General features: G+C 38.2%; 1 pseudogene; it reads left to right on the plus strand.

The window, feature by feature from the left end:
- The first annotated feature begins 18,033 nt into the window (after positions 1-18,033).
- On the plus strand, positions 18,034-43,428 carry LOC100351766 (sorting nexin-3 pseudogene; annotated as a pseudogene).
- Positions 43,429-72,089: the final 28,661 nt, after the last annotated feature.

Genomic DNA, 72,089 nt, shown 5'->3' on the forward strand with positions numbered 1-72,089 from the left:
CCAGAGTCAGGTTTTTCTGCTTGGCTGAGGGCGGGAACATCCCTGAGCTGGCGCAGCTGTTACATTGTCTTCCCTGCCTTTGTAGGGTGAGTGGAGAGAGAGAATCGTGTCAGTATTGGTCCCTTTTATTTTTTTTCTCTCCTCTAGTTAGGCTGGTGTGTTTTCCCCACAGGGCATCAAGCCTCATTCCCTCTAGGCTCTTCCTGCCACTCTTCCACCAGTGTCTTGGGCTACTGAGGTTTTGCTTCACCTCCCTTTCCAGTGCTGGTGCATAGACTTGGCGGCTGGGGTCCCAAGCCATGGGTGCCTGTGCCCTCCATATAGGTCCACTGTGTCCCACTAGTTCTAGAAGTGTTTCCTCTGCAGTTTTTTCCCCTAAATTTTCCCTGAGACTACAATATCTCCACTTTCATTAAACTATCTTTTCCAGGACTATCAGTGTGCTCCCTCCCTATTCCACGATCTTGGAGCTCCCCCGATCAGGAATTTTTTTCAAATATTAAGAGTTTTCTTCATGCTGTTCCACTTGATCCTGACTTTAATGCAAAGGCAACCAGGGTATATGAGGCCCCTTACAGAACTGTAGAATTATTCCACCTTTATTTTCATTTTGCAGGTTACAATATTATCCACATATGCATACACAGTGATGCTTGTAATTATTTATTTATTTTTATTTATTTCAAAGACACACAGAGAAAGATAAAGAGAGGGAGAGAGGAATAATTTCCATTCACTGGTTCAGTCTCCAGCTGCCCACAAAAGCAGGGGTTGAACCATGCTGAATCCAAAAGCATGGAACCCAATCCAGGTTTCCCACATGAATGGCAGGGACCCAACTACATGAGTCATCATATGCTGTCACCCAGGAAGTGCAGCTGTAGGAAGCTGGAATCAGGACTGAGGTCATGATATGAACCCAGGCATTCTGATATGGGATGTGAATTTTCTAAGCAGCATCTTAATTGCTGTTCCAAATATCTGCCCTAGAAAGATCTTGGAACTTTTTTTTTTCTTTTCTGCCTCCTTTCTCTTCTTTACTAATGACAATAATAATGTCCCTGAATTACAAATAATGTTTTATTTAACATTAATGACATAAAAAATGTTAGAGGTTGGTACATAACAGAATCAAAAGTGGAAAACAGAATAACAAAAACCTAAGTTAAAAAGGCAATTCATGCACCACAAAATCCAGTTGTTGTTTTAGGTAGTGGAAGATGTATTTACGATTCTCAGTTTTTGAATGCTAACTCCTAGAACTAGCCTGAATACATAATTTCTTGCAGTTTTAGTGATTACCATAAACTTATAAAAATAAATGAAGACATATTCTTCACCAAAGAATAATGTTTAATTGGAAGTCCTTTGCTCTGAGAATATTCCCAATTCGCTGTAAAGGGAATTTCCTGTCTTCAAAAGGTAATACTGCTTTGATTTTCAGCAAGCTAGTTTCTCTCATATTAATGTTAATGAATTTGAGATCAGTTTTACACCTGGAAAATCAACAAAAAGCATAAATGCTTTTCAATAAGAAGTCTACAAGAACATCCTCTAGCATATGAAAATATCTGAAGATGTTATCTAAAGATTAACGTTAACTGTTAATTTATTGTACAGCATAAAGCAAGCATTCATAGTCTTGTTGTTCTTGTTTCTTATGTTGCTAATTATAATACTGTGCTCTTTCCTTGAATCCTACAGAACCCATATACAAAATGAACTCCACAAAATGTTAAGTAGGCTTTCAAAAATCAGATCACCAAAAAGCTATTCAATAGAGAAATGAAGATCATTACTGTGGGCTAAAAATCAGGGTTCAAAATCACTAGTTATTTTCTCTTATGCCTGTCTTAACACAAAGAGAATAGTGACCAAATCTTTTTGCCAATCTCTGCACACAGGCTTAATGAAATGCCTGACTTACAGTTTGTATTCAATAAATCTAGTTTTCAATTAAGTCGTATGAAACTGGATAGTACGTAATAACAAATGTTTGAAAGAATAAATGAATTTTGAATCAGCTAAAAAGTCCCACATTGATTAATGTTGGTTTTGTTTAACATCTTTAATATTACTTCAGCAACTTGACAACATAAAGATCATAACTGAATTAAGTTTCAAGCTATAAATATTAATGAAAAATTTTAATTTTAAAATTAATACGATTATATATGTTGTATTAAATCTTGCAATAAAAATACTATACACTGCCATTTGGCAGAAAACAATTTTTTGTGAATAATAAACTTCCAGTTTGCTTTGTAAATTCACATTTTCTCTAATTTTCTGAAAATACACCAGCAGTAAATAAAATAAGATATAGGTAGCATGTCAATTTTTTACAAACTTGCATATTAATATTCATGCCTAAGTTTTGAGGAGGAATCTTGTTTTCTGAATTTCTGAGTTTCCAAAACATGAAACCACTTAATTGAATGACAAAGCAAAGTGGAAAGTTTCCTTCAAAAGCAAGCGCCTACAAAGTACACAGATGGTATGAATTAAATTTAGATTTACAGAGCTGCCTACAAAAGTATTAGAATCAGATACACATAGCTGTAGTAAGAAGTTAATGGGGGAAATAGACATAATCAGCCTTAGCAATTAGTGAAAGATGACCACTAAGAGTCTGCACAAGTACTAATTGAACTCTTGAAATATGCTATCTTCATTAGAGTTTTAAACAGAAATAACCTATGCAATTTCTACCTGCCCTTCAGATGGATTATTTCTCAGAAAGAAAGCAGGCAGTGGACTGCACTCACTTTAAGGCCGGCTGCAAAGAGAAGGACAAGATGACCTCTCAGAGTTGCCTGCTAAATGAAAATTCAGCTCGATCCCGATGTGAAAAAGTATTTTTTTAACAACTTGCACTTTGTTAGCTTAATTGAGTTTCTTCTTTATTCCAGATAAGCAAAAGAGCTCCTCTCTTTTTTTCCATCACTGAATTTCAGAACCTCCAAGTTCCTATTTTGTTGCTTATTAAATGTTTGTCAAATGAGGAGCCTGCTCAGGCTTGTTAATTGGTATGGCTTCCCATATCCTGTCACGTTGACTTGGTCAGAAACATAGCAAAATAAAGATCTGCTAATTAGTTGTGTGAGTCTGTTACAAGTGATTTCCCACTGCGAATGTGCACAGAAAACATTGAAAATGCTCTTCATTTTCTTTTTCCTATTTTTTTAATCTTGGTTTTAAAATCTTAACTTAATATACACCAGTGACAACAGTATAATACATTAGTTTTATGAATTTTTGTAAAAATAGGCAAAAGAAAGGAAATACATGTAAGATAATATTGAGAAGCATTTATATGATCTTGAAAAGATAATAACTTTAGATATCATTATGCAGATATATAACCTTTGAATTACATAGCAACTATATAAAAAGAACTCAGAAGTGCTTCATTACATGAAAAGAGGGAAATTAAAAGCATTCCTAACACCTCCAAGAATATTAATAATAATAATAATAATTGAAATAATAAGATGTTAATAATGCAGCTAAATTCCAATAATTTTCTACAAAGATAGGGCAAAATTTGTGCCAATGCAGCAGACTATACAAAGAATCAGTGACTGAATTCTCTCTGGCCACTTAGCTTTCTTTGTGACAAAGATTCCTGAAATTCTAGTCTCTGGCAGCTGGTGAAATAATCAATGAGTGCAGCAATATGTTAGAGAATCTAGTTTTTTTTAAATATATATTTCCGCATCCAGTCTTGCTAATATGCCTGAGAATCAGCAGATGATGGCTCAAGTACTTTAGTTCTTCCTAGACAAATGGGAGCTGGATGCAGTTGCTGGCTCCTGGCTTTAGCCTAGCCCAGTTCTGGCTACTGCACGCATTTGAGAAGTGAAACAATGGACTAAAGATTTCTCTCTTTGTCTCTCTCTCTGTCTCTGTCTCTCTCTCTTTCTCTCTCCCTCTCACCCTGACTTTCAAATAAATAAACACATCTTGAAAAATAAACAGATGAATAATTAGATTAAAAAGAAATCAGGGACAGGTGTTGTGGCACATCCATATCGGCTCCAGTTTAAGTCCTGGCTGCTCCACATAGATCCAACTCCCTATTAATGTGGCTGGGAAAGCAGTGGAAGATTGTCCAAGTGACTGAGCTCCTAACACCTGCATGAGAGACCAAATGAAGCTCCTGGCTCCTTGTTTTGGTCTGGCTCAGCTCTGGCCATTGCCACCACTGGAGGATTGAATCAGCTGATGGAAGATCTCTCTTTCTGTCTCTCCCTTTCTCTCTGTAATTGCGCCTTTCAAATAAATAATTTCTTTAAAAAATGAACTAAAATTAATGAAATATAAAAATAAAGAATTTTTTAAAAAAGCTATTTGTTCAGATTCTTTGTATTTTCCCAATAAAACAGATAAATAGGAAAAACAATGAAGCTTACAGAGGAAAGTATTCAGAATTATAAATGACAAAAGAGGCCAACCCTGTGGATCAATAGGCTAATCCTCCACCTCGCGGCGCCGGCACACCGGGTTCTAGTCCTGGTAGGGGCGCCGGATTCTGTCCCGGTTGCCCCTCTTCCAGGCCAGCTCTCTGCTGTGGTCTGGGAGTGCAGTGGAGAGTGGCCCAAGTCCTTGGGCCCTGCACCCCATGAGAGACCAGGAGAAGCACCTGACTCCTGCCTTTGGATCAGCGCAGTGCGCCGGCCGCAGCGTGCCAGCCGCGGCGGCCATTGGAGGGTGAACCAATGGCAAAAGGAAGACCTTTCTCTCTGTCTCTCTTTCTCACTGTTCACTCTGCCTGTCAAAAAAAAATGACAAAAGAGAGCTGCCAAGAGTACATATACACTGAACAAAGCTAATATTACGTTATTCTTTAATGATAATAAGCCTGTGGCTGGGTGGTGAAGCTTTACAATCATGCTTAATTTTCTCTGTTGATTTAACTACAGGCAATTGATCTGGAAAAGAGAGGGCCTGGGTTCAGGAGCAAACCTGCATTTTAGCCTTTTGGGTATTTTCACTAAATTCTTCCAAGTATAGCAATCATTTTAACGGGCCAAAAACTGGGTAACTGTACATGGTTTTAAATTTAATTTTGAGTATAAGCACTTTATCTTCTAATACTTTGTGATACCACAAGTGCCCTGCCTTTAAAAAAGTTGCTAGTAATACCTTAATCTGTAGAAAATGTCTGAGGTTTTCAAAATGCTTTCACAAATATTATCTTATTTCATCTTGACAACAGCCCTGTCAGCCAACAGCTTGGGAACCTTGATTCCAATTTTATACAGGAAGGAAACAGAGTACGGAGAAAACAGAGATGAGTAAAAACTTAAATCTGTAGCTTTTGACCATGCCGCACCTTATGTCACTTTCTCCCCTTGCCCCAACACACACACACACACACACACACACGCACACACATACTCACACACACTTCAATCATTGTTTTAGATAATTCAGTGATTCAGTGACTTTTCTTATTATCCATTCAGGCATTTATTGGATATCCCTGTCCCTAGCAGTTCTCTGACCATATACATTAACAATATGTTCTTGACATAGGATATTTTACCCTGTTAATGATGATTTACAAGTTTATTCCAAATTCTCAGTTTTGTAATAATAATAAATATGAATCTTGTTTCAATTTTGCCAGTAAAATCACAACTTCCATTTTTAACTACATCTCTATTCATTTCACATTTTGTCCTCTACACATCTACAAAGTAAGACACATACACAAAGACAAAAAGGTGGAAGCTGGGAGTTGGGGAGAAAGGAGCCAAGAAAAAGACTGATAGAAAAAGAAAGAATAATACAAAGAAGAGAGTGAACTCTTCATAAAGTTTTTGAGATGTTGGTAAAGCAATTGCTCCATGCTGTGTGTCAAATATATTTTTAAAGTATCTTTGTAATGAGACTTCTACTTTATGATAATCTCTTTATTCTTTGAAGTCCAAAACATATTTGGTAAAGGCATAGACTAGACTCATCTCCAAGAAAAAACAGTCAAAAGTTGGAAATACTTGAAATATTTGCCTCTGTGTAATTGGAGTAGATTTTTCTAGGATCCTGATTTGAGCTGGCTAAGGGTTGGCACAAATTATATTCAAATACTTGGAAAGTGAAAGCCCTCCTCTGAATATTAGCATCCCATTCACTCATTTCCCCATCTCTTCAGGAAGGGTTAATAGAGATACCTTAATGTACCCTGAGAGTTGAAAGATAGAAGACAATTTGCAGTGGACAGCTTAAATGGAATGAATAAATGTTTGAGATTGCTTCAGATAGAGAATCCATGAGTATCTTAAACCCAGGCATATATGCAGTGTCCCTAGAGAATGACATTAGCACAGATTTCAGCTGCATGTACACACTTATGATTAAGAATAACTTGGGTAGAATGTTAAACGAAGAAATTTGAGAAGAGTACACAACAAAGCTTGGAACATGAAAAATACCAGGTAATGTTAGGGAGTGAAAAGATTTAATTGCATGGAAGGAAATATATATTTAGTGGGAAATAATTTCTAATGGTTAAGGCAAAAATAGTAGATCATGAAAAGCTCTGAATACTACACAATAACATATCAGCAGGGAGCTGACAAAATTGGAACCATCCTTTATGAAGATTACTTAAAAAGAAATGTGCATGATAGACTGGGGGGATAAGACTGATAGGAAGACCAGTTATGAAGTTACTGTAATAATGAAACTAGAAGTTAATGAGGCCAGAATCTAGGGCAATTGCCTTAAGACTGGAAAGACAAAGATAAGTAAGAGGAATATTCTAGAGATGGACCCCAGTGGTTTTCCAGCAACACCATGTAATTATAATCAAACTCCCTTATAATGCAAAGGAGGTCAAGAAGAGGCAGAAGTACACTCTCTTAGCTAAAGATCTTTGTGGAACAGTCTTGATTATAAACTTGCCAGTCTTGGAGAGCTGTCAGAATCAATGTGGTACACTTCAATGTCTTTTTTTTTTTTAATATAGAAACCAGCTTTTCAAAAATTGATTGACTAATTGACTGATTTGAAAGGCAGAGTGGCAGAGACAGGGAGAGAGAGAGAGATTTGTTGGTTTATTCCCCCAAATGGCCACAATAGCCTGACTGGGCCATGCTGAAGCCAGGAGCCAAGGACTTCATCCAGGTCTCCCAGATAAGTCACACAGGCCCCAAGCACTTGGACTATAATCTAGGAAACTGGAAAATAAGAGTATCCAGGGACTCAAAGCAGCACTCAAATCTGGGAGGCCAGCATTCTAAATGATGGCTTAACCCATTGTGCCACAACACTGTCCCCATGCTCTTTAGTTTCTAAGTTCAGGAAGCACCATGTTTTTATATGTACAAGCAGCTATTTAAAAATTTACCTATTAACTCAAAACTATGTACTAAATTTTATTAAAGGTTTGCACATTTCTAGGTTGTGGGGATATAACATCAGTGAACAAAACAGATGGTAATTAGTGCCATCATGTGGCTTACCATCTAGGGGATAGAAACAGATAACACATTAATGTAAAAATAAAATACATTGTATGCCAAATAATGATAAAAACTATAAAAATCAAAAAAGAGGAATAGGGGAGGTCACAGATATAGGAAATTATAAATTTAAATAGGATTGTTAGGGAAGACCTCACTGAAAGATGACCTTTGATGTCACTTTGTGCCTGTCACATGTGCCAGGCCCAGAGCCCCCTGTTAATCTACAGAGGCTGGAACAGGCAGCTACAGGATTCTCAGGATCTTTTTCCTCCAACAGTTTCCAGAAGAGGGCCAGGTTTCCATTATAGCCTCAATGAACTATTGTGTTGCATCAAATGTTATATTTACATTGGTAATATTTATGTGCATATGCTACATAGTTATATGTATATATTTATTTGTATACTCCTATGTGGGTGATTTAAAAGTTATATATAACCATATAATTCATTTGAAAGTAAAACAGGGGCCAATACTGTGGCATAGTGGGTAAAGTCACCTGCCTACAGTGCCGGCATCCCATTTGGGCATCAGTTCGAATCCCGGCTGCTCCTCTTCTGATCCAGCTACATGATAATGTGCCTAGGAAGGTAGTGGAAGATGGCCCAAGTTTTTGGGCCCCTGAACCCATGTGGAAGAGCTCTTTCTCTTCCTCTGCCTCTCTGTAACTCTTTCAAATAAATAAACCAATTTAAAAAAAAAGAAAGTAAGATATATTATCAGTGCATGTGTAAGTGTACCCATATATAATAAAGTGAATTTATGGGTACCATACAAACAAAAGAAAGATGACCTTTGAGCTTTGACTCACAGGAGGTAAGGTTATGAACTGTGTGGGTGCAGGGGACAAGAGTGTTCCAAACAGATGGAACAACTGGTACAAAGGCCCTGAGATGGAAGTGAGTATAGCATTTTTAGAGAGAGGTAGAGTGGACAACATTATTGAGGCAGGCATGGTACAAAGAATATTAGCATGTTTTGGTTAGCGATATCCTGGGTCCAATCTTTGTACAGCCTTCTGGGTGGGCTATTATAATTACTGTGGGCTCAACTTTTATTCTATTGAAGAAGGAATCCCATTAGAGAACAGTGGCATGATCTGATTTAAGTCTTAAAAGAATGACTCTATCTGCTGTAGATATTGGACAGTAGGGAGCTGGAAGATGAGTTGGAATCCTATTCCAGTGATAGGGTACAGCATTGGCTGCAATTACAGAGGTAGCAGTATAGGGGTCAGAAATGCAAGTTGCTGGCACTGTGGCATAGTGGGTAAAACTGCTACCTGAGACACCAGCATCCCATATGAGCACTGGTTCAATCCCCAGCTTCTCCACTTCCAATCCAGCTCCCTGCTAATGAGCCTGGGAGAACAGCAGAAGATGATCCAAGTGCTTGGGCCCTCGAACACACGTGGGAGACCCGGGTGAAACTTTCAGCTCTTGGCTTTGGTGTGTCCCAGCCCTTGGCCATTGCGACCATTTAGGGAGTGAAACACCAGGTGGAAGATCTCTCTCTCTCTCTCTCATTCTGTTTTTCCCTTTGTCTCTGTAACTCTGCCTTTCAAATAAAATAAATCTAAAAAAAAAGTGGTCAAATTCTGTATCTGTGTTGAACAGTAGAAAGGCACAAAATATCCCTAGCCTAGTTATTCATGAAGAATCACCTGACAGTTATGTAGATATAAAGATGAATATTTGGGCTTTAAAATGAATTTAAATTAATAAAATTAATTTTAGGCCAGACCCTTCAGATATTCCCTTGATCCCTGGCCAGTGGATCAAAGTCTCCAAATTTGCTGAGCTTGCTCTCAAGGCACCCCTAACCCTTATGATACTGTGAAGATTGAAACGTGCAAGACAATTAGTAAAACATCTTCCTTATCCAGAGATACTCCACTATTCATGGGCACATTCAAAGATTTCCCAGCAAGTTCATCTTGTGCCCTTAGAGTCTTTTGCCCATTTTTCACATTTAGTACAGGTAAATTTAATTGAATTATGTAAAGAAGATGACAGGCTATCTGGCATCTAGAGGAATAGAGTCTGTTCTAAAGCTTTTTAAAATTCAAAACCAATTTTTAAATTTAAAATAAAGCTTGCCAATGTCATTGATATGAACTGCACATTGTGATTAATGAACCACAGGCAAGCATGCATAAAGAGACAACCAGTGCTGGGCCACTTCTGAGTTGAACCAAGGGAAAACTTGAGGAAAATAGATATTCATAGGGCTAATTTTAAAGTGCAATATTTATATATACATATTCTCATAGAAAGTAAAAATTGAACACTATGCAAATTTTATTGACTTCAATCATCCTCAAAGGAACACCTATGGGACATGCTTATACTGTTGCTAACAGAAAGTATTCATAGTAAATTCATTAATTGAAAAGTGTCTGTGTTCTAGTTTCACATACTGAAGTAAGAACCTCCATCATGTTTTTCCCTCTAAATGCAACTACAAAACCCCAGACAGAATGCATGAAATTACTATTTTAAGAACTCCTAATATTCCACAGGAGCTGAATATTGAGCAGGAGCTAAGGAACAGTCGCAGTTTTGAAAGATCAGGGAACCAGTGGTGAGTCCACTTTTTTTCCCCTCTCCTTGGTATTCCTCACCTAAAGTAAATGTAGTCTAAAACTACCCTCAGCAGACTGAGGCTATGGAGGTAACACATGCAATGGGACCCCACCAAGAAACAACTTACTATGAAGGATAATTTTCCTTTTCAAACACTGGTGCTATGGTTCCATACGTGTGGGCTGAATTATCTTTGCAGTATTTCCTTGCTTTTTGTCTTAACCCCGAAGTGGGCACAGCCACATAAGTTATGAGCAAGAATGAAGTAATGAAAATCCCATAATTCTGGCCAAAGAATCAAAAACGGACACCCGAGGGAAGCAGAAAGAACTGTGGAAACTGCAAAGAAGGCACAAGAAAGCAAGTGCATAAAGTTATTTACAACATTCTGGGCTGCTTTCCCAGTGATCCAGTGCGAATTTGATCCTGGTCAGCAAAATGAATAAAACCTTGAGAACTAATAGGAAACCTCCTGAGCCCTTCAGGCCACTGGGTGATACCTTGTGGGACAGAGCACAACAGCAGAGCATAGACTTTAAAACTGAACTGACATTAAAACCACAGACGTGCACAAGCAAATGGAGCTATCACTTTCCCCCAAAAAATAGGGAGTCAAACTTTTGCTGCCTAAATGAAAATGCTTTCTCATTAGGTTAATAGCATAATGTAAGTTCACTTACTCCATAACAAAAATTAAAACATACTACTTGCTGCGATTTACTCAGTGAATAGTATTTCATAGTTTTCAACTCTTATTTTTGTGATAATGCTAATTTTTCCTTGTCTAGTTGAATGCATGATTAAAGTAATATTAGAAAATATTTCAAATATGGAAAACTTATCTAAAGTTTCCGCCCATGACATGCAATAAATTGCACATAAAAAGGTAATTTTCTTTCTTTTAATTTTCTATTATTATTCTCTTTTTAAAATATTCATTTATTTGTTTGAAAGTCAAAGTTACAGAGAGAGCGGCAGAGAGAGAGAGAGAGAGAGAGACAGAGAAAGAGAAACCTTCCATGTGCTGGTTCAATTCCTAGATAGCCACAATAGCTAGGACTGGGACAGACTGAAGTCAGGAGCCAAGAGCTTCTTTCAAGTCTCCCACATGGGTGCAAGGGCCCAAAAACTTAGATCGTCTTCCACTGCTTTCTTAGGCACATTATCAGGGAGTTGGATTGGAAGCAGAGTAGCGGGGACATGAACCAGCACCCATATGGGATGCCCACATTGAAGGTGATGGCTTTACCTACTGCACCACAATGCCAGACTCGAAGCTAATTTTCAACATCTTGACACACTGCAAACCATCAACTAAAAGAAGGTGAACATATCCATTAGCTCCAAAATGTATTTCTTTGTTTTAAAATTTTTATTTATATAAAGGGAACAAATTTCATGTATTTCACATATACATTTTAAGAGTATAATGAAACTACTCACCTTACCCACTCACCTTACCCATGGGAGACCAGGAGAAGCACTTGGCTCCTGCCTTAGGATCAGCGCGGTGCACTGGCCGCGGCGGCCATTGGAGGGTGAACCAACGGCAAAGGAAGACCTTTCTCTCTGTCTCTCTCTCTCACTGTCCACTCTGCCTGTCAAAAAAAATTAAATAAAGTATAAAAAGTAAACATATAAGTACATAAAAAAGAAAAGTTCACCCAATACTTTGTGATGTCCACAGAAAACTAAGTCTGGATGCACCAAAAATTTGATAACCATATCACAATGAATGAGAATAACATTTGAAAATGTGCTTATAATCAGAGTAGGAGTTTTAGGCAGATGTGATATAATTAAGCATTTGTTCACACAAATACTAATCAATTCTATTATTTAAATACTTAACATTTAAGTAGTACAAACAGTTGTTTATAAAAAAAAAATAAAATATGGCTATGTCTGGATATACACAAACTTAAATGCATGCACAGGATTTTTTTAGAGTATTTAGATTTTATTTTTTTCTACGTGTTTACTTAAATATATTTGAAACAATAAGAAGTTCAGTTGCATTAATATATATGTTGTGATTATATTAATAGATTCAAAATAAATATTTGTTTTTATAAGAACAAAATATACCCTCTGAAATAAATTAGTATTTTAAACAGAGTAAAACTGATTTTTCATGTGTCTTCAAGAATATTCAGAAAGCTCTTCTTACTGCTCTTAAGAAAGTCTTCCAAGGAAGATTATTATTTGACAATTTAAAAATTAGAAAGCACAATTAACAGTCAAGCAGTGGCAATATATTAAAAAGCATATAAGGTATCCCATTAGTGAGATTAAGATATGCAATTTATTAAATATTAATTTTTATATCAAATATGTTATCATAAGCAAAAATAAATTCATTTTCAATTAGATTTATGTGTCACTTGTCATTTTAAAAAACATCTAACAATACTAAATCTTGCTCAAAAATTGTCAATATCTGAAACATGTGGCTGAGAAAAACATACTTTAGGAGATTCTAATAATTATAAACATATTTTCATTATATATCTTATATAAATGATATTCTAAGTGAAAACAACTTGATACATTTGCCATGCAAAGTACAGCTAATGAAATTATTTAAAATCACTCTCAATACTTCTTTAAAAACACCAAGATCTTATTTGGTATGTAAGATTAAAGGGTGTTCAAATGTTTAAGTATCAAGGCCAGCACCACAGCTCACTTGGCTAATCCACCGCCTGCGGCACCGGCACACGGGGTTCCAGTCCCGGTTGGGGCACCAGATTCTGTCCCGGTTGTTCCTCTTCCAGTCCAGCTCTCTGCTGTGGCCCGGGAAGACAGTGGAGGATGGCCCAAGTGCTTGGGTCCTGCACCGGCATGGGAGACCAGGAGGAAGCACCTGACTCCTGGCCTCAGATTGGTGCAGTGCACCGGCCATATTGGCCATTTTGGGGGTGAACCAACGGAAGGAAGACCTTTCTCTCTGTCTCTCTCTCTCTCTCTCTCTCTCTCACTGTCCACTCTGCCTGTCAAAAAAATGTTTAAGTATCAAAACAGATATTATGATCTTTGGAAGTATTTTAATTAATATTAAGACAAATATAATCTCTAAATTACTGAATTGGTTATTTTTCTCATGCTAAGTGACTAGGAGACTATTTTATCTCAATGATTCTTACGTCATTCAGATAGTTTCATTCTACTAAAGAAAATGGTGGTATGTTTTTAAATGTATATGGAAATACATTAGAGCAACATCACAAGTGTTTATGATAACTTTGAGTTCATATCCTACTTTGATATATCCCTTAAAATCATATGGAGCTATTTAAAATATATTTCACTTGGGACCAGTACTGTGTTGTGGTGGATAAAGCTGCCACCTGTGGTGCCAGCAACCCTTCTGGGCACTAGTTCGAGTCCCAGCTGCTCTACTTCTACACTTGATCCTAGTCAAAAGGCTGAGAAGCAATTGCTCTACTTCTTATCCAACTCTCTGCTAATGTGCCTGGGGAGGCAGCAGGGGCTGGCCCAAGTGCTTGGGCCCCTTCACTTACATAGGAGACCCAGAAGGAGCTCCTGGCTTCTGACTTCAGCCTGGCCCAGTGCCTGCCATTGCAGTCATTTCTCTCTCTCTCTCTTTCTTTGAGTCTCTCTGTATCTCTGCCTCTCAGGTAAGTAAATAAATCTTTAATACACACACACACACACACACACACACACGTAAGTTTGTTTAAAGTAAGGGAGGGAGTGAAGGTATGGGGGGAAAGTATCTTTCCGCATGAAATCTTTATCAGAATTTCAGTAATTCTAAAAATGAATCTATTTATATACCGAAATATAGTCTTTAAAAGAGATTTAGAGATTAACCCAAACTGCTGTAGTTCCTCACATATAAGATGAGTGATAATGGCATGACTTTGCAAAGCAGAGCTATTTTCTCTAGCCTTTAGCGCCATCTTCTTGGAAACCTCCCCTGTGCCACAAGAGCCATTTGGAGAAAGAAGTAAATGCGCAAGCTGAACTACAAAAGAAGAAAAATGAGATAGAGGTCCAAGTATATTTCCAGCTTCTGCACCCCTGGTGGCCAAAGAAACGGAATTAAGAAGTGTCGCATTTGGAGCACTGGTACAAGTTGTTGGATTGCCTGCTACTCTCATCACCAATAGAGCTTGGAAACCATCTGTGAGACCACCACCTTGTTGACACCAAACGAGCCTCTTATGGCCTTCTGTCTCGGGCTCGTGTCATTCTGGATTACTTCTGTTCTCAGTTGTAGACAACTCGAACAAATGTACAATAAATCATTTCTTCTGCTGTCTTAGCCAAAGAATAAAATAAAAATAAAAATAAAGTAGAACTATCATATCATTTTCATACTTTGGTAGGAATAAAATGTATAAATATTATAGCTAAAAATCAATGACCTGACTCTAGATATTATGTTCTGATTTGGAAATGCAGATATTCTTGGAAAACACTCAGTTGATGCTGTACATAACCTGATATAAGTGTTCTTTGCTTTGTCAATCATGAAAAAAAACCTTATAAATATTAACACCGAAGTATGAAATATAAGTAAATGAATTCTGTTTAGTGATACTCTTTTACATTATTTTGTTTTCTGTAATTATTTTTAGATAGGCATTTTTACTAATAAGGGCATTTAAATGACATGAAAGGACAAAGGTCACCAAATTTTGAGAACAGTTTGTATTTGTCTTTTTAATCAATACTTACTCTGAAGCTCCAAAGGATTTCATGGCTGCCATGACAACCACAGATTTCCAGCATTCAGCTCCTGGTTCTATGCACTCTACAGCTTTCAATCAGGTGCAGAAATAACCACTTTATGTGGTCCAGTCAAATATATTAGTATGGTTATAGAGTTCCAGAAGGAGTTAAGACACAGCCTAGCATTTCGCAAAATGCGAAACAAAGTTATATACAGTATTACATTTGAAAACTAACATGAAATCATGTCAATAATGAAATATATCCACAGAAAAAATAGCCTTTAATCTATAATCTCAGATGTCATAGTCTAGTCTCCTTAAGACTACCAATAAAACTTGTAAGTGTGAAAATATGTAATATTTCCTTTATCGATTTTAGCACTAATAAACAAGAAGTAAAGCACATAAATTGGGCCGGCGCCATGGCTCACCAGGCTAATCCTCTGCCTGCAGCACTGGCACATCAGGTTCTGGTCCCGGTCGGGGCACCGGATTCTGTCCCGGTTGCCCCTCTTCCAGGCCAGCTCTCTGCTATGGCCCGGGAGTGCAGTGGAGGATGGCCCAAGTGCTTGGGCCCTGCACCTGCATGGGAGACCAGGAGAAGCACCTGGCTCCTGGCTTCGGATCAGCGCGGTGCACCGGCCGCAGCGCACCGGCCGAGGTGGCCATTGGAGGGTGAACCAATGGCAAAGGAAGACCTTTCTCTCTGTCTCTCTCACTGTCCACTCTGCTTGTCAAAAAATAAAATAAAATAAAATAAAGTGCATAAATTGGCGTGTACTATAAACCATATCCATGTGGAATAAATATTTTACAAACTGAATTGTGTTTTCAAATAGCATTGCAAAGATAAGTAACGTGTATGTAGCATATGAAGTCATTTTGAGTGGCTTTTATAATGATTGTACGAATTATAGCACATAGAAATGTTAAAGCATGCAGGCAAGGGCAGCTTAATTCTCCTGTCATCCTCAAAAACAGAAAGAAACAACTGCCTTCCTTTGAGTACTTAAGAGGGAGCAGTGTGGGAAGAAACTGAAGAGAGGCAAAACAAAATTACGAACAACAACAAAGCTTTCCTTGGCTTTTGAGTCCAGGGTCACTGCCCCTAAGACTTCTTTTCCATATACTGCTCTGATATGTGAGCTCCTGGATTTCCAGACAGCTCCAAATATCTCCCAGCCTCTTGGAACTTGACCCCAGAGGTGAGACAAGAGTGGCAAGGAAGGCTTATCCTCGTTTGCAAATTGCCCACTCTTCTCCTGACAAGCATTAGCTACAAGGAAAAGAAACTAAGCATGATTCTTTGCAGGCTGAATGGATTTCTATTCACTAGTGAGGAGGGAGAAGGACATTTCATTATCTATTTTCAGCACAGTATGTGGAAGCCACTAACCATGCTGTTTCTAGAACTGCTGCAGTCTGTCTCATTCACAGGGTGGTTATGAAAATTAAAAAACAAGTAAGAGAGGATTGGCAACTATAAAATAATCCACACTGTTCCTCAACAGTAGAGACAAAGGCTATAACAATCATTGAATCTCAAAATGTCCATTTCACTCCAATCCATCACATTTTAGGTACTCTATTAGTTACCCCAGAGCAGGGAAAACATGCAATATCTGTCTTTTTGGGACTAGCTTATTTCACTAAGTATAATGATTTCCAGTCGCATCCATTTTGTTGCAAAAGACAGGATTTCAGTTGAACTCTTTACTTACATAGTGTAGGGTTAACCTTATGAGTATAAAGTAAGCTGAAAATAGATCTTTGTAAAAATTAAAAGTGGGAATAGGAGATGGAGGAGGAAGAATGGCTAGAGCATTGGCAGGAGGGAGGGTATGGTGGGAAGTATCACTATGTTTCCAAATCTGTTTATATGAAATACATGAAAATTTGTATGCCTTAAATAAAATTTTTAAAAAATGATCCACAAATAAATGGAACTCTCCATAATAAGGAAAACATATTATCAGAGACAGTTCTCAATATAGTTGCTCAGACGACATTACTTCATCTATAAACCACATGATACACTTCGATGGAATTCCTAACTTTCAAAGTTAAATGATTGGATATTAATGATGTAAGTGTACAATATCTTGAATATGTGTGTGGGATTAGTTGAAATAGAGAAGAGCATGAAATATTTGAGTAGGCCTCATAATTTTTAAGAACCACAGCTAGCCTCAGTTTTAAGCATAAAAATGGAAATAACTTTGCTTCTTCTTTCATGGTAGCTTTTAGCAAGATCACTTTCTATGTTATTACCTTCAATAGATAGAAGGAAGTGTCATTTATTCATTAACAAGTAGATGGTTCCCTAAGCGCTATGGGACTCAGTCTACCCAGAAATGTTTGCTACCATTATCCTCAGTATTTGCCAGCCACAGTGGCCGACTTTAGGTATGGCCCTCCATGGTCCTGCATTTCTCACTCAGCCATTCTTTTAGCTTGAAATTGTTATGTCTATGTGAGAAAACAAAAAAGCATTTGAATCTGGGTGGTCTAGTCTTCAATAAACACACTTGCAAGGTCTCAGAGAATCAGATTTCTAGACCAAAAAGGCAAATGAATGATTCAAAAGTACAACCTATATAGTTTCTGTGTTTTGGCTGTTTTTATTGAGACATTTGTAAGTCTAAATTAGTTTTATCTCTCTTTCCTATATTATACTGACCCCAGGCTGTACACAATCTTGATGGCTAAATCAGTTTTTCAGGCCAAATAAAGGGCATGTCAGCACTTATTGAAAACTCTCATTTTCTGTTGCAGGAATTTTCTTTCTTTATTTATAAAACAGTAATTTACATATCACCTAAAGGCAACACTTCCCCATAAAATAAGTTTGCCAGTGAATTAATCATCTTGTCTCCGTAATCCGTGATTTTAACACATTATGCGTCAAATCCCCAGAGTGAGCGAAGCAGGAAAGGACCTGCGTAATTGTGGATTATGTACCTGTTCAGAGATACTTCAAAGAGTTCATTGAAAAGTAGAATTAAAAGTATGAGTTTTAGTGCAAAGAAATTTTAGTGCCAAACGTATTTTTAATAATGCAAGGAAAATGTATATTATAACAAAGATATTCTTGGATTTCAAAGTTTTTTCCACCCAAATAAATTCATACTTTTAATTCCCTTTTTCCACAATTTTTTGAAGTACCTACACATGTTTGCTTTTAACTTTTTTGTTATAAAAGAAAAAACCAATAGAAATAAACAGAAAGAGAAACACAGTGGTATCTTCCATCTGCTAGTTAACCCCGCAATGCTGGTAACAGCCAGGTCTGGACAAGGCCAAAGCCAGGAGTTTAAAATTGCGGATGTGAGTGGCGGGGATCCAAGTACCTCAGGTATCACCTACTACCTCCCAGGGTGTGCATTAGCAGGAAACTGGACTAAGAAGCAGAATCTGGACTCAAAACCAGCACTCTAGTGGACATGCGCTTCCCAAGCAGTGTCCTAATCACTGAACCTAATGCGTGACCCTCTCATATATGATTTAATGTGTTCAGTGAGAATCACACTAGAGAAAAATATAACAGAATGCAAAGATATTAAAAATCAGTTTCTCTTTCTATCACTAAACTTAATCCATGGCTATGAGAAAAGTAAAATCAAATACAACAATGAGGCAAAGGAATGTCATATTTAAAGAGGTTAAATAACTCCAAGGAAGAAATGATGACCTTCATTTTGCTACTGACAGTCACAGAATATCCAGGTGACATGTGCTGAACTTAATTTATCCAACTATTTTTCAAATCATAAAAGGTAACTCTTGGCTGGCACCGCAGCTCAATAGGCTAATCCTCTGCCTGCAGCGCCAGATTCTGCGGTTCTAGTCTCGGTCAGGGCGCCAGATTCTACCCCGGTTGCTCCTCTTCCAGTCCAGCTCTCTACTGTGGCCCAGGAGTGCAGTGGAGGATGGTCCAAGTCCTTGGGCCCTGTACCCCATGGGAGACCAGGAGAAGTACCTGGCTCATGGCTTCAGATCAGCGTGGTGCGCCGGCCACAGCGTGCCAGCCACAGCATGCCAGCCACAGCGGCCATTGGGGGGTGAACCAACGGCAAAAGGAAGACCTTTCCTTCTCTCTCTCTCACTGTCCCCCCTGCCTGTAAAAAACAAAAAGGTAACTCTTATCATCAAACACTCCTCACCATGGTCCTCTCCCAAACACACACACACACACACACACACACACACACACACACTGTTCATTCAGTGTTGACAACCTTCCTTTGTGTAAATAAGGAGTCCATGAGGGAGAGAGTACTCTTGCTTTCCTGTCCTACATAGACTTTATTGACAGCATGGTGTACACCGGAGTCCTGGGAGTAGGAAATACCTGAAGCTTTTCTCAGGGGATGAAAGACTCATTAAATTTTATATAGCCCACATCTCTTTCCACAAAACCTTCCAACTGCTTCCAATATCACCTTTCTACCACAGCCAGAAATAAGCAACGGGCGTTTGGTGATCATTAAGAAAGATGGCCTGCCTCCTGTAGTTCAGTCCTTAAGGACCTCATCAGATAAAGTGCAAGGCCTTTGTCATGCCCAGATGTGCTATCCTGACCACAGAGTAATTGTGATCCATCTTCAGTACCATGATGCCATAGGTGGAATCTTGGTGCAAAGATCATCCAGCCAGCACTCACATTTCTCTGTGAAAACTGATAGATACACCTTGATAAAGCTTCTATGAGAAAGGTGAAGAAATTCAATAGTAATTATCTCTTCTAAAGCCCAACTCTTTTAAACCAATATTAGGTTTTTGGCTTGGTTATTTTGAAACAATGTATTTTTAACCAGTTTTTTACTTAATTTTTTCTTTAAATTGATTTCAAAGTTAGAAAGGGAGAGAGAGGTAGAAAGAGAGAAAGAGAGGGAGGGAGGAGGGAAGGGGGGAAGGACAGAGAGGGACAGAGAGAGCCCACAGTGGCTCCTTTCTGGAGCCAAACTTGGAAACATGGATTCCAATTGAGGCCTCCCGTGTTGGCAGAAACCCAATAACTGAGCCTTCAGTGCTACTTCCCATGGTCTGAATTAGCAGAAAGCTGGAGTCAGGATCTGAATGTAGAACCCAAGTACTCATGAAACATAGGTATCTTAACTGCACCTTAACTGCTAGTTTAAATACTCACTACAGTATAGATGTTTTGGCCTAGTCATTTTAATATAACAAGAAATAGATAACTTTGTTAATCTATGACATTTAGATTCTGATTTGTTTCTGCAAAGTTTTTTTTTTTTTTAAGATTTACTTATTTATTTGAATGTTAGAGAGTTACATAGAGAGAGGAGAGGCAGAGAGAGAGAGAGAAAGAGAGAGAGAGGTCTTCCATCAGCTGGTTCACTCCCCAATTGGCAGCAATGGCCGGAGCTGTGCCCATCCAAAGCCAGGAGCCAGAAGCTTTCTTTGGGTCTTCCCATGTGAGTGCAGGGGCCCAAGCACTTGCGCCATCTTCCACTGCATTCCCAGGCCATAGCAGAGAGCTGGATCAGAAGTGGAGCAGCCAGGTCTCAAACCAGTGCCCATATGGGATGCTGATACTTCAGGTGGCAGCTTTACCCATTATGCCACAGTGCCGGCCCCCTCTCCAAAGTTTTTACTAAAGATATCTCTAGTCCAGATCTCAATTACCAGGGGCTTTTACTTTGTACAATATTTATGAGTTTTTTCGACCGAAAGTTACCTCTATAGTAAGACAAAATAAAGATGTATGTTAGGAATGTGATCTGTGTTATACTTGAAGGGAGTGTTGGATCTGTCTCCCAAATTTTCAGTTTGAACAAGTTTTATAATATTATACATAATAGGATACTGAGAAATAGTTGTGAGTGGTGTAATGAAAAACTGCTTTCATAGACCATTTGGAATAACAATTGATTTCATTGCATTTCAACTATTACTTTTCCACATGTGTTATAGTTTATGGAATAACTATCACAGAATTTCAGAAAAAGCAAGTATGGTAGAGGTGAGTTCTGAGAGAATAAGTGTGCACTTGTTTTAACACCTGAAGGATATTGTAGTGTAATAAATAAAAGGGGGTTACATAGTGATATCTAGACACATGAAGTCTGACCTGATTGGGCATTGCCCAATTTCTCTAACTGTGCACTTAGCTTCAATCTATCCCTAATACCTGTTTTCTGCACACAGCCCATCTCATCTTTCATTCTCATTGTTGAATGAGGTCAGCTCAGTTTAGGGGGAAACTGATAATAAAAGTTGAAAGCTTAATAGCCATGTCAAAACAACTTTGCATCAAAATTGCACATCACGGTGGCATGTCGAAAAGCTCCCAGCAGCAAAAGGCTTTTGTCAAAGAAGTCACATAGGTCAAAAAAGTTCAATCAGAATGTCATGGGCACATTTAGGTTTTCATAGTCCAATCACAAAAGACCACAAGTTCCCAAGATGAATGGGAAACAAGATGTTATTGAATGGCACCAGCGAGGAATACAGCATGTATGGATGTTGTGAGGAGTAACAAGGTAGAATAATATTAATAATAATAATAACTGCAAGATGTCCGACAGTTGACATGGACCGTGCTCCCCCAGGGGTTCCGAGATAGCCCCCACATATTTGGACAAGCCTTGGCCAGTGATCTGTCAACATTGGAGACCCCCTTGACTTGCATCCTCTGGTCTTTAACAAAAACTAGGAGGAAAGGAAAGCTAGGCATCAGAAATGTAAAGATAGGTGGCAGGCCTATTAATGGCTGTTCTGTACAGTGGTCAGCCCTCAAGGAGACCCAACAGGCCAGTCCACTGCAGTGGCTTTCAATGTGGTAAGCCTGGGCTTCAGCAGAAATCAACTTGTGAAGAGCCCTGGCATCTCTGCCAGCCAAGAGTTGGATCACTGGAAATGGACCTGCCCTGGAGTTGAAGGACTTCAGGTCAGAGCCACAGATCATATTGGCTCTAAGCTGAAAAGCCCTTCACTCAGCCCAGCTTCCAAAGTGACCACCGCAGCTGAGGGGACGGCCAAGTAGGGTCAGCAACATTGCAGGCAGAACTGTAGATTTCCTGTTAGAGATGCCACCTGCCTTCACCTGGCCAGCTCTTCTCCCAGGCCAGGTAGGTGATGGAGGTCTACAGGGTGCCTTCCCCAAGAAGGTTCACACCTCCCTTAGGATGTACCCTATGTGAAGAGATAGACAGGTCTGGGCATGTTAACTTACAAGGCCTAAAGCCCACCAGATTATTATCAAGCCCCTTCTGTCAGGTTCTATTTGCCTCTCAATCAGAAAATTTAGTTGTGGTTTAGACAGCACCTTTCTTGGGTCCTCTGATAATGACTCTGTCCTTTGTTCTAGACCCTGTCTAGCCCACTTGGGCCTCATTCCTTTGTAATAATAACCTCTACTCTAACATCAATGGCTCTGCTCCCAACCAGTGTGTACTGATGGTCCGCTCCTCTACTTAATATTGTATGATTATTTAGAATTTCTCTACAGACAAACCCCTCTACCTGCAAAAGTTGAGTGGCCTTTCTCCTGGTCTTGGCTGGGATCATATTTAAACCACGTCCATCAAACAATCCTCACAAGGGTCCAGAGACCACCCCCCATTTCCTCTCCTCTATGAAATCCTCTCATTACCTGGTTAATGCCACTCTCAGGATCATTGGTTGCTATTCTCACCCTGACTTGCATACTACAGTGTCTGTTTAAGCGTTTATAGCAGGTGATAATGGAATGAACCAATGCCTTCAGCAACCAGGCAGTCAGCCAGATGCTTCTCCATCCATACATGCCTGTCCCTGCAGAGCCCCAATAGACCCCCAGTGGGCCCCTGTAGACGACGTCCCCAGTCAGCAGGAAGTAGCCAGAGAGACTCATCGTCTCCCCCTTTCCTATCATCAAAAAGTCAGGATGGTAGCTTTGGGATCCGCAGCGAGGGAAGGCCTATACTTCTGGGAATGGAGAGTCCCTACCCGCACTTCTGGGGAAGAAAAGTCCTTGTCAAGGTCCCTGCGGGTGCCTAAAGGTCAACCAATGAGGATCAGACCTGCCTCAACTTTAACCCCCACCCTGTATCTATAAAAGGAGCCCTCCCAACCTCTGACGTGTGACTTCCCTGGCCCCCACTCTCTTGGCACTGGGGAACCTCGCCTGGGAGTGGAATCCCAAAATAAGCTTGTGAATTAATTTATTCGTCTGCCTGGGAAGATTTGTTACACACTGGACACCTTGCAATAATCAAGTAAACAATTCCTCAATCAGATTTTATAGCCTTAAATTGATAAGGGACTGACCACAGCATCTTCAAATACTCCTTTTATTAAAAGTTCTGTTTAGGCTTTTACAAACAGTATCATTTGCTACTCAACAAAAGGGTCTTAAAATATGACTCCTCCCCAAAGTGGCAATTCAAATGCATATCAAGCATAGAAATAAAGTGCTTAGTAAGGATGAAATGTAATACAATTTTCTGCTAAAGACTAAATCCCATTTTAAGCAAGTCTTAATGGTCATAGGGATAATTTTTTTCAGTAATAATATATTTTGCAAATGGTTCAATTTGAAATAAGGATAACTATGGATCTCACTTTCCTATCAGTAACAAAATATGTTAGAACAGCTCAGAGACCTTTTCCATGTATAGCTTCTATATCCCATGAATGAAGCCAATTCTGACTTCTGACTTTATCAATTATTTCGTATTTTAACTGTGAACACCAAAACATTGGTCTGAGAAATACGACACTTGATATGGCTTTTGGGGAAGGAAATATGACCTTTAAGGAATAGTTGGGATCTTTTTTAAAAGCATTTGAAATAAAAAGCTTTGCCTATATAGTGAATGAACACATGGGGACTCCTTGTTAATGTGTGCAGACAGTCCTATGATATACATAAGATTCTCCTCTGAGCTTTACTAACACTACAACTTTCTGTCTCTGAATATTCCATATCAGATTCCAGCAGAGGTAGGTTATTGTTAACTTCCCTCAAGGAGACCTAAGCTGCATCCTTAGTCTCATCACTAGCAGTGAAAAATACAATCCCCCAAATCAGAGGGTCGTTACTATATTTATGATATTTTTGGAGATTATACTTTTACTTTATTTTTCTTATTTTTCCACATTTCTTTTTTTTTGGAGGGGTAATTAATATTTAGCATTGGTCCAGGTTATTATGGGCTGACAGCTTATATTCAAGGTTGCAGGTAGAGTAACCATGCACTCATGTTAATTAGTGGAGTGGTTGGACATGTGGTTGTGCTTCTTAATGTCACTATCTCTTATGTTCTGATGATGACCTCTTCTAGCTTCATCAGCTGTGGTTGGGAGTGGTTCTCCAATACAGCTTCTACATTTCAGTACATTCACTGGCTGAGTACATTGCTAGTGGAGCTGTGACTATCTATTGACACATTGGCCATATTCATGTTAGGAAACCCTGCAAATTTATTATGATCCTATAGTTTAGCTGAGCATACATAGTTAGAAAAGTAAAAGAGACATAAATACCTGGGTGACTTTCTCAAATCCCTAAAATGCACAATACTTCTGCATTAGAATCAACCTGTAACTTCAATTATGCCTGGATTACAAAGAACAAAAGAAATAAAGAGTGGATGGGTGCATGTTCAAGTCCCAGCTGCTCCACTTCCAATCCAGTTCCCTGCTAAAAGTAGCCTAAATTTTTTGGTCCCTACCACCCACATGGGAGACCAAGAAGAAGTTCTTGGCTCCTGGCTTCAGCTCAGCATAGCCCTGGCTATTGTGGCCATTTGAGGTATAGAAGCTCTCTCGCTCTCTCTCTCTCCTTCTTTAATTCTGTCAATCTTGAAAGAAAGAAAGAAAGAAAGAAAGAAAGAAAGAAAGAAAGAAAGAAAGAAAGAAAGAAAGAAAGAAAGAAAGAAGAAAAGAAAGGCAAGGGGGAGGGAGGGAGGGAAGAAGGGAGAAATAAAGAAGGAAGGAAAGATTAAGCATGTCACCAACTATAATCTGTTTCCTAGAGCTGGTTATGGACTCTACATCATTTAGCTTTTTATTTGGGTTTATTGTCAACACAATTTTCCATCAGGATTTTAATTCAAAGTCTAAAATCTGTGGAAAAGGATAAGTTATATTTTTGACAAAAATAGTTGCTAAGAATATAAATAATGACTATGTAGCTGCCCTGTAGCCACTGGGTTAAGACAGTTTTAACAATGATTAAACAGTCCCCTTTATCCTGTATTGATTTAGGATATACATAAATGAAGAAAAATCAACTTCAGATAGATAGATAGATGATAGATAGATAGATAGATAGATAGATCTCAAATGCAACACATACTATTTAATGAAATCATAGGATGGAGCTAGAGCTGTGGCGTAGCAGGTACAGCCCACCATCTGCAGCACCTGCATCCCATATGGGCACTGGTTGGAGTCCCATATGTTCCACTTCTGATCCAGCTCCTCCTGATATGCCTGGAAAAGCAGCAGAGGATGGCTCAAGTGCTCAGTCCCCTGTACCCTTGTGGGAGATCCAGAAGAGGCTCCTGGCTCCTGGCTTCAGCCTGGCCCAGTTCCTGCTGTTGTGGCCAACTGGGGAGTGAATCAACGGATGCTCTCTGTTTCTCCTGCTCTCTCTCTGTAATTCTGCCTTTCAAATGAATTAATAATTAAAAAATAAATTAACAATACAATATGACATATTTTATGGAAAAAAGAGTCATCTTTATTTGTGACATTTGATTGGATAAGATAGCAACACACAAAAAATGAAGTTTATAACATTGAATTAAATGTACCTTATACTGAACGTGTAGAGAAAACTATTAAAAAATCTGAAGCAAATAAAACATGGTTAAATTTAACTCAATACCTGCAGTAAAACACATTTGCACATTACAAAGATATGACACACAAATACCACACCTTCACACATATGTGCATTTCATATGCACACATCCAAACACAAACACACACATATACATCCCCTCAAAAGCTTCACAGAGTTGTAGCAGAATACATTCCAGCACAATAAAGAGAGCTAGCATAGGGTTCTTATATAAAGGTGAGTTAATTACTTTTAGGGGGTGCTTGCTCCAAACACTTATAATAACAAGTTATATTTTCATTTTAATATCTCAGAGTATTTTAATTACACTTTGCTAATCAAGTTAGAGTTGTTTTAATCTTATAATTATATTTGACCCTTTTCATATTACCTGATTCAATTTGTTTCTCATTTCATAAATATGTAAAATAGAAACCAGAAAAGTCTCATGTTTTTTGTACAGTAACAGACATGGTCACTGGTATAGATAGGGCAGGAATCCTGGTTTTTTGCAATACCTCTTCCTCTTTTATGTTTTTTTGACTCTTTTAATTTTTAAAAAATTAGAAAAATTGAATTGTTTATATGAAAAAAAATTATTTATTTGAAAGACAGAGTGATGGGGTGGAGAGGGGGAGAGAGACAGTTCTATCTGGTGGTTTATTCCTTAAATGGTCGCAACAACCAGATCTGGGCCAAGTCAGAGGCAGTAGTAGGGAGCAGGACTGGAAGCAGAGCAGCAGGGACTCAAACCAGTTCCCATAAGAGATGCTGGCCAGGGCCAGCACTGTGGTGCAGTGGGTTAACGCCCTGGCCTGAAGCGCCGGCTTCCCATATGGGTGCTGGTTCTAGTCCCGGCTGCTCCTCTTCTGATCCAGCTCTCTGCTATGGCCTGGGAAAGCAGTAGAAGATGGCCCAGGTCCTTGGTCCCCTGTACCCGTGTGGGAGACCGGAAAAAGCTCCTGGCTCCTGGCTCCTGGCTTCAGATCCAGCCGTTGCGTCCAATTGGGGAGTGAACCATCGGGTGGATGATCTCTCTCTCTCTTTCTTTCTTTCTTTCTCTCTCTCTCTCTCTCTCTCTCTCTGCCTCTCCTCTCTCTGTGTAACTCTGACTTTCAAATAAATAAATAAAATCTTTTAAAAAGAGATGCTGGCGTCACTGGCAATGGCCTTATTCACTATGCCATAATGCTGGCTCCTATCATTTTCTTTTATGCAGTTCCAATTTAATATATAGAAAGGAGAGCTTTATAACCTTTTTCCTATTCTGCTTACAATTATATTCTTGAAGCTTATTGTTCATTGATTATATAGATTCGTGATTTACCAAACATATGACTAGTATGATCATTTAAACTGATTAACAATGTTTACTAAAATCTGAACTTCTGACATTTACAGCTTATTGTATGCTGACCCCAGACTAATATATCACTTATGTCTATAACACTCAAATTGAGTTGTTTTTGTTGCTTTTCTTTTTAGACATACTGTATATTTTCATATACAGAACCTTGTTTGAAGAAGCCTACTAGTCACTAAGCTTCTGACTCTTACCATCTTGATCACCTAGTGCTTATCATCTATTGTACCTCATTACAAGACAGCACATTTCACATGAAGATCATTTTTTGCATACACAACTAAGTTTTCTGCCTGGACTGTAATCTTGCTGAATAATTTCTATTTCACTTTTTTAAAAAAGGATGAGGTACTCTCTCCCTTCCCCCACATTATAAAACTCTGATCACACAAAGTCCCATCAAATATTAGCTGAGGGCAAGGTATTTTCAAAACATAAATTAGTGTGACTTTCAAAACACATAAATTAGAATCATGACCATTTTAGTCCTCCATTTATTCTCTATGTTCAGAAACAATAAAATTCAATGTATTTTTATTAGGATGAGATAGTATTTAAGAGACTATATACTATTTATTAAGTAAATGCTATGCGACAAACACTCGTGAGATTTCTTTCTTTCTTTCTTTCTTTCTTTCTTTCTTTCTTTCTTTCTTTCTTTTATTTTTTGACAGGCAGAGTAGACAGTGAGAGAGAGAGACAGAGAGAAAGGTCTTCCTTTGCCGTTGGTTCACCCTCCAATGGCCGCCGCGGCCGGCGCACCGTGCTGATCCGATGGTAGGAGCCAGGTGCTTCTCCTGGTCTCCCATGGGGTGCAGGGCCCAAGGACTTGGGCCATCCTCCACTGCACTCCCTGGCCACAGCAGAGAGCTGGCCTGGAAGAGGGGCAACTGGGACAGAATCCGGCGCCCTGACCAGGACTAGAACCCGGTGTTCCGGCGCCACAAGGTGGAGGATTAGCCTAGTGAGCCGCGATGCCGGCCGTGAAATATATTTCTTATAACATCTTGAAAGGAATTATACTCATTTTTGCAGTGATGGAAAGGGAGGTTTAATAGTCAGCTTCTTGTTACTATAATAAAATAAGTTAGGCTAATTTTATAAATAAGAATGTCTTATTTTGTCTCACAGTTCAGGAGGTTCAAGGTCTAGGGGCCTCATCTGGCAAAGGCCTTCTTATTAGCAGAATCCAAGACAGCACAGAGCATCACACGGCAAGAGACTGGACCCAGTGTGTTGGTCTAGGCCTGATCTCTGTCTCTCCTTCTATAAAGCCAATAGAACTCAATCACGAGGGCTCCACCCTAATGACTCTATCCAGAGTTTCCAGCTTCTTACTAACATTAGTATATGACTTGAAGGATTGAACTCTGACATGAGCTTGGGAGGGACATGCCAAATTCAAATTATTGCATCATGGATCTGAACATTTAGATGATAAGCTTCACACTTTGGAAGCAGGTAAGAGAGCTGGGATTCAAACTCAGAAGCACTGACTACATAACCTATACTACTTCTATCATAATATGTAAAGAGACATCATATGTCAAACCGGTAGTATCAAAGTATTTCCTTTATCCTGAAAAAAGGAAAAATACCTGCGTTTAAAGTAAACATTGACTTAAATAAATAGAATGAAAAGAATAATAATCTATCTTACTAATCAAGGAAATAGTTATATTTGAGAACTAAACATAGCTTCTTGAGAAGTAAGATTTTTTCATATTCACCTTTAAATTCTCAATTATTCTTCAGTTCTTATAGAGCAGAAATTTAAGAAAGAGAGACAAGAGAACAGAAATTGTTTATCTATCTTGGCACTGAACATTGAAACAAAACCATGTGCTTATAGATCAAGTTTAATCCACATATGAGTTGCATCTTAAGTATCAATACAGTATGAGTTGTATCTTAAGATTTCCATAATCCTTACAAGCAAGGTGAAAGGGACTAAATTACTGTGGTATTTTGATTTATCTGCATATATTACTTATCTAACACATGCTGTAAAAGCAGGTTACATTAGCTTGAACTCTCATGTGTTATCCAAGCAACTTTAGTTCTCATTTATAAGTGATTATTTCTCTTGAAATGCATATAACATCCTTTGTATCAAATTCATTTTGAATTTTTCAATGTAACTTGTTGACTTAAAATTAATATAGTTAACACTGTTAAATATGGGATGTATATACACTATTGACCAGCTGGAAAATTCATATAATCAGTGTGGGTAAAAAAAGCAATCAATGTTAATTAGCAGAAACAAAATATATGAAATCATTAGAGTATATTAGAGGTTACCAAGACCTTGTGAAGAAATAAACAAAATAAGAATTCAAGCATTGCCAAGATTGTATATTATTATAACAAGATAGGATAAGAACACAGTGGGGGCTTTATTTTCCATTTTTTTGAAGATTAATAGCAAATGCACTGTGTCTTTTAACTCAATTTTTCCAAGAACTTTTTAAAAAAATAGTTATGTATTTGAAAGGCAGAGTGACAGGGAGAGAAGGGGAGAAGGGGAGAGAGGGAAAGAGAGAGAGAGAGAGAGAATCTTCCACCTAATAGTTTACTCCCCAGATACCCACAAAAGCCAGGGCTTGGCGAGGCCTAAGTCTGCAGCCTAGTACTCCATCCAGGTTGCCCATGTTGTTGGGAGACTTTAGCCATTACCTGCCTTCTTCCCAAGACTATTAGCAGGCAACTGCATCAGAAGTGGAGTAACCAGAACATGCAGTGTCCTAAGCAGCTGTGATACAATGCCTATTCCACATTGCAAGTTTTTATAAGCATTATATAGATTTCAGATAATCTGAAGCTGCCACTCCTGGTTGCCATGGAAATAGAATTCTCACCATATAATATTATTATAGGGAATAATCCATGTAAATGAATAAACGGTATTTAGAGATGAGGTCCAGTCCTATGATGATGGAAGATCTGGCATGAGATCTGAGAAATACTTTGCTACTGAAGGGGTGAAGATATAAGAGTATTAATAAGAATTACTAATAAAAGGGGTAGGGTATCCATTTGGGAAGTGAACCAACAGATATAGAATCTCTCTCTGATGTGGAATCTCTCTCTGATGTAGAATCTCTCTCTGATGTGGAATCTCTCGCTCTCTCTCTTTAACCCTACCTTAAAAAAGAAAGTTTATTTCGGTACATAAATATATTGATATAAATACACAACATTTTAAAAAGATTTATGTATTTATTTGAAAGGCAGAGTTATAAAGAGACAGGGAGAGAGAGAGAGAGAGAGAGAGAGAGATGACTTCCATCTACTGGTTCACTCTCCAGATGGCTGCAACAGCCAGTGCTGAGCCAGACCAAAGCCAGAAGTCAGGAGCTTCTTGCTGGTCTCCGATCTGGGTGACAAGGTCCCAAATACTTGGGCCATCTTTGGGTGTTTTCCCATGCATATTAGCAGGGAGCTGGATCAGAAGTGCAGCAGCCTTCAGGACATGAACTGGTACCCATATGAGATGCCAGTGTTGCAGACGGTGGCTTTACCTGCTATGCCACAATACTGGCCCCACATGCTTAGCTTTTCAACAATAAACACGGTTCTTTTGAATATCCCTTGTATTTGAAAACATTTGCAGCCACAATATATTCTCTTATTTTAGGTATTTGGGTGATCCATCTTAACTTTCTAGATATTATTCCAAATCTGGATGCTGAACTCATATTCATTAGGTGTCTTATAGTGACTAAAATGCACGGCAGGGGCAGTCAGTGGGGCACAGCAGGCAAAAATACTGCTTGGGATGTGCACATTCCATATTGGAGTGCTACTTAGAGTACCAGCTACTCTGCCAGCGATCCTGCTTTCTGCTAATGGACCTGGGAAGGGGAAAAGATGGGCCAAGTACTGGCGCCCCTGCTATCCACATGGAAGACACACAATGTGAAGAACCACAGTGGGGATGTGCTATTTATACACCAAGTAGAATAAAAATGGGCCTTGCTGTGAATTCAAACAGACCTTGTCTGAACCATTATCTTACTATTCATTTGGTGATATTAGTTTTGATTTTTAAAAATTAATACAAATTCTATCATTGTCTTGCTACCCATTTTAATACAAAAACATCAATACTACAAAACTGACTTTGAAAACACTCTTATGAGATTATCACCACTGTTTCTTCCTATTATATGGTATTTTCCTTTTCTTTTTGCTCTTTCTTTTTCTGTTTTTAGGTTTATTATTTATTTGAAAGGCAGAGTTACAGAAAGAGAAGGAGAGGTAGAGAGAAAGAGAGAAAGAGAATCTTCCATTTGTTGTTTCACTCCCCAAATAGCCACAACAGCCAGGGCTGGGCCAGGTCAAAGTCAGGAGTCAGGAGTTTAATCTGTGTACCCCATGTGAGTGTGAGAGCCCAAGCACTTGGACCATTTTCTGCAGCTTTCCCAAGCAAATCAGCAGAGAATTGGATTGGAAGTGCAGCAGCCGGGACTCGAACTGGCATCCCTATGGAATGCCAGCGCTGTAGGCAGTGGCTTAACCAGTGGATTTGAAAAGATCAGGAGAGGAAGAATGGGGTAGTTAATACTATTTTCACATACATTTTTATAAGATGAAGCTTCTGACAAAGAATGTGTATATACATATGTGTATTCATCTGTGTATGAGTACAAAGGTACTTTAAAAAGTTCATAAAGATTGAATTAAAAGATGAGCTTATTTGGCCATAAAAATCTGAAATTCAAGAATAGGAGGAACCTTCAAAAAGTTTGTGGAAAATGCATTTAATGAAAAAGCTGTGTCATTTCAAATTTTTTACACCAAAATTACCATATTTTTAATGTCCTTTTCCCCAAAACCTTTTGAAGTATCCTCGTATATATGTAATAAGCAGCTGAAAACTCACTGAATCTCAAAATACCTAATTAGAACCTCGGGCATCTCAAGACTCCATATGAAAAGCAACATATTAAATCAAAGATAATATCACTTTAGGAGCTTCTTATCTCCAATGGGTAACAAGAAAGACAATGACAAAAACAATGCTAAAATCACATGACAGTATTAATTTTCAAAGTGCTCATCCTAGAGATTCAGGAGGCTTACAATATTCTTTTATGTTGTTGCAAAGGTAAAAACAAAAATGATTAAATCCTTATAGAAAATCCTGAGATACCTCAGAACAGATCCATGGATGGAGAAGAATCTAAGCTAAGCTTTCATTTTATTGCTTCAAACTAGCCTAGGACATGTCATTTTTCTTACATTTGACAAGTCAGGATAAGTAAGAAATGTCAAGTGATAAGATGCAGATCTAGGTCATGCATATGGCACAGAAGGTTAAGCCATGCTTGGGATGCCTGAATGCCATATCAGAGTAAGAGTTCAAATCCAAGCTCCTCTGCTTCTGGTCCACCTTCCTGTTAATGGGCCTAGGAGGCAGCAAATAATGGCTCAAGTACTTGAGACCCTGATACTCAGGTGAGAGATTTGGATAGAGATCCTGGCTCCAGATTTAGGTCCAGCTCAGCCCTTGATATTGTGGGCATTTGGGGAGTGAACCAGCCAATGGAAGATCTCTCTTTCTCTCTCTCTCCCTCCCTCCCTCCCCATTTCCCTCCCTTTGTCTCTTTTACTCTTTCAAGTAGATGAAAATGAATAAACAAATAAGCATTAAATAAATGACTCAGATCTTCTTCTCTAGTAACTTGATGAATAAGAACAAGATCCAAAATATGGATGATATTTGCACCCAGTCTTTTGGAATTCTTTTACACAAGTGAAAGGAGGGGGCTGGAAGGAAGGACATCAGGTGTCCATATATGTGAAATGCACTTACAATGTACTGAGCACTCTATCAACTGTGAGGTATGTTCAGTGAATTTTAACTATTACTTAATCATAACTGTATGTAGAATAAAAATCCAAATTCATTGGGAAATTTTGACAAGTCTATAATCTATATGTATCTTAGATAACATTTACTTCAGGTATCTCATTAAAATTATGTTTATTGTATAGAGAGAAAAATCACTGGAAAATATCAATGTTTCTAGTCACACATTTAAGTATCTACATCAAAAATGCTCATTGGCATGTTTCTATAAATGCTCTAGAGATTGATAACAATGAAGTCACTCTGTAAAATCAACTTTTTGCACAGAATAAAGCAATGATACTCAGTGAGATCCGTAATTCTGCTCTACTTACTCACCTTCAAGAGATAAATAATCAGTTTACATTAGACATCAAAAATGGAAAGGGCAGCAGAAATTTGCAATCCAAGATCCCATAGAGTTTGTTCTTTACTTTCTTCAGACTCAGATGGTCCTACTCTGACTTTTCTAATGAAATAAACAAATTGTATTTCTTCCTTTCCCCAACCATTGACAGTTTTTTATAAAATTTTATAGTCTTTTTTATAGAACTTTATAATTTTCCATTTGTAGTCCTGATAGCCTTCAGGAGTTCAGCTTCTTTTTTTCTGATTTTAAACAAATCACTTTCCTTGAACCTACATCTATTTATAAACTGTAGTCTCCACTGCCTGATTTTTTTTAACTGGTGTATCGATCACCTGCCTTAAATAAAAATCTAAAATGGACATTCATTAATAATACAGACTTTATGAAACATATCTAAAAATAGTCCCTAAGTACTAATGAAAAATAAACTGTTCTCTTTTCACTGTTTCATAACTTTTAGTAATGCATATTCATTTGCTATATTTGTTGGCAAATCACATTTCAAACTGTAAAGTATACAATACTTAGGTGTATTGCGGAGGGGTGTATGTGTGAGGTACACAAAGATACGTGAGAATATGTGCACATACATAATATAAACTTAATATGTATATCTGGTGCTATTGTTTCCTGCTTCTAGGGTACCAGACACAGAACTAATTATATTTATTGAATAATCTTCTTTGAAGGCAAATTGATACTACTTCTGTATTTTTATGTAAATTGTTTTAATATCCTTCTTTTCTAATTTTAATATCTCCACCAATTTTGGGTAGATTTTTATTGATTAATTATTTTCATTATAGTTTGAATTTTTATGCTTCTTTGTGTGCAAAGATTTTAATGCCACAAATTGTAAATTTTATATTTCTCATGAACAGGATATTTTCATGGTCTAGCAAGTATCTTTGGAATTTATCTAGGATAAATTTATCAGGTATTGCTTTTATGATGTTAGTGGGTTTTAACCATCCCCTAGTCTGCAGCTATTTTTTCCCAGCCCTTCAAATTCTGTTATCTCCGATTGCCTGAAATGGTTCTTTCCCAGGAAAGAAACAGTGACTCACCCACTAGCCAGATTGAAAAATTTCATAATTAATGACATTGGTTAAACTTCTTCAAACTGTAGACTAAGTGCTGCTCTGGTCAAACCAAAGGTTCACATTCCCTGATTTCATTCTGATACAGTGACTGAACTTGAATTTAAATTCACCTCATCTCTTACAAGCATTTTTCCTTCTATTCAACAACAGCAAGAGTTTCCTCACAGGAAAGATAGAGGAAAAATACTTATCCACAAAGAGACAACATGAAAAAAAAAAAAAAAAAGTGAGGTGGAGCTGGCACTGTGATGTGCGGTAAAGCTGCTGCCTACAGTGCCAGCATCCCATATGGGTGCTGGTTCGAGTCCCAGCTGCTCCACTTCCGATCCAGCTCCCTGCTATGGCCTGGGAAATCACTGGAGGATGGCTTTAGTCCTTACGCCCCTGCACCTGCGTGGGAGACCTGGAAGAAGCTCCTGGCTCCTGGCTTTGGATCAGCTCAGCTCTGGCTGTTGTGGCCAATTGGGGAGTGAACCATCGGATGGAAAACATCTCTCTCTCTCTCTCTGCTTTTGCTTCTTTGTAACTCTGACTTTCAAATAAGTAAGTAAATAAATAAATGTGAGGTAATAACTGAAGTTTTAAACAAATTTATGGAATAGAGTATGCAGTGGATTTCACAATTGCTATTCTTGAGTGTATTTAAATTCCTCTGCTGAACTCTAAGAATTACCAGAATCTAATTTTGCACCACAACCACCCCTTTCCTTGCTCCTTGTAATCTATTTCTTCCAATATTCCTGGGCCTATATGTTCTTGCTTTCTATGGCTTCATCCCATTCAGATCCTTCCAACTCTTATCATCTAACTCCAGTCATTACCTGTAAGGAGCAGAAAATCAAACAACTTCACCATAATATTAACAAAAATAATTAAGAGCCAAGTTGACTACAGGAGATCTGCATGGACTTGATAAGACCCACCCATGGCCTGTGCACACCCTCCTCAAGACCTTATTAACCCCACACTGACTTTCAAAAAATATATAAAACACAGACTGAGGAGGCCAGTGGAGACTCTAAACAGACTCTTCTGAGTGAGGCTGAGCAGAAGCTCTGGGTTAACCCACCACATTCAGATCTTCCTGTCAGAGTTCTTCCAGCCTGCCCTGTGCTCAATGGGGCGTTGAGGCTCTGCTCTCCCTGAGCAAAGACTCCGCCCCTTCGAAGCCAAACCACGCGCTGGACGCTGATCGCCCCTGGAGACCTGTGCTTTCTGGCTCAGAGGCACCACCCCTGCGGACACTGTACAACTCTGCTCTCTGTGGCTAAGACACTTCCTCAGGAGCACGGGGGGTACTTTGGGAACTCTGCGTGGTTGGTTTATCCAGTGTGTTGTGGTATACAAATTAAAACGTGTGATTTCCCTACTGCATAATAATAAAAGCCTTATTGAGACTAACACCGCCTCCATGCCATTACTACACTTGGGACATTACCTCTAAACATCTCTGATTGACCTAACTTCATTGATCCTTATCTTCTGAATTCCTGCTTATACATAATCTATATCACGTGATTTGGCAATTAATTTAGGACTATTTTTCACTGTCAGCTTTTCACCATGAACCATTTTATCTCCAAAAAGTTATGATCCAATTCACTGACATTTTCTATAAGAAATGTTTCATTAATATTTTGAGCTTTCTTCACTTCTCTAAACTATGGAAAAATATAGCATTTAAGAAACAGCTACTAGATTTGCAAACCATACATTTCATATTAGATATCTGATTGCCAGCATAAAGCATTTTATATCAGGTTTGACAGCTTATGTGCAAATTTTATGGAACTCATACACTTAATACAGATGTTTCTCATTATTCACAGATTCTACATTTGAGAATTTGCCTACTCATAATTTATTCATAACCTCAAAATCAATACTCATAGAAATTCAGCAGAAGTTAAACAAGAAGTCGTTCTACCTTCTTGTTTCAACTGGCATACTATAAAAAAGAATTCTTTCTGCAGTCTTTGTTCAGGATTTATTTATCTGAAAAGCGGAGTGAAAGAGAAACATGGAGAGACATGTTCCATCTGCTGGTTAACTCTGCAAATGACCACAACAGCCAGGTCTGGGCCAAGCCAAAGCCAGGAGCCAGGAAATTCATTCAGGTCTCCCATGTTGGTGGCAGGAACACAAGCACTTGAGCCATCTTCTTCTGCCTTCCAAGGCACATTAGTAGGACACTGGATCAGAAGTAGATCAGCTGGGACTTGAACCAGCACTCTGATACAGGATACTGTTGTCACGAGCAGCATTTTAACTTGCTGTGCCACGTGGCGGCTAGCTCCTTTACAGTTCTCTTAATGCCACAGGTGTGTTTGGCATTTTTGTGCTTGTTACGGATTTCACTACTTAAACTGACTCACAATCACAATGTTTGTCTAGTGTCCTAAGCACAAGAATACTGTGATGTGCCTTGTGGAGAAACTAGATGTGTTATCTAAGTTTCACTGAGGAATTAGTAAGTGCTGCTGGCTCTAAGTTCGATGTTAATAAAGCAGCAATGTAAATTGAATAAGATGTCTTTAAGTGAAAATGCACATAAAAAGGTAATGCATTTGGTGGATGAAAATGCCATGACCAGTGGCACCTAGAAACAGCCTTGTTTTCTCCTGGGAGAAAAGGTTCAGTGTTCCCCATTCCCAGTGGTTCACAGTGACTTCATAAAATACAACTATCATAAATTAACAATTAGAGTAGCTAGTGTCTTATCTTTACATTATTAGTAAGGAACATAAAAAGAATTTTAAGGTTCTCAATAAAATAAAATAAACAAACACACATATAAATAAATCACTCCATTTTAAGTGTGCATCTGGATAATTTAGATAATTCTTTTGAATTGCTAAATACTTTTTTCTTCATATATAGATGAAATCTTGGTTTCAACTTCCAAGTGGAATTTTAAGTGTTGTATGCTTTATTATACAAGTATATGTGAGATGATTTATAATTTCAACAAGCTAAGTTAAAGAGAAGATAATTAAATTTTTGTTTTGCCTGGCAACAGTCTTGAATGGTATTTTATAATTATCTACAGATATACAGATATAAAACTTTATGGAACAAAAAATCTGATCAAAATGATTATTATTTGTGAAAAGAATTATTTATTAACTTGAAAGAGAGATAGCTAAAGCTGCCATATACTAGTTAACTTCCCAAATGCCTGCAATAGCCCCTTGCCTGGGGCTGAAACTGGAAGCCAGGTATTCAATCCAGATAACCCTCATGGATGGAGGGAACCCAGTTACTTTCTTGATAAGCTTTATTTATTTATTTGTTCAAAAGGCAGAGAGACACAGAAAAGTGGAAAAACAGAGAGACAGAGAGAGGAGGATAGAGGGAAGGAGAGAAAGATCTTCATCCATTGGTTTACTTTCACAATGGTCACAATGACTCGCACTGGCCCAGCCCAAAGCCAAGACATCCTGGTCTCCTCCATGGGTTGCAGAGGCCCAAATACTTGGGCCATCGTTTGCTGCTTTCCCTAGTTCAATAACAGGAAGCTGGACTGCAAGCAGAGCAGTCAGGGCTGAAATTAGCACTCTGATAAGTGATGCCCATGTCACAAGCAGTGGCTTGAATCCCTGTGCTGGCCCGAGGATCCGAACTACTTGAGATATCAGCACTGTCACAAAGTCTGCATTATCAGGAAACAGGTGCTCACGCTAGGAATTGAACTCTGCTACACCAGCTTGGGACACAGTCATCTTAACTGGCATCTTCATCACTAACTAAATGCTGGTCTCTTTTTTAAGGATGAAGAACTGAAATGAATAGATAATTTTCAAATGGAAGGAAGCTTCTAATTCTATTATTATAGACATGTTTATTTTACATCATTTCAAATGATCAGGATGAAGAGCAGCTAAACCAGATTCTCAATCATATCAATCACTTACTTAAATCATCTTCTTTTAAATAGTAGATTATTGTTACATGAGAAGACATATTTAAAGTTAAGAATATAGAGACTATGAAAACAGCATGCTGTTTTTACTTTATTATTGGCGATACATTCTACCTATTTATAAGTGTGTGGGTAGAGATGTTTGTGACTGTACATGATGCTAAATAGACACTTTATGCTAAATATTAATTATTGTTGCATGCTATACATGAAAATCTCATTCAATTAAAAATATTTACCAGAGGCCGGCATTATAGCATAGTAGGCCAAGCCTCTGCCTGAGGCACCAGCATCTCACTTCAGCATGGGTCCATATCCCAGCTGCTCCTTCCTCTTCAGATTCTGCTCTCTGCTTATGGCCTGGGAAAGCAGTGGAAAATAGCCCACATGCTTGAGCCCCTGCACCCACATGGGAGACCCAGAAGAAGTTCCCGGCTCCTGGCTTCAGATTGTTCCAGCTCTGGTTGTTGAGGTCATTTGGGGAGTGAACCATTGGATGGAAGACCTTTCTCTCTGTCTCTCCCTCTCTCTATAACTCTATTTCTCAAATAAATAAATATAATCTTAAAAAAGATAAAAAGATATCTTAAAAAACCCAATTTAAGAAACAAGGATGCAAAAATGAGTTAGACATGGTCTTAGTTCCTTAAGGCTTTAATAGATTGTAAGAAATAATAATAAGTATGAAATTATAAAATGTGATATTTTAATGCTAATGACTTTATGGAAAATGACAGAAGTTTCTAAACTCAACCTAGGGAATAGGTATACCTATAGTAGGTTTTAAATATCAGTAGGGTGGAGCCAGTGTTGTGGCATAGTGGGTTAAGCTGCTGCCTACAGTGCAGCCAACCCATATGGGTGCCGGCTCAAGACTGGGCCGCTCCACTTCCATCCAGCTCTCTGCTATCACCTGGGGAAGCAAGCTACTAGGCAATGAAGACAGAGAAGCCTTAAATAAGTATGACCAACTACAATAAGCCAGTGTAAATGGCTAGATAGTATATGACATCTATTATATAACATTCTTCATTTTTGATTTTCTTGTTTGTGTGCGTGGTGGGGCTGTAAAAGATTAATAGTTTGCGAGAGTTCAGGGAAAGAAGGAAGGTTGACTAGATGAAATAAAGTGTATTTTTAGTGAAACTAGTCTCTATTACAATATAATGATGGAATGATGACATTATGCATTTGCAAAACTCATACATCATTATAACACAATAAATGTTAATAAATGCAAACTAAAAAATCACTTAGGAATTTTGGAGATTCAAGGAAGGAATGCAAATGATTACAGGAGAATCAAATTATATTAAAATATATGAAACTAATTCATCAAAGGGAGTAAGGAGAAAGGTGTTGATCTAATATAGAAATCTGTGAAGTCTATATGATCAAAGACAAAAGAAATTGCACATAAAGACTAAGATTATATTCTAGTTGACGAAATTATTTCCTGTGAATGAAGGGCATTAAAAATTTAAGATTTCTACCTATGTACACTGGAATAGAAGAACTAAGGAAATGTATGAGAGATGCTGGGAGTCAGATTTCTCACTGTTGGAGCCGGAATTTACAGATAATCAAAGAAGGAAGTTGGAGTGAATCACATAATGGATTAGTTTGTGACTTCAGTATGAACTCTTGTTTTGTTTAATATACATAGATGGCTCCATATACAAATATTTATAGAAGCTTGTATATACTTAAATATATGCACATATGCTTCCTTCCTGTCATCAGAGAGGGCCTGGAACAGCACTAGATTCTAAGTAATATATCTTCCAGGGGCACGAAAAACATACAATGAGATGAGACAATTGTGATGCACCAGAAAATATAAGAAAACCAAACACAGATGGGAATATGCTTCAGGGTCACACTGAGGGAGTTAAGTGAAAGATGATCCTGATGACCAAAGCTGGAAAAATTTTTAAACAACAAATAAATGAAATTAATAGAGTAGAAAACAATCCTATGTACAAAATAACTATTCACTATCTGCAGTCTACACTGACATTTAAAAAATGAATAAATACATAAATGAAAGAGATGAGACCAACTCTTGCATAAGAATTCCAAACAATTTTCATGTGTTCATTGAGCATAGTGATTTTCTTCAAATAGTGCATTATGGAAAGGGGATGAAAAGAGCCAGTTAAAAGAGAAACCTGAGAATCAGTAGCTCAGTCGGTCAAAATCTAGTGATAGGAGCCGGCGCTGTGGTTTAGTGGGTAAAGTTGCCGCCTGCAGTGCTGGCATCCCAAATGGGTGCTGGTTCAAGTCCCAGCTGCCCCACTTCTGATCTAGCTCTCTGCTATGGCTTGGGAAAGCAGTGGAAGATGGACCAAGTCCTTGGACCTCTGGAAGCTCCTGGCTCCCGGCTCCTTGCTCCTGGCTCCAGGCTCCTGGCTCCTGGCCAATGGGGAGTGACCAGCAGATGTAAGACTCTCTCTGTCTTTCCTCTCTTTGTGTAACTCTGACTTTCAAATAAATAAATAAATAAATAACTCTTTAAAAAAATCTACAGGGGCCGGCACTGTGGTACAGTGAGTTAAAGTCCCAGCCTGCAGCACCAGCATCTCATATGGATGTTGGTTTTAGTTCCGGCTCTCCTCTTCCAATCCAGCTCTCTGCTATGGCCTGGGAGGGCAGTGGAGGATAACCCAAGTCCTTGGGCCCTTACACCCATGTGAGAGTCCCAGAGGAAGCTCCTGGCTTCTGGCTTCAGATCAGCTCAACTCTGGCCATTGTGGAATGGCCAGACCAGTGGAATGGAGGACCTCTTTCTCTCTCTCTGGCTCTACCTCTCTCTGTATCTTTGTCTTTCAAATAAATAAAAAAAATTTACAGTGATAAATTGTGTTGATATTTAGCCATGCTACAAAGAGATGCAAATGGAAATTTACCTTTTTTATTTTTCTCCCAAGTAGCTATAATCCCAGTTTAGCCATGAGAAAGGTATTATAACAAATCCAATAGAGAGGTAGCCTACAAATCCTTTACCACCTACTTCTAAAACTGTCAAGGCCATTAAATTAAAGGAAAACTAGGGAAATTGTCACAGCAAAAAGAGCTTAAAAAGACGTGACAAGGTGGTGCATGTTTGGCCAAGCTGTTAAGACACCCTGGAGATGCCTCACTCTCATATTGGAGAGGTTCTTTCAAGTCCTGGCTAGTGTACTTTGGATCTAGTTTCCTGTTAATGTGCACCCTGAGAGGAAGCCGAAGATGGTTCAAGAACTTGAGTCTTTGCCATCCGTATTAAGCTCCAGGCTCCTGGATTCAGCCTAGCTCACCCTGGCTGTTGCAGACATTAGGAGAATGAACCAGTGATAGATATCTCTCTCTCTCTCTCTCTCTCTCTTTCTCTCCTCCTCCTCTCTCTCTCTCCATCTCCATCTCACAAATAAAATAAATAAATTTTTTAAAAAAATTAGAAAGGAGACACAACAAGTAAATGTAATGTGATATTATGAATGAGTTCCTGGGATGGGAAAATACATTAGATAAAAACTAAGAAATCTCAAAAAATAAACCTAGACTTTACTTAATAATAATATAGTAGTATTAGTTGATTAACTGTAGCAGGTATACCATGCTAATGTAGAACTTTAATAATAGAAGAACTGAGTAACAAACTATTTGGGAACTCTCTGTACAAGCATTTAAATTTTTCTATAAAACAAAGGGCTCTGACAAAAAATCTATTTTTAGGGCCAGCGCCATGGCTCAATAGGCTAATCTTCCACCTGCGGCGCCGGCACACCGGGTTCCAGTCCCATCAGGACGCCAGATTCTGTCCCGGTTGCTCCTCTTCCAGTCCAGCCCTCTGCTGTGGCCCAGGAGTGCAGTGGAGGATGGCCCAAGTCCTTGGGCCCTGCACCCCATGGGAGACCAGGAGAAGCACCTGGCTCCTGGCTTCAGATCAGTGCGGTGCACTGGCCACAGCGGCCATTGGGAAGTGAACCAACAGAAAAGGAAGACCTTTCTCTCTCTCTCTCTCTCACTGTCCACTCTGCCTGTCAAAAGAAAAGAAAAAAAAAGAATCTATTTTTAAAAAATAGTAAGGTTTTCTTACAGAAAGGTGGTATAAGGATTGTAGGTGGAGAGGACAATATGAAAACAGTCACAAATTGAAGAAATAGTAAAGAAGGGCTTCACATTTTAAGTTGAGGGTGAATAGCATGGGAATCAAAGACTGGTGAGAGAGACAAGAAAAAAAAAGCCCCTCTACTACTGTTAGCTTGGAGTGACTAGCAACAGCAGGTAATCCATAATGCTCTTTACTTTAATAATAAATGATTCACAGAACATCAGCATCAGACAGTTCCTTCCTGACATGATGGAGTAAAACACGAATATGGGGGGTAATGTAAGTTACCACGGAGACTGTGGCGTACACCTGGTGGCTGATCACCAAGCTGCAGAACCTGAATGACGCCTACGGGCTGCCCAGCAACTTCTTTGAGATCCACGTGAGCAACCCACAGACCGTGGGGGTCGGCTGGGGCCGCTTCACCACCTACGAATCAGAGTCAGGACAAATCTTCCAATTTTCTAGCTGAAGGAATCTACCATTAGAAGATACAGTGACTTTGAACGGCTGCGAAGTGAATTAGAGAGAGAGCACGGTTGTAGTTCCCCCACTCCCTGGGAAAGCGTTTTTGTGCCAACTTCCGTTTAGAGGAGATGATGGAATATTTGATGACAATTCTATTGAGGAAAGGAAGCAAGGACTGGAGCAGTTATAAACAAGGTCGCCGGTCATCCTCTGGCACAGGATGAACGTTGTCTTCACATGTTTTTATAGGATGAAATCATAGGTAAAAGCTATACTCCCTCTAAAATAAGGCATGCCTGAAATTTGGTGAGAAGGGGCAAGAATGTGACCATTCGTGATTCACGGGCACCAGGGAAGAAGTTCTAACTAACTTCAGCATGCTGCACGGAAACTGGTAGAACATGCCTTCAGTATACTAACACTCATGTGCTCAGTTTTGTTTCCTTTTGTTTTGGCAGTTGACAAGAAGTTAATTTGCTTTAGTGAAAATCCCTCATCCCCGCCTTTCTCTATAAATGACTCTTCCTTGTTGTTTTAATGTGGTGCACACTATAGCCTCACCAGCCTTCCAGTACAATCTGCAGTGTCCTAACTAAAGTTACTTTGTCTTATTTGCACAGCTTTTGTGTCATGTTTGCTTCTTGAATCTGATGAACTAGAATATTTTTCTCCCCCTTCTTAATGTGTGGTGTCACTTGACCTAATTTATGTGTAGGAGCACTACACCATTTGTTTCCAGAATCAACCATGTGAGATACACATTTGTGTGCAAAAAGTTTCTTCCTTCAGGCCTGTAATACCCTTCACATGGAAGATTATGAGGGAAATCTTTATATTCTGTATTAAAATAAAATAAAATTTATATACTAAAATCATTTGTCTAAAAATTTGTTGTTTTCAAATAAAAATTAAAATGCATTACTGACATGCAAAAAAATCATCATGTAAGTATATCTGAGCTGAGACTAAAACAAGAATACTGCTCAGATTACAAAAACAACCAAGTGCCTTTCTTCCTAGTTAACATAAATGACTGTTTCTTTTCATACAGCTTTACCCCATTCATTCTTTCTGTTTCCTAGATAAAAAAGTTATTAATATACCCAATCTTATATTTAGCCCACTTCCTTTTAGCCCCAAATCTGGGTAAACCTCCTTCTTTCTTAACCTCAGCCCCAACCACTGAACATAAATTTAAAATCTTTAGCTTCTTCTCAAATTCTTATGGAGATATCTCATTAGTCCCCATGGTGTAGTTTTCCTTGCTATATTACTAATAAACCCAACATGGTTTGACAACAGATGTATTCCTTTTAGCCTTTGATGGGTGTGCATTGACTAAAAGAGAAAGAGTGGGCCAGGACCATAATGCATGAACTCAGGCTGTGTTCAGCAGCTAGATTTAAGCCTAGAAGCAACAGAATGACTTACTGAAGAACTTTAGGTCTGGAATCTGATGATTTAAGTTGCATTTCAGTGTATTCCATTGTGGATATGTGTATGAGGATTTTGAAGCATAAAAGGAGGTTAGGGTCAGCTGCCAATGGGTTCTCAAATTGGGAACAATATAAGAACTGAGGGGAAAATGATGGATTTCAGAAATATTCATTAGGATAAAAAATTAGGTCTACAGCAATTAGTAATGCAAATAAGAGAGAGAATAAACAATCAATCAAGGATATTGATTACTGGTTAATAATTTTATTATTTCACAGTTGCCCCCATAGAGATGGCCACATTGCAGATCTGTATGGATTGGCAATTTGAGAACAAAGTAGATAGACACTCAGGATAATAATTTTGATTAAAATACAAAGAAGATTGCTGTCTCCACACTTAAAATTCTTCCATGGCAATGCACTATCAGAGTTCTCTTTAGATTGGGATTTAGAATTCAAAATATAGTGCATATTTGTTTGACCCCAAGTGACAGAAAAAAAAAAGTATGTTTGATTTATTGCCTTGTAGGAATACCAACATTTGACAATTTCCCAGGGAGTGTGCAATTTTGTCCTAAATGAACAAAGATGTTTCTTGATTAAAAAAAAATGAGTAAAGATCTCTCTGAATGCTCTTAGTTATACCAGACTGAAAACATTACAGGGGTGTGGGTACACCTATCATGCCTATCATTGCATTATTAGGATCCATCAACACACCTCCTAGAACATAACAGGTGCTAAGTAATTAATGCTGAATGAAAGAATAAGAAGTTACTTGCTAGACAGGGATAAGCCTCTGTCCAGGAGCAGAACAGTGTGCCCCTCACAAAGGTCAACATGATCAATGGCAGATTGTGGAAAGAATTCCTAACAGAGCAGCAGCATGAAATAGAAATGCTTATGGGTCTACAACGCAAAGGCCAGCGAGAGACCATGGCAGTGTAGGAGTCAGGTTGTGGTAGCACAATGACTGATTATCAAAGGGAATGTTTTCATTCTGAGCTGTATAACAGAAAAGATGCAAGAGTGCAAGTCCCAGAGGAGAGAATGGATATCTTTGTTTATGGATTTTCATCAAGGATAATAAAGCCTTTTACTAGGTACTAGTACTAGGAAATCGGATGGTTACTCAATAAAAATAGATTAATGGTCAAATTAACTGCAAAGATGATGTTTTATGTAAGTCTTCCTTTATATCTAACCTAATTGCTGAATCGATTCATTTTATTATTCATATCTAATATGAATAATCTTGAACAACTTTATAAGTAAAAATATTTGCTTGAAAAACAAGAATTAGTTTCACAAAAAAAGAAATACCTGAACTTAGATAGCCTCTATTCAAGGCAAAGGCCGGGCCAGAAGTTAATACAGAGTGTAACCTCCCACATGTAAATACTGCCTAGCTATACCTACACACTCCACACATGCTGAAAATAAAGTTTTCATTTTGAAATGAGAAAATCTCCGTAAGTATGTTGAGTCTAACTTTTCCTTCTTCCCTCTCCTTCTGTTGTGGATGCCCTTGTGCTCCTCTATTTCTATTGCTCTCAACATGCACTAAGCGCAACATCAGGTTACTGCTTCACTGATCCTGTCTAGCCACAGCCAGCAAAGGGAAAGGGGGATTCTCTATGTTTTGTTGGACTGCAACTTATAAAGCAGAGTCGCACAAATTGGATTCCCAAAAGTTAGTGACTTGACTATTTAATACAGAAAATGATATGAAACAAAATGGTAGCTTTTGTGGATAATTCAGAAACCTAGGATATTTAGATACAATTTCAGTCTAACCAACTGGTTGCTTTTAATTCAGCAAAATATTCAATTTTTTATTGTGGCAAGATATTTTATTCTCACGTGGACAGAATTTGTCACACTGAAAATCAATATACTCTTTAAAATAGACAAAAACTGCTTTCCCAATGCAATCCATTCCTAAATTTAACATGACCAAACACTTTAATTTTTGTTATATTTTGCATTTACTTAGTTTTTTTCTGGCATAAGTCTATTAATAACTACAAAAATTTAGTGTGTATTATGGTTTGTTGTATGGACATATTGTACAAAATTAAAGCTTTTGAGAAAAAAGAAAAAGCAAAATAAAAAGGTTATTTATGAGCAAAGAATGTGTACATCAGAAATAAAGAAACATGAGGCTGGTGTTGTGGCACAGTGGATTAAGCCAGTCCCTGTGATGCTGCATCCCATATGGAGTACCACTTCAGACTGGAAACTACACTTCCTGTCCAGCTCCCTGTGAATATACCTGGCAACACAGCAGAAGACAGCCCAAATACGTGGGCCCCTGCCAGGCACATTGGAGATCTGAATGGAATCCCAGGCTCCTGAGTTTGGCCTGGTCCAACCATAGCTATTGCAGCCATTTGGAGAGTGAACCAACAGATGGAAGATCTCTGTCTCTCCTTCTCTCTCTGTCTTTCTCTCTCTCCCTTTCTCTCTGACATTCCTTCAGAAATAATTAAAACTTAATAAAGAAGTAAGAGCTTATATAACCACAGAAGTAATTTTTATCATAGAATTTTTGAAATTACAAAAGTATAGATGTAGAAGAATAGAAAAAATATGTTCTTGGAGGTGACAACCTGTCAGCCATGTCAAAACAATTCTTAATTGGATGTATGTGTTAATGTGAATGTAGCTGTGTGTATACATATATTTTTAAAGATTCACTTATTTATTTGAAAGGTTACAGAGAGAAAGCGAGAGGCACAGAGATAGAGATATCTCTCATTGACCAGTTCACTCGCCAAATGGTCACAGCAGCTGGAGCTGGGCCAGGCTGAAGCCAAGAGCCAGCAGCTTCATCCAGTCTCCCACAAGGGTGGAAATGATCCAAGCACTTGGGCCATCTTTCGCTGCTTTTCTCAGGTCACTAGCAGGGAGCTGGATCAGAAGTGTAGGGGCCAAGGGCCGGCACTGTGGGGTTGTGGGTAAAGCTGCCGCCTGCAGTGCCAGCATCCCATATGGGCACCAGATGGAGTCCCAGCTGTTCCACTTCTGATCCAGCTCTCTGCTACGGCCTGGGAAAGCAGTAGAAGATGGCCCAAGTGCTTGGGCCCCTGTACTCATGTGGGAGACTCAGAAGAAGCTCCTGGCTCCTGGCTTCAGATCAGCACAGCTCTGGCCATTGCGGCCAACTGGGGAGTGAACCAGTGGATGGAAGACCTCTCTCTCTCTCTCTTTTTGTGTAACTCTCAAATAAATAAATAAATCTTAAAAGAAAAAAAAAAGTGTATGGGCCAGGACAAGAACCAGTGTCCATGTGGGATGCTGAGTCACAGATGACAACTTTAGCTGCTATACCACAATGCCAGCCCCTGTGAGAGTATATTAAAAAAAAAAATCTCTCCACCAATATGTTGCAAGGCAGAAGGTTGGAAGTCCTTTACCATTTTTAACAAATTAAGGCAGGAAAGCATGGTTGTGGTGCATGAAAATCTAAACTTTAAAGGAATTCCATGGATTTTTATTGTGCTAAAAATTTTGCACATACACTAATATATGCCATCTATTAAATATATAAACACAACTTTTGTGCAACCCTTAAGTATGTTTAATTTGGTAAGATGGTGGATTAATGGAGAATTTGATAAAGAGCTATGGACCCCACTCTTGAGAAATTTACATGAAGATTGTATTTAGATTACATTATCAATGGGTTTGTAGTTACTCCCTAACCCATTTAATGTATCCCTGGATTCCACAAATCCCATATTTCCAAAAACTCTACTTGTAAAATAGATAGATAATAGATAGATAGACAGATAGACAGACAGATAGACAGACATAGATGGCAAGTGGCCCTTCTTTTGCTGGGAGAGGAGGCCTCTGACTGAGGCAATGAGAGGATGAGGGGGCAGGTCCTCCCTCCCAGGACAGACTGAAGAGAATGATACTACTGGCTGTGCTGTGACAGAAACGCTGTGGTGCAGGGGAACTGTGGAGACACATGGGGAACAGGCTGAATGCACCTCAGAGCAGGGCTATATTGTTGACTTCGGTTCTCCAGTGCACAAAGTAGTCCAGTTAATTGGGAGTTTATTGAGAGAGATATTTTAGCAATTCCTACTGAATGCAATTAATAATAAGAGAGAGATTCTAAATCAAGTTCTAGGAGAAAAGAAAAAAATAACTTAGTAGGAAAAAATAAAAAGAAAATAATTTCAAATGAACTCTGGAAAGATATTAACATAATAAGGAAGATAAGATGATTTATTCAGCTCACTGTAGTTAATGAAACCCAAATTATATTCAAAAGCAACATGGGAGCAGGGGTTGTGGCACAGTGGATTAAGCCATAGCTCGGGATGCCACCCCCCATTTTGGGGTGCCTGTTTCAAGTCTCTGCTGCTCCACACTTCAGATCCTGCTAACTTGTCTGGGAGCTTCCTGCTGATATGTCTGGGAGCTGCTGGTATGAATCAAGTACTGGGCTTCTGTCATCCACATGAGAGACTGGCTGGAGCTCTGGGCTCCTGGCTTCAGCCTGGACCAGCACCAGCTGCTGTGGTCATTAAGGGAGGGAATCAGCAGATGTAAGATCTCTCAGTGTGTATTCCTCTCATGTCATTTTGCTTTTCAAATAAATCAATAAATCTTGAACAAAATAAAACTAACTTAAAACGTTAACATGCATGCTCTTTCTGGGGACTTCTTGGCACTTTGAAAGGTATTTGCAAGAAAATTTCCCATTTCTCAGAGCCAGTTATTGGCTAGAGACATGTAATTGAAAAGAATATATATAGCCTTTGCCTTGTTAATAAACCATTAAAAGAAAAGAAGAGTGAAGAGCTAAAGTGACCTTCTGGGTCTTGTCAGAATCCTGTCAAGGAGGTGACAGTGAAAGAGTGACAGAGCCAGTGCCTAAATGACAAGGGCTGGCAAGGCCGATTTTAATGAAATGAATCTTGGAGAAGCTGATTTAGAGCAGATGTGCTCAGAGTTATTAGATAACACTTTAAATTCTATTTTGTGATTGCTCTTTTGCAGTTGCCGGTATTTTGGTGTCCAGATGTTTGCAATGTTGGCCAGGAAGAGACAGAGTGATATGTATGAGAGTGTGTAGGGGGAATTTTCTCATGTACTGCTCTCTTCATTGTTGTTTACGTTCTTGAAATCCCTTAGCATCTTACTAGCTTATTGTTCACCATATTTGCTATATTCACCTATGCTACCACTTCATAACTATTCTCAGCATACCCTTGTTTTGGTGATGAATATTTCTAGATATAGATACCTTTGAGTTTATGTAAGTACATACATAATATTTTATGATCCTATTATTTCATCTGATTTACACTGTAAAATTTTAAATTCTACTATATAAAATACCTAATTACACAAATACAATAAGCAATGTAAATACAAACAACAAAGATTTGTCAAAATTTATATGAATTCAACATTTATCTGGAATTCAACATTCTAGCACAGCAATCAATTAGTATTTACTATAAGTTTAATGTTCTCTCCAAAACTCATGCTGAAATCTGATTGCCATTGTAACAGTCTTAAGCGGTGAGACCTTTAGGAGATAATTAAGCCATGAGGGCCACCCTCAGGAAAGGATTAGTACTGCTATCCCAGGAGTAAGCAGTTATCTTGGGAGTGGCTTTGTTTTATACAAGGGAAGTCCTCTTCAGCACTGGCTCCCTTGCCTTCCCCTCTCTTGTATATTATCACATAGCAAGAAGACCCTCACCAGATGCCCTGACATTGGTCTCTTGATATATGACTTCGCAGCCTCCACTGAGAGAAGTAAATTCCATTATAAATAATCCAGTCCAAAAATAAAAAATAAATTAAAAAAAAATACCCTGTCCTTGGTATTCTAACAAACAGAATAACACGGCACTCACATTAAAATTAAGAAGTGAATAAAAATATGTAGATTATTTAAAATACCCTTCTAAAGATAAATGTTGTCCTTTTATTTTCATATAGGTTCTATTATTATTTTATGAAAGTCTCTAAGGCCTTCTTTTAGATCTTATGGATTATTGTAGCCAATTCTAATCCTTGGATTTTAAACACTTAAAAAAGAAAAAAAAAAAGCTATTCGCTTACTTATCAGTTTTAGAGGCAAGCCTAGATATTTGCCTTCAGTATGCATTAAATAGTGTTCACTAAGTTTTAAGGAATTTTCTTAGTCTTCTTATCCTTTAAGAAATTAATGATGCATCTTTTGTGCTCAAGTTATGAAAATTCCCTTAGCAATTAGAGCTACTCAAAGCCATTGATCATTCAGGCAGGCTAACAAAAACAATGATACAACTACAGATAGGAGCCCTGGAACCAAAAACATATGTTAAACACAAAGGTTTTTTCCAAACATTTGATTCTGTCCATATCTTGAGCACCTTGACAGTAGTCACCATGAGAATTTCAACCACTCATGTCTTCTAAAACCCTTTTTATATCCTGCATAACATTTACTCTCTCTATTGATATCTTTCTTTCTTTCTTTCTTTCTTTTTTTTTTTTTTTTGACAGGCAGAGTGGACAGTGAGAGAGAGAGACAGAGAAAGGTCTTCCTTTGCCGTTGGTTCACCCTCCAATGGCCGCTGCGGCTGGCGTGCTGTGGCTGGCGCACCGCGCTGATCCAATGGCAGGAGCCAGGAGCCAGGTGCTTCTCCTGGTCTCCCATGGGGTGCAGGGCCCAAGGACTGGGGCCATCCTCCACTGCACTCCCTGGCCACAGCAGAGAGCTGGCCTGGAAGAGGGGCAACTGGGACAGAATCCAGCGCCCTGACCGGGACTAGAACCTGGTGTGCTGGCGCTGCAAGGCGGAGGATTAGCCTAGTGAGCTGCGGCACCGGCCTCTATTGATATTTTTCATCTCCAACCAGTGCTTATCTCACTTCCGTTTTTCATGAATGGTTCCCACTCTCTTCTCTCTTCCATGGAATTATGGTTTTATTTCTTGACCTACTATCCCTTATTGCATTTTCTTTTTCTTTTTCTTTTTATTTGACAGAGTTAGACAGTGAGAGAGAGAGAGACAGAGAGAAAGGCCTTCTTTCCGTTGGTTCACCCCCCAAATGGCCGCTACGGCCGGAGCTACGCCGATCTGAAGCTAGGAGCCAGGTGCTTCCTCCTGGTCTCCCATGTGGGGGTGCAGGGCCCAAGCACTTGGGCCATCCTCCACTGCCTTCCCAGGCCACAGCATAGAGCTGGAGTGGAAGAGGAGCAACTGGGACTAGAACCCGGTGCCCGTATGGGATGCTGGCACTGCCGCAGGCAGAGGATTAACTAAGGTAGCCATGGCACCATCCCCATCACATTTTGTAGTTCCAGCTATTTCAACCTAAAATTCCCATATCTCTGCAAAGGGGGAGAGGAAGCAAAAGTAAATGAGTCAGATTTCATTTCACAGTATTACCCTTCCTTTTGAATCTCATCGACAAATGTCCTACTTCCTATCCATGCTGTCTAGCAATCTCAACCTCAACCATGTTAGAAAACCAATTCAATAATTCTATGATATCAGTAAAAATATTTTACTCTTGTTTCAAGATATTAAGCTACATTCTAAATCCATTCATTATCATTAGTAACTCATCATTGATGATTTCCTCTTAGTGAGTTCCCAAGGTAATAGACAGAAAACAAAGGTCTAGCAGACTTCTTAAAAATGTTCGCATTCTGAAAGGTAGAAAAGGATTCCAACTCATTTGCTCTCGTTTCCTGTCCTTCATGTGTGGAGATGAGAACTTCAGATTGGAGTATCCAGCACTAGAGGGAAACCACAGCTCTTTGGACAGGAGAAGGGAGTGGGAAAATTCAATGGAAACATGGAAATGTGTGAAAATATTTGACTCCATAAACCCAAGTTGAATTATCTACTTGTTTTTCTTACAATTTTTTGATTTCTGTTTTCTTTATAAGAGCTTTCTTAATGTTCAATAATTATGTGATATTGTTGTAGCATTCTGTATTTTGTCCATATTTGTATAAGGGGTTCTGGAAAAAACCAGACCTAATATTTTAAAAACTTCACTTTCTTCCTTTACTTTTCCTTCCTTCTCCCCTAACCTATCACACAAAAAATAATCTGAGACTGTTGACTATAATAAATTCACTTACATGGGATAACATAAGGAAAAAATTTGTTGCAATGGGAAAATAGATATTGAATATTAGGCAAGAATTGCAATAGAGCAAAAACCAAAATATAAGTACTAAGCTAAATATAAGTGTTTAGTGCTAAAACTCCTGTTAATGAAATCAAGTGGATATTAGTGACAGGTTTGACTATGATATGTTTATTCATCATTAGTTTTCCTTTACGATGAACTCTAATTATATTCTTTACAACTTAATGTCATTTACCTTTATTTTTTATTTCATTGATTTGTAGAAACTTTTGTAATTTCTGAATTGTAAAAATCATTATTTGCGTGCCTTGGAAAATTATTTCCCTGTCGATACCATGCTCTTTGTTTATAAGGTCTAATAGTGCATAAACACAAATAAGTGTAAAAATTATGTTTCTGCAAACAAGTTAATCAGGGTCTGTTTGATTTGGCTTTTACTTTTCATATAAATTACCTTTAAAAATGGTTTATTTCAGCAGGTTGATAATTTTATTTCTTATATATTTCTTTTTTTAACTTTTATTTAATGAATATAAATTTCCAAAGTACAGCTTATGGATTACAATGGCTGCCCCCCCATACCGTCCCTCCCACTCGCAAGCCTCCCCTTTCCCGCTCCCTCTCCCCTTCCATTCACATCAAGATTCATTTTCAATTCTCTTCATATACAGAAGATCAGTTTAGCATATATTAAGTAAAGATTTCATCAGTTTGCACCCACATAGAAACACAAAGTGAAAAATACTCTTTGAGTACTAGTTATAACATTAAATCACAATATACAGCACATTAAGGACAGAGATCCTACATAAGGAGTAAGTGCACAGTGACTCCTGTTGTTGACATAACAAATTGACACTCTTGTTTATGGCATCAGTAATCAACCTAGGCTCTTGTCATGAGTTGCCAAGGCTATGGAAGCCTTTTGAGTTCACCGACTCTGATCATATTTAGACAAGGTCGTAGTCAAAGTGGATATTTCTTATAAATATTTTAAATTATTGCTTTAAAATTGAGTCCAATCTTTGGGTGGTAATGATATTCTATTGTAGTATACAACATGGTGCTAACATATTTACTTAAATTACTGTAAATTTTAAACAATGTGATCTCTCTTAGCAATTGTCAATCATGACTCAAAATCAAAGGCAGGAAGAAAAGATGGGATTTAGGAAGGAAGGAAGGAAGGAAGGAGAGACAGAAAGAAGGATTGAGGTAAGGAAGAACAGAGAGGGGAGAGAAGAAAAAAGAAAAAGGAAAAGGAGGACCTGTAAGCCTCAAACAGGTATCTAAACATGAGTGTGTGTGTGAGTGTGTGTGTGTGTGTGTGTGTGTGTGTTCATGAGCTAAGTCCTATCTCACACAGTAGTGTGTTTACATAAGAAATATAAATGAAAAAAGATGAAAGTACACAGATGCAATGTAAAGTTCTAGCTATATGGCAATCTTTTAAAACAATAAGAAAATAAACTTGATCCATTAGAAACTACAACCAAATTCAAAATATTCTATATTTATATTCTCTTGAACTAAACACTACAGGATGGGATATTGGCATTATAATTGGACCTTTACCAAATGTCCACATTATTAATTTCTCCTAGGGAAAAGATTAAGTAGAGTATGTATAGAAAATGCCTACATTCCATCCCAGAGCGTCTGGTTAGGTCCAAGCTTTGTGTAATATTCGAGCTTCCGCCTGGGAGGCAGCTGGTAATGGCTGAAGTACTTGAATCTTTGCCACCGACATGGGAAACCCAGATGGAATACTGGAAGCTGAGTAGCCTGGATTTGAACTGTCACTATACCAGAAATGCCAACATCAGAAACAGCATCTTAACCTGCTGCACCATAACACTGGACCCTCAGCTTCTTTCCCTTGAATAGGTACTGACTCATTCTCTGTGTGATTGCACCACACTGACCTTGTCATCAGTGAGATTCTCATCCTATCTATCTATCTATCTACCTACCTACCTGACTCATTTGAAAGTCAGCTACACAGAGAGAGGAGGAGAGACAGAGAGAGAAAGAGAAAGAGAGAGAGAGAGATCAGTCTTCCATATTTTCCATGTGCTGGTTCACTCCCCAAATGGCTCACCCACAGGGGCTGGGCTAGGCTAAAGCCAGGAGTTAGAAATTTCTTCTGGGTCTCCCACATGGGTGAAGGGCCCAGGCAGTTGAACCATCTTCAGCTGCTTTCCCAGGCACATTAGCAGGGAGCTAGATCAGAGGTGGAGCAGCCAGGACTCAAATTGTTGCCCATATAGAATGCTGGTGTTGCAGGTGGCGGCCTAACCCATTAATGCCATAATACCAGCCCCAGAGAGATGCTAAACATTCATAAGTCCTTCATACCTAGTATTTATGATATAGTCCTTCATGATCTAGTACTTATTTTTATTTAGCTAAAAATATCATTAGCAATGGAATTGATCAATACTTAGTTTTTTTTTTTTTTCTCAAATTCTTAAATTGGGGAAGTTGATTCAGAGTTCCAACTCCCTTGCTTTCTGTAATACATAATTATAAGCTGATAACTTCCCATAACATGTTTGCTTACAATAGAAAGAAGAAAGAAAGACTATCTTCAGGTCTCTACTTACTGCTTCTTATGTTGATGACATACTCACATATTTAATCCTTTTTCAATGCCATTCTCTCTCTGGGTAAAAGGGGAAATGCTCTGATTAGTGATATAGCAGTAGCTGGGTGTTTATTTTTGCTTTTGCTTTCATTTCATCAATTTCCCTTTTATCTGAGGGTATTACAGATTGAATTGTGTATCTGCCAAAATCTTATTTGAAGTCCTAGCCCCTCGTCCCCCTGGACCTGTGAATGTGATCTTATTTGGAAATCTAGCCTTTACAAAGTAATCAAATTAACAGGAAGTCAGATTGAAGGTTGAATGCAAATTTAACAAGACAAGTGCCTTTATGAGATGAGAAGAGACATAGACAGGCAGAAAAAAAAAAGAAAAAAAAACACTATGTGACAACAGCGTCAAAAGCTGAAGTGACGTATCCATAAGACAAGAAGTGCCAAAGAAATGCCAGACACTAACAGAAAGGCATGGAATCAATTTGTCTCTGGTGATATTAGAGAGATTGTGGGCTTCTATCCTCTGGAACTGTGAGAGAATGAATTAATGTTGCTTTATAAGTCACCTAGTTTGGCAATATTTAGTGGCAGCCCTAGGAAACTATTACAGAAGGCCACATGATGACTTATTTAGAGCATTAATAATAATAAGCTGTTATCACACAGTATTATGATTTTACAAATCTGGGCATAATTATCTGGCAAATCTCAAGAATCCAAAGTTTTTAATTAATTATTTTATGAGTAAATACTTTAAAATCTATGTGGTTGATAATAAAGATTAAAAATAGAAATGAGGGGCCAGCATTGTGGCATAATAGGCTAAGCTGCTCCCTGAGACAGCAGCGTCATATATGAGCACCAGTTCATGTCCCAGATGCTCTACTCCCAATCTAGCTCCCTGTTAATGGCCTGAGTAAATCAGAGGAACCTGGACTAGGTATTTGAGCCCTTGCTACCCATGTAGGAATTAGGATGAAGCTCCTGGTTCCTGGCTCCTGGTTTTGTCTGACCCAACTCTGGCCATTGCGGTCATTTAGGGAGTGAACCAGTGGATGAAAGATATCTCTCTCTCCTCTCTCTGTCTCTCCCTCTATCTCTATAACTCTGACTTTCAAAATAAATCTTTAAAAACAAAAAATAGTTGATTTTGGCTTTGACTGCCTGTGCCTCCCGGGTCTTGTCCAGAAACTCTTTGCCTGTGCCAATATCTTGAAGGGTTTCTCCAATGTTCTCTAATAACTTGATGGTGTCAGGTCGTAGATTTAGGTCTTTAATCCATGTTGAGTGGATTTTTGTGTAAGGTGTAAGGTAGGGGTCTTGCTTCATGATTCTGCACGTGGAAATCCAATTTTCCCAGCACCATTTATTGAATAGACTGTCCTTGCTCCAGGAATTAGTTTTAGATCCTTGATCAAATATAAGTTGGCTGTAGATGTTTGGGTTGATTTCTGGTGTTTCAATTCTGTTCCATTGGTCTATCCATCTGTTTCTGTACCAGTACCATGCTGTTTTGATTACAACTGCCCTGTAGTATGTCCTGAAATCAGGTATTGTGATGCCTCCGGCTTTGTTTTTGTTGTACAAGATTGCTTTAGCTATTCGAGGTCTCTTGTGCCTCCATATAAATTTCAGCACCATTTTTTCCAGATCTGAGAAGAAGGTCTTCGGTATCTTGATTGGTATTGCATTGAATCTGTAAATTGCTTTTGGGAGAATGGACATTTTGATGATATTGATTCTTCCAATCCATGAGCATGGAAGATTTTTCCATTTCTTGGTATCCTCTTCTATTTCTTTCTTTAAGGTTTTGTAATTTTCATCGTAGAGATCTTTAACGTCTTTGGTTAAGTTTATTCCAAGGTATTTGATTGTTTTTGTAGCTATTGTGAATGGGATTGATCTTAGAAGTTCTTCCTCAGCCATGGTATTGTCTGTGTATACAAAGGCTGTTGATTTTTGTGCATTGATTTTATACCCTGCTACTTTGCCAAACTCTTCTATGAGTTCCAATAGTCTCTTAGTAGAGTTCTTTGGGTCCCCTAAATACAGAATCATGTCATCTGCAAAGAGGGAGAGTTTGAGTTCTTCCTTCCCAATTTGTATCCCTTTAATTTCTTTTTCTTGCCTAATAGCTCTGGCTAGAACCTCCAGAACTATATTGAATAGCAGTGGTGAGAGTGGGCATCCCTGTCTGGTTCCAGATCTCAGTGGAAATGTTTCCAACTTTTCCCCATTCAACAGGATGTTGGCTGTGGGTTTTTCATAGATTGCTTTGATTGTATTGAGGAATGTTCCTTCCAAACCCAGTTTGCTTAGAGTTTTCATCATGAACGGGTGTTGTATTTTATCAAATGCTTTCTCGGCATCTATTGAGAGAATCATATGGTTTTTCTTCTGCAGTCTGTTAATGTGGTGTATCACATTGATTGTCTTGCGCACATTAAACCATCCCTGCATACCAGGGATAAATCCCACTTGGTCTGGGTGGATGATCTTTCTGATGTGTTGTTGCATTCTATTGGCGAGAATTTTATTGAGGATTTTTGCATCTATGTTCATCAGGGATATTGGTCTGTAATTCTCTTTCAGTGCTGCATCTTTTTCTGGCTTAGGAATTAAGGTGATGCTGGCTTCATAGAAAGAATTTGGGAGGACTCCCTCTTCTTCGATTGTTCTGAATAGTTTGAGAAGAACTGGAGTTAGTTCTTCTTTAAACGTCTGGTAGAATTCAGCAGTGAATCCATCTGGTCCTGGGCTTTTCTTTGTTGGGAGGGCCTTTATTACTGTTTCAATTTCTGTCTCAGTTATGGGTCTGTTTAGGTTTTCGATGTCTTCCTGGTTCAATTTAGGTAGGTTGCATGTGTCCAGGAATCTATCCATTTCTGATAGGTTTCCCTGTTTGCTGGCATACAAGTCCTTGTAGTAATTTCTGATGATTCTTTTTATTTCTGTGGTGTCTGTTGTTACGTTTCCTTTTTCATCTCTGATTTTATTGATTTGGGTCTTTATTCTTCTTTTTTTAGTTAGTTGGGCCAATGGGGTGTCAATTTTGTTTATTTTTTCAAAAAACCAGCTCCTCGTTTGGCTGATTTTTTGTAATGTTTTTCTTGATTCAATCCTGTTGATTTCTTCTCTGATTTTAATTATTTCTCTTCTCCTACTAGATTTGGGTCTGGTTTGCTGTAGGTTTTCTAGATCCTTGAGGTGAATTGAAAGCTCATCTATTTGGTGTCTTTCCAATTTCTTGATGTAGGCACCTATTGATATAAACTTTCCTCTTAACACTGCTTTTGCTGCGTCCCATAAGTTTTGGTATGTTGTACTGTTATCCTCATTTACTTCCAGAAAGTTTTTGATTTCTCTTTTGATTTCTTCTATGACCCATTGTTCATTCAGGAGCATGTTGTTCAATCTCCATGTGTTTGCGTATGCTCTAGGGATTCCTGAGTTGCTAATTTCCAACTTCATTCCTTTATGGTCTGAGAAGCTGCATGGTATGATTCTAATTCTTTTGAATTTGCTGAGACTTGCTTTATGGCCTAGTATGTGGTCAATCCTAGAGAAGGTTCCATGTACTGCTGAGAAGAATGTAAAATCTTTAGCTGTAGGATTGAAAGTTCTGTATATATCTGTTAGATCCATTTGGGCTATAGTGTCGTTTAAATCTACTGTATCCTTGTTGATCTTCTGACCGGATGATCTGTCTATTTCTGAGAGTGGAGTATTAAAGTCCCCCAGTACTACTGTATTGGGGTCTAAGTCTCCCTTTAAGTCTGTTAATAAATCTTTTAGATAAACTGGTGCCCTGTAGTTAGGTGCATATACATTGATAATTGTTATATCTTCCTGTTGAATTGATCCCTTAATCATGATATAGTGTCCCTCTTTGTCTCTCTTAACAGTTTTTGTGGTAAAGTTTATGTTGTCCGATATTAAGATGGCTACGCCCGCTCTTTTTTCATTTCTGTTGGCATGGTATATCTTTTTCCAGCCTTTCACTTTCAGTCTGTATGGATCTTTGTTGGAAAGATGTGTTTCTTGTAAGCAGCAAATAGATGGGTTTTGTTCCTTAACCCAATCAGCCAATCGGTGTCTTTTAACTGGACAGTTCAGGCCATTCACGTTCAAAGTGACTAATGATAAGTGGTAACTTTGACCTGCCATTTGCCAAAGATAAGTTCTAATATATGCTTTGAATTCCCTGTGATCTTTTGCTGTGAGGTTTCCTTCCTTGATTTCCTTCCTTTACCTTCTTTCATATTGATGACCGTGTTTCTGTGTTTCTGTGTGTAACACATCTTTAAGCATCTTTTGCAGGGCTGGACGAGTGGCAACAAATTCTTTCAATTTCTGTTTGCAATGAAAAGTCTTTATTTCACCTTCATTCACAAATGATAGCTTTGCAGGATATAATATTCTGGGCTGGCAGTTGTTCTCTCTTAGTACCTGGGCTATATCTCGCCATTCCCTCCTGGCTTGTAGAGTTTCTGATGAGAAGTCAGCTGTGAGTCTGATTGGAGATCCTCTGAGAGTAATCTGACGTTTCTCTCTTGCACATTTTAGGATCTTTTCTTTATGTTTCACTGTGGAGAGTTTACCAAAGCCAAAATCAACTATTGGGATTGCATCAAATTGAGAAGTTTCTGTACTGCAAAAGAAACAGTCAGGAGAGTGAAGAGACAACCGACAGAATGGGAAAAAATATTTGCAAACTATGCAACAGATAAAGGGTTAATAACCAGAATCTACAAAGAGATCAAGAAACTCCACAAAAACAAAACCAACAACCCACTTAAGAGATGGGCCAAGGACCTCAATAGACATTTTTCAAAAGAGGAAATCCAAATGGCCAACAGGCACATGAAAAAATGTTCAAGGTCATTAGCAATCAGGGAAATGCAAATCAAAACCACAATGAGGTTTCACCTCACCCCGGTTAGAATGGCTCACATGCAGAAATCTACCAACAACAGATGCTGGCGAGGATGTGGGGAAAAAGGGACACTAACCCACTGTTGGTGGGAATGCAATCTGGTCAAGCCACTATGGAAGTCAGTCTGGAGATTCCTCAGAAACCTGAAGATAACCCTACCGTTCGACCCAGCCATCCCACTCCTTGGAATTTACCCAAAGGAATTTAAATTGGCAAACAAAAAAGCGGTCTGCACCCTAATGTTTATTGCAGCTCAATTCACAATAGCTAAGACCTGGAACCAACCTAAATGCCCATCAACGATAGACTGGATAAAGAAATTATGGGATATGTACTCTTTAGAATACTATACTGCAGTAAGAAACAACGAAATCCAGTCATTTGCAACAAAATGGAGGAATCTGGAACACATCATGCTGAGTGAAATAAGCCAGTCCCAAAGGGACAAATACCATATGTTCTCCCTGATCGGTGATGACTGACTGAACACCAAGAGGGAAACCTGTTGGAGTGAGGTGGACACTATGGGAAATGGTGGCTTGACAGCATAGCCCTGACTGTTAATGAACAACTTAATACATTATCCCTCTTAGTAGTTTTTTTATCTGTTCTACTTAATATGACTGGTTTAGATCTGTAATTGATGCACAGTTATTCTTAAGTGTTGAAAATTAACTGAAATGTGATCCCTGTTGAACATGGTGGTGGGAATGGGAGAGGGAAGAGATGTATAATTTGGGACATGCTCAGGCTGACTTGCCCCAAGTGGTGGAGTTGGAAGCATACCAGGGGATTCCAATTCAATCCCATCAAGGTGGCATGTACCAATGCCATCTCACTGTTCCAGGTGATCAATTTCAGTTCACAGTTGGTCATGGTGGAGGGACTGGGAGTCAAAGGGAGCACATAGACAAGTCTAGTACCTGCTAACGCTAACCGATGGAGTAAATAAAGGGGAGAGTGATCCAACATGGGAAGTGAGATACTCAGCAGACTCATAGAATGGCAGATGTCCTAAATAGCACTCTGGCCTCAGAATCAGCCCTAAAGGCATTCGGAGCTGGCTGAAAAGCTCATGAGAGTATTTCAGGCATGGAAAGCCAAGACACGCTGGCAAAAGATCTCTGCGAGTGAGATCCCAGTGGAAAGAACAGGTCTTCAAAGAAGGAGGTACCTTTCTCTGAAGGGAGGAGAGAACCTCCACTTTGACTATGACCTTGTCTAAACAAGATAAGAGTCGGAGAACTCAGAGGGCTTCCATAGCCTTGGAAACTCATGACTGGAGCATAGGGAGATTACTGATGCCATAGACAGGAGTGTCAATTGGTAAAGTCAACAACAGGAGTCACTGTGCACTTACTCCTCATGTAGGATCTCTATCCTTAATGTGCTGTACATTGAGATTTAATGCTATAACGAGTACTCAAACAATATATTTCACTTTGTGTTTCTATGGGGGTGCAAACTGTTGAAATCTTTACTTAATGCATACTAAACTGATCCTCTGTAAAAAAAAAAAAAAAAGAAATTATCAATTCCCAACTTGACTCTCACTGGGATTAAACATGACAATAGGTCTGCTCTGATTTCATCATCATTTAAAAAAAAATCATCTATTATTTTTCACTTTATGTTTCTGTGTGGGAGCAAACTGTTGAAATCCATACTTGATGTATACTAAGCTGATCTTCTGTATATTAAGATAATCAAAAATGAATCTTGATGTGAATGGAAGGGGAGAGGGAGTGGGAAAGGGGAGGGTTGTGGGTGGGAGGGACGGTATGGGAGGGAAGCCATTGTAATCCATAAGTCGTACTTTGGAAATTTATATGCATTAAATAAAAGTTTAAAAAAAATCAAAAAAAAAAAAAACAAAAAAAAAACAAAAAATAGAAACAAATTACTACTTAAAATAAAATCTATAGAAACATAAACCTGGATGTTATTTGTTATTGGTAGATAAATTTATATGGCATATCATAACCACTTGCTTATAATATTAAAATGAAAATTCAGCTGTATATTACCCTAGTCTTACAGCATTACATTTTTTGTTAATCAGAAAACACGTTGTTTGAGAAATCCATTCCAGCTAATGCAGGGTTTGGAGGAAGGATATAGGAACTGCACATAGAACTCAGGAACAGGAAGTGAAACAGCCTTGCACAGGAGAGATATGGGAAGCAGACACCCAGTAACCACATCATAAAGTTTCTCTTTCTCTCCCTCTGCTTTTCTCTGGAGGTGAATGATCTGTTTTCTGCTTTTCTCTGCTTCCCTTCTTAATTTTTGTGAGATACAGTATTCAGCTGATTTGGCTGTTAGCACCTGTCCATGATGTCCACACCAGAACTGCCATCTCAGCTCCTGAGTGTACTTGACCTTACAGGTCCTATGACAAGAACTTGGAACTCGGTATTTCTGTCCTAACCCAAAAATTTTGAGAGAAAGAAACGGATGTCTGGCTTAAGTTAGATACCAATATCCAACACTATAAATTATAAGTTGGTGGATTGAGTTTATATGGAACATAGGTCTGCAAACTCCAGGGATGTGAAAAGGGCAGGTCTTTAAGAAATGGATGTAAGAATAAGAAATAGACATTCAGAATTTCTAATGAAAATGTCTTAGGCTGTATACATTTCAAATTGCTATAACTTATGAAAGATCCATATTAAAATGTATTCTTTTTATTTATTAAATTTATTTAATTTTTTAAAGTATGATATCTTTGTAAGTGTTTGACATGATAACCAAAGTTGCATCTTGTATGGAGATAAATAATGAGATCTAAAATTAAAGAAAACCTTGAGATCTAGCCACCTGCCATGGACTAATCACAAGATCAGGAGCAAGTTATATAACCTGTCTTATCCTCACATTTGTTATCTGCAAGAGGTGAGTAAAATTAAGAATGTATGATTTAAATGACTAATGTGAGGACAAAAATGTTTATGTAATTTATAGGCCCTCAAAAACTTTAAAGTGCTGTTAATGCTGAAATTAATAACCTATTACCTTGTAGTGACCCCTAATACAGCTTACACACAGCTCTGCAGTTGGCACATCATAAGTATTTGATTATCATGTGTCCTTTGACCAATGTCCCATCTCATTATAGCTTTCTAATACTCACATATACTAAAGTAAAAACATTTCTTTTAGTTGCATGTAACCAAAAATGATTTTTGCATGAATAAGAAAGAAATTAGGGGCCAGTGTTGTAGCATAATAACTTATCACTTGCTACACCAGCATCCTGCATGGGCAGTGGTTCAAGTTCTAACTACTTCACTTCTGATCCAGCTCCCTACTAATCCATTTAGGAAAGCAGCAGAAGATGGCCCATGTACGTGGGCCCCTGCAACCATGTGGGAGGCCAGATGCAACTCCTGGCTCCTGGTTTTGGCCTGGCAGAGCCCTGGCTGCTATGGCCATCTGGGATGGAAGATTTCTCTCTATAGATTCTTCCTCCTCTCTCTATAACTCTACCTTTCAAATAAATAAATAAATAATCTTTAAAAACAAAGTTATAAAAAAGAGAGTAAATTATAGGACCTAAGTCCCAACCAAGTGTCCAAAGGTGCAAGACCTAGGCTAACACTAGTACCTTGGCAATTTCAAGAAATTCTCACTGGGCATGACCATAAGCCCATCTATTTTAAGTGTTATTTTGTTCATGTCGTCCCAAATTTCTTTAAGATAAAGTAGACTTTGCCGATATTGATTAATATGTCTCATTATGGACCTTTTAAAAATATTGCATCTGATCCCAAATCTCATATTTGTGGCTGATTTAAGAAGACATAATCAACATTAGACAGGGTATCATCCCAAGATATGTTTGTCATGATTGAACATCAGGAATTTTTGTCACCCATTTCTGTAACTGGCATATTTCTAGTAGCCAGTGTTCATTTGTATATTGAATTTATCATAAGAGATTTGCCTATATATATCTATATATCCACATATTTTCCCTTGTTCCACATATTCCCTCATCTCTGTTTGGTCTTTTTTAATAATTTATCATTTTTCTCTGTTTTGGTATACATATGGATGCCCCAATTCAAGTTCAAGCAACAACCTTGAGACTAAGAAACATCTATGAAATCCAAATTCAAATTCCTGGAAGAGATTCTGATTTGACATCAGCTGAGCCATATATCTATTCATCTGAAGCTGGGAGTCAAGTCATAGAGGTTACTGTCTATTCAGCAGTGCTGCTGGAACAGTCTTTTAAAAGAAGGACAGATTAAGAGTTGTGGGTAATTCATTTTCCTTGAAAAAAGGGGAGTGACCTGGGCAGGCACTAAAAGGCACAGATGAGAAGCTCTAATTTATACAGGAGCACCAGCTCAATAATTACAGACATTTCCACCCACATATCCCAGGAGCACTTTAAATTCAGTCTGTCCAAACCTGAGCTCAGCATCTTCACCTATATCCAACCATTTGGATTTCCATGAATACATCATCACTTTCTTGGGCTCCCAGACATAAAATATTAAAGTCTGTTTGGACTTATTGTCACTCAGGACTCTGTCTCAGGCATTAATCTCCTCTATCATCAACATTATTTAAACAGAGATTAAAGGTAAAATAAAGAATTCTTATGATATTGATATGGTATAGTATCCAGAGTTGCCCATAGACTGAGCCCAGATTTGGTTCTCTCTCTTATAGAGTCCATATGTGCAACACACAATGGACAAAGATGCTGCTACTGCCTTCTCATAATATACTTTGCTCAAGGTGTATGCCATATTACCTAAAAAGTTACAGATGTAACTTTATTCTTCAAAATTATCCATGTAAGATTATTCTTTATTTGGATTGCATCAGGAGGCTTGAACTTGTAATAATGATATCTGAATTCAGGAGACAAGCTAGCAGGATAACTAAGATGTATGGGCTCCAATGAAGAAAAAAAAAGAAACAAACAAAAATCAAAGCTTGAGTTGGATGAAATGTTCTATTTTCAAAATGATGATATATTCATAATTTGAAGTGTAAGCCAATAATTATGAGGCAGTTAGCATGCTTTACTATGTTCAACCACATTAAAAACTTCCCTTCTCCCTATGATCAGGCAGAATGAAGGTCACAATATTTAATGGAGAGGTTGAGGTCCGCTGAAATTTAGAAAGGCTCCTCCACCCCACACACAGGATAATTATTTCTTCTCACTTATTGAAGGAGCTCAATAAATAATATTGGCCGAATTTTAGACTTTAGTTTACAAAATATATATTCTTCTATTGATAATAATCCTATATATCATCTAATGTATATATTAATGCCATAAGAAATTTTGCAAGAATCAAGTCTTCTGATCACAGACCTTATCATACCCTATTATTGTCACTGGTTTCCTCAAGAACCATATTTCCTATCAGAAATACATTTCCTTGTGAAGAAAAATCAAACATGTCATGGAAATTGACCTGTTAGTAAAATCATAATAGCATGAAAGGAAGGAGCTATCAAATTTATTCCTTTTCTAGAAAATTAAAATAATATAAACACAATACAGCAGAGGTTCATTAAACTTTTTAAATGTCCTGATTTTCCAAAACATAAGTATAAACTTCCAATCTGTTCTACTGATACTTTTAAGTGTTGTATAAATTTTGTGAAAATAAAGAATTACATGACTTTTTTTTTCTACTTGTAACTGAGAAAATAGGACTTGCTTCAAGAACTGATGAAAGATTTTATTTATTATTTTGTGATTTTTTGATTTAAGATGCAACGAGACAGACACACAGAGAGAGAAAGAGAGGGACCCCATGTGCTTATTGACTCCCCAGATACCTACAACAACTGTGGCTAATCTAGGCCAAAGCCAGATGCAAGGAACTCAGACCAGGTCTCCCACATGACAGGAATCCCACTACTTGAAACCATCACCCAGTGCCACCCAGGGTGAGCATTAGCAGGAAGCTGGAATCATGAGCAGAATTGGAACTTGAAACCAAGCACTCTGATATGGGGTGTGGGCATCTCAAATGGAGTCTTAACCTCTAGGCCGAATGCCTGCTATGCCCAAGGATTTTCTTAGACCATTCCTCTGGGGAGAAAAAAATTATTCTGTGTTGGGAGGACACTGTCTCATGCTGAGGGGATATATGTAGAGTAAAGCTGAAAAACCTATGAAAAAGGAATACAGATACTATTTCTGTATAATCAACATTAAAGGTATTGTACTTTAAGACATGTTGAGTTTGGAAAAATATACAACATATCTTTTAGAACTGACTTTGCATTTGGAATATATCCCCATGTACTACATAAAGTCCCACTACTAACCTATAAAATAATGGTGCTTGAAATGAACTTACTATCTTCAGATATCTATATGGCTAATGTCATTTAGTGAATATTCATACATTCTTTAACAGATTAGCTAAAATAACAGTTAATGTACATTATTAATGGTTAAAAATTCTTCCCAAAGCAACGTCATTTTCAGAAAATGTTTTATTTCTTACGTGACCAAAGCTTGACAAGAAAATACTTAATAAAGTCAGTTTGTTATATTTTAATCCTAGAAAATTCTGGTCTGTCAAAAGAATTAAAGCTTTCTTGAGAAAATAAGGCTTGCCTACTAGATTAGACATTAGGTTTTTGTTCAAATGTTTATAAGCTAAAAGTCATAGGGAATTAAGAAATGTGTAAGAGACAGTTGGTCAGAAAGAAAATGCAGGCTGTCTACATATATTCACTGCTAAGTTGTTTTGATCCAAACCTTCATTCTGGGAAAACAACCACCTACACAAGAAGAATAAAATAACAATCATCCAATGAAGAAGAAAATAGCTGCTAATGTCTGTCTAGAGAGGAGGATGGCATGTGAAGGAAAAAGCAAAGGGATTTAATTTTCTGTGGAACAGTTAAAGAACCATAAAGATCTTCACAGTACTTGAGGAGAGTCTTCACAAACGCTAATGTATCTATGAAATCATATTTTCTCAGCTATTGCCAATTATAGAATTTATTCCCAGGGAATATAAGGGCTCTTTAAAAATAGGTTTTTAATATATGAATTAGAAGAAGCCCGTAAACCTTGAAATCTGTATAAACATTTGAAATAATAATCAAAAACACAGCACAGAATTATAATCCTTCCAAGCACAGTTGCTGGGGTTTCTGTCTCCTGCCCAATCTAGCACAAGACTTGGGGTTCAGGCCTCTACCACGGGGTGGGCCCAGAGTGTGCATTCTCTACCACCCCAGGGACAAGGTCCATCTTTGATACAGTCATTCCCTTAGTCAACAACTAGGGGGACTTCTAGTTATTCTGCCTAGCACCAGTGCTACTTTTGAAGCTCTACAGTTGGACATTGGCTGGAATTTGTGAGCCTACTCTGCTAGTGGCCCCACCTTGGCTTTCCCTCAGTGCCAATACTACTCTCACAATCTGAGCTCTTGACTTGAGTAGTAGATGGGATCTGTGTACCAGGATTACTTGTGGCACCAGTAACCTGTTCCCAATACCAGCAAAGCTACTGATTCTAGCACCTCCCTCACAAGACAGCCAGGGAACTGCGTGACAGGGATCCCGGGCACCTCACTGAGCCCTGGGAGTGCATGAAATCCCCAGTACTTCTGAGATCAACTGTAGCAAAAGAAGGTAAAATGAGACTACACAACAGTATCCAGCTGGAACTAAAGCCAAAATCACTTAACCAATTGATACTCAAAGATGCACCTTCAGGAAAAAGCCTTTAATCCAGGAAAATAATCTTTTAGAAATAATAAAAACAACTCATCCCCAAATGCAAAAAAAATCATTATAGTAAAACAGAAATATGAAAAAGCAAGGCAATATGACACTCCACAAGGAAAAAAAAACACTTTAGTATCAAACTATAAAGAGAAGAAGACTGATGAAATGTCTGATTAAAAAATGCAAGTGATTGATTATAAGTTTTCTCAAAGAGATGCAAAAAATACAGGTGGAAAGTTAAGCAAAATTAAGAAATCAATACATGATTTGAATGAGAAATTCAGCAGAGATAGACATATTGAAAAAAACAAAAACAAGTAAAAATTACAACACACTAGATCAAAAAGAAAAACAATATACAAATTACAAGGCAGGTCTTTTGAAACACTTTAGTCAAACCAAAAAGAAAAATTTAAGAGAATTTAAATAGTGTTTGTAATATCTGTGATACTGTTAAACAAATTCATATTTAAATTATTTTTTTTTATTTTTTGACAGGCAGAGTCGACAGTGAGAGAGAGAGAGAGACAGAGAGAAAGGTCTTCCTTTGCCGTTGGTTCACCCTCCAATGGCCGCCGGGGCCGGCGCACCGTGCTGATCCGATGGCAGGAGCCAGGTACTTATCCTGGTCTCCCATGGGGTGCAGGGCCCAAGCACTTGGGCCATCCTCCACTGCACTCCCTGGCCACAGCAGAGAGCTGGCCTGGAAGAGGGGCAACCAGGACAGAATCCGGCTCCCCGACTGGGACTAGAACCCGGTGTGCTGGCGCTGCAAGGCGGAGCATTAGCCTAGTGAGCCGCGGCGCCGGCCATTTTTTTTTTTTTTTTTTTTGACAGGCAGAGTGGACAGTGAGAGAGAGAGACAGAGAGAAAGGTCATATTTAAATTTTGAAAATCCTTAATGGAGTGGGAAAGGAGACTCATTTAGAATACCTCTTCAGCAAGATAGTATTTGAAAAATTCCCCAATCTGGAGAAAAATATGGACATACAAGTTTAGAAAGCACAACAGATCCCAACAGATATGAGTAGAAAAGAAACTCAACATAACACATTAGAGTCAAACTTTCAAAAGCACAACATAAACAGAGAAATTTTAAACTTGAAGGAGAAAAATGTTAAGTCGTTTTTAAAGGAATCCATATGTCCAGGAAAAAATAGAAAGATGAATTCCAAATTGTGAAAGGAAAAACTACCAATCCATAATATTTTAACCAGTGAAGATATCTTTCATAAATAAAGGAAAAATAAAACATTTCCAAGGCAAGTCAAAACTGAAGGAATTCATCAATGGCCTTGCAAAACATATTTAATGATATTCTGCATTCAGAAACAAAGACAATTCCACTATTAATGATAATTATATATGAAAGAATAAAAATTACTAGAAAAAGAACAATGGATGTTCAAAACAAAGTAAATTTTAGGGAAAAGGGGCCGGCACTGTTTCATAGTGGGTAAAGCTGCTGCCTGAAGTGCTGGCATCCTATATGTGCACCAGTTCTAGTCCTGGCTGCTCCACTTCCGATCTAGCTCTCTGCTGTGGCCTGGGAAAGCAGTAGAGGATGGCCCAGGTCCTTGGGCCCATGCACCTGCTTGGGAGACCCCTAAGAAGCTCCCGGCTTCGGATCATCACAGCTCCAGCCGTTGCGGCCAACTGGGGAGTGAACCAGCAGATGGAAGACATCTCTCTCTTTCTCTCTCTCTGCCACTCCTTCTCTCTGTGGTAACCCTGAATTTCAAGTAAATAAATAAATCTTTAAAAAATAAATAAATTTTAGGGGAAAGAATGGCATGAGCAAGTCATTACTTAGCAACAATAACCTTGAAGGCAAATTAATTAATTTCCCCAATTGAAAGATACAGACTGGCTTAATGAACAAAAACAAAATGCAGCAATATGTAGGAATACAAGAAACTCTTTATATCAGCAAAGACACACCCAGACCATAAGTGAAAATATGAAAAAATAAGATACCATGCAAATAGATATCAAAAGCAGGAATGATTGTGCACATACCAGAAAAAATGGTAAAACAAAACACTGTAGACCAAATAGTCCCAGAAGACATTACATTCTATTGCACAGCTTCAGAAAACACATTCTTTCCCTCAGCAGATAGAACTTCCTTAGGGTAGCCATATTTGAGGCCATAAAATATGTCTCAACGAGCTTCTCAGTATGGAAAGCCAAGACATTGTGGCAAAAATGACCTAAATGAAAGATCTCTGTGAGTGAGATCCAGTGGAAAGAATGGGCCATCAGAGAAGGAGGTACCTTTCTCAGAAGGGAGGAGAGAACTTCCACTTTGACTATGACCTTGTCTAAATAAGATCTGAGTTGGCGAACTCAAGAGGCTTCCATAGCCTTGGCAGCTCACGACAAGAGCCTCCAGTGATCACTGACGTCATAAACAAGAGTGTCAATTGTTAAATCAGCAACAGAAGTCACTGTGCACTCACTCCCCATGCAGGATCTCTGTCCTTAATGTGTTGTGCTATGAGAATCAACAGTAAAACTTGTCTTCAAACAGTACTTTATACATTGTGTGTCTGTGTGGGTGCAAACTATTGAAATCTTTACTTAGTATAGAGTTGGTTTCCTGTATATAAAGATAATTAAAAATGAATCTTAGTGAAAAAAGTCTCAAAACATTTAAAATAATGAAATCACATCATGTATCTTCTGATTACAATGGAATAAAGCTGGAAATGAGCAACAAAAGATACTCTAGAAATTATACAAAGACATGGAGACTAGGCAGAATGCTCATGAATAAACAATGGGTCACTGAAGAAATCAAAAGGAAAGTTAAAAAATTCAAAAGAGAAATTAAAAATTCAAGAGAGGTTAAAGCATTCCTTGAATGGGGTTGGCAACATGGTAGAGTGGCTTAAGCCGTTGCCTGCAGCACCAGCAGCCCATACATGGGCCAGTTGGTGTCTTGGCTGTTCCGCTTCTGACCTAGTCCTTGTAAGTGCGACTAGGAAAGCGTTGGACCGATGGCCCAAGTCCTTGGGACACTGCACCCTCATGGGAGTCTCAGATGGAGTTCTAGACTCCTAGCTTCAGCCTTGCCCAGCCACAAACATAGCAACTTGGGAAGTGAATGAGCAGATGAAAGATCTTCAAATAAATATTTTGAAAAATTCCCTGAACCTAACAAAAATGGAAACACAATTTAAAACATTTTTTAGATACAGCAAAGGCAAAACTAAGAGAAAAAGTTACAGTAATTGAGCCCCTATATTAAAAAAGTGAAAGGATATAAATAAACAACATAACAAGGCATCTATTGGGACTAGAAAAATAAGAACTGAATTCAAAAGTGTAAAAGGAAAGAAACAGTACAAATTAGAGAAGGAATAGCTGAAGTAGACAATTAAAAAACAAACTACAAAAAAGAGAATATGCAAATCAATTAAATCAGTAATGAAAATAAAATACAAAGAATCATCAGGAACCTTTATATATGACTATAAGCTAAGAAACTGGAAAAACCTAGAAGTAATGAATAAATTTCTTCATACACAAAATATCAAAATTATATCATGAAGACATAGTAAACTTGTACAAATGTGTAAGGAATAATGAGATTTGATCATTAATAAACAGTGTCTCAAGAATGAAAAGCTTAGGACGAGATGGATTCACTGCTGAATTCTACTAAACTTTTAAGGAAGAACTAACACAAATTTTTCTTAAATTATTCCAAAAATTTGAAAGGAGAGGAACCCATCCAAATCCATTCCACAAAGCAAGTTTTACCTTGTTTCTGACACCAGATCAGAACATAACTAAAAAGTGATAAGGAGGAAGAAAAGAGGAGGAGGAGTTGGAGCAGGAGGAGTAGAAGAAAGAAGAAAGAAAAACTGTAGACAAATACCCATGACAGAAAAAAGATGTTAAAATCCTCAACAAAATACTAGGGGATGGAATCTAACAACACATCAAAAAGATCATTCACCCTGACCAAGTTGAATTTATCCCATGTATTCAGGGATGGTTCAACATATGTAAATCAATAAATATAATATATATCAACAACATAAAGGATGTAAATCATTTGATCATCTCAATAGTTGCAGACAAACCCTTTGATAAAGTAAAAGAACTATTCATGATAAACATCTTTAACAAACTGAGCATAGAAGTGACATACATAAACACAGTAAAGGATATATAATTGTGGTATATATAAATGATGGAATACTACTCAGTCATAAAAATAATAAAATTTTGTGTTTTCAAACAAAATGGATACAACTGGACACCACTATTCTTAGAGAAATAATCTAGTCCCAAAAAGACAAATACATATTTTCCCTGACATGAGGTAACCAATATACAGATTACAAAAATGTAATGTGCATGACAGAAACTGATTTTTGATATTGATTATTGTTTATAATCCTTGAATATACCATTGAGGAACAGTGGTTTTTCTACTTGATACTTGAATTTTTGTTTGGTGGAGGGTTAGGATTCTGATTGTGAAGCTAATTGAAGGTATTTCAC

Source organism: Oryctolagus cuniculus, chromosome 4, assembly GCF_964237555.1.
Source record: "Oryctolagus cuniculus chromosome 4, mOryCun1.1, whole genome shotgun sequence".
Taxonomy (NCBI): domain Eukaryota; kingdom Metazoa; phylum Chordata; class Mammalia; order Lagomorpha; family Leporidae; genus Oryctolagus; species Oryctolagus cuniculus.